The sequence below is a fragment of the Phoenix dactylifera genome, chromosome 4 (genome assembly GCF_009389715.1).
Source record: "Phoenix dactylifera cultivar Barhee BC4 chromosome 4, palm_55x_up_171113_PBpolish2nd_filt_p, whole genome shotgun sequence".
In the NCBI taxonomy this organism is placed as follows: domain Eukaryota; kingdom Viridiplantae; phylum Streptophyta; class Magnoliopsida; order Arecales; family Arecaceae; genus Phoenix; species Phoenix dactylifera.
Genome location: NC_052395.1, coordinates 32,727,305 through 32,799,393, shown reverse-complemented (window position 1 = coordinate 32,799,393; position 72,089 = coordinate 32,727,305). Strand labels below are relative to the sequence as shown.

Genomic DNA, 72,089 nt, shown 5'->3' with positions numbered 1-72,089 from the left:
TGCTTCGTTCTCGCATGAAACATTGGGTTCTTAGCTAAGTGAATAGCACTCTGACTGTCGCAGAATAGTACACTACAGTTCTGTTCTCTGCCCAGCTCTTTTAGAAGGTTTTGTAGCCAAATCATCTCCTTGCTGGCTTCTGTAATGGCAACATATTCTGCCTCAGTTGTCGAAAGAGCAACGATCTTTTGCAGTTGTGAGAACCAGCTCACTGCTGTCCCGCCTACGGTATAAACATACCCTGTGGTGCTTCTTCTAGTGTCAGTATCACCTCCTAGGTCTGCATCCACAAAACCTTGTAGTGTTTGACTGCCTTTTCTATAACACAAGCCTACATTTCTGGTACCTTTCAAATATCTTAGGATCCACTTGACAGCCTCCCAATGTTGTCTACCCGGATTGGCCATGTATCTGCTCACAGCTCCCACTGCATGTGCAATGTCGGGTCTCGTGCATATCATAGCATACATCAAGCTGCCTACAGCTGAAGCATATGGTACCCTTGACATCTTCTTCAACTCCTCATCATCCTTGGGTGATTGCTCTTTTGAAAGTTTGAAGTGGCTTGCCAAAGGTGTCTTCACAGGATCTGCATCTGTCATATTGAATCTATTCAGCACCTTATCAATGTAGTTAGCTTGAGAAAGCTTCAGTGTTCCAGCCACCTTATCCCTTTCAATCCTTAGCCCAAGCATCTGTTTTGCTGCACCCATGTCTTTCATTGCAAACTTCCTTGATAGCTCTTTCTTCCATCTTTCAATCTCTTGTAGGTTCGGTCCGGCTATCAACATGTCGTCAACATACAAAAGTAAGATGATAAAACTGCCATCAAGTACCTTAAGATAACAGCAATGATCTTCTTGACATCTTACAAAACCATTGTTGATCATGAATCCATCGAACTTTTTGTACCACAACCTCGGGGCCTGTTTCAAACCATACAAACTTCTCTTCAGCTTGCATACAAGGTTCTCCTTGCTAGGGACTGCAAAGCCGATAGGTTGCTGCATGTAGATGTCTTCATCAATCTCTCCATGGAGAAATGCAGTCGTAACATCCAACTGCTCCAAATATAGATTTTCTGCTGCCACAATACTCAGAATCACTCTGATTGTTGAATATTTGACTACCGGAGAGAAAATCTCAGTGTAGTCGATACCTTCCTTCTGTTGGAAGCCTTTCACAACCAACCTTGCTTTGTACCTTTTGCTGCCATCATGTTCCTCTTTAACTTTGTAGACCCACTTGTTCTGTAAAGCCTTCTTGCCTTCTGGTAGTGAACTGAGTTTCCAAGTTTGATTTCTATCCAAGGACTTCATCTCGTCCTTCATGGCTAACTCCCACTTCACCGAATCTTCACTTTCCATGGCTTCTTCATAACACTCGGGTTCACCTCCATCTGTCAATAGCAGACAATGTAAAGAGGATGAATATCTATCCGGTTGTCTCGAGATTCTTGTTGATCTTCTCAGCTGTGGTATACTTGGTTGAGGTTGTGCCACAACAGTTTCTGAATTTTCAGGATTTTTCTGAAAACTTTTGGCAACATCTTCTTCTGTAATCTCTTGCAGCTCAACTTGCTGTTTTTCCTTGCTTTGCTCCCCTGCACTCTCAAGATCTGAAGTATTCTTGTCCTTATAGAGAACTCGCTCATTGAATATCACATCCTTGCTTCTGATGACCTTCTGGTTCTGTGCATCCCAGAACTTGTAACCAAAATCATCTGTACCATATCCAATGAAGAAACACTTTCTGGACTTTGCATCTAGCTTGTCCCTTTTCTCTGCATTAATGTGCACAAAGGAGACACACCCAAAGACCCTCAAGTGTGACAAATTTACTATTTTTCCTGTCCACTCTTCTTCAGGCAATTTGCAATCTAGGGGAACCGACGGGCCTCTGTTTATTAGATACGCTGCGGTGTTGACTGCCTCAGCCCAAAACATCTTGGGCAAACCAGCATGGATCCTCATACTGTTGGCTCTCTCATTCAGGGTTCTGTTCATTCGCTCAGCCACCCTATTTTGCTGCGTTGTGCTCGGTATTGTCTTCTCCATTCGGATTCCATTCACTGCGCAGAATTCCTTGAACTCACTGCTGTCATACTCACCGCCATTGTCAGACCTTAGTCGTTTTATCTTTGCACCAGATTCATTCTCCACCAGACTTTTCCACCTTTTGAAGGTGACAAATACCTCTGATTTGTGCTTCATGAAATAAATCCAAACCTTTCTGGTAGAGTCGTCAATGAACGTGACATAATAGTGTGAGCCTCCAAGAGATGCAACCGGTGAAGGCCCCCACACATCTGTGTGTACAAGCTCTAGCTTTTCTGTCTTCGGTGTTCTTCCACCCTTTGAGAAACTAACCTTTTTCTGCTTCCCAAATATGCAGTCTTCACAGAGACCTACATCAACAGTTTTCAGATCTGCTAGCTTGTTCTTCTTCACCATCATCTTCATACCTTTCTCACTCATATGTCCAAGTCTGCGATGCCAAAGACAACTATCTGCACCTGTTTCTGTTAATGCCACCGTATCCTTGGTGTCATTGGTCATGTAGAGAGTCCCCAACTTGTTCCCACGTGCTATCACCATAGCTCCTTTGGTGATTTTCCATGAACCACCTACGAAGGTAGTAACATACCCTTCGCTGTCAAGCTGCCCAACAGAAATCAAGTTTCTCTTCAAGCCTGGGATATGCCTCACATTCTTCAGTTTCCACACTGACTGATTCATCATCCTGATATGAACTTCACCTGTCCCCACAATATCTAAAGGCTCATCATCAGCGAGATAAACCTTTCCGAAGTCTCCTGCAGTGTAGTTTAGCATACACTCCTTCCGTGAGGTAGAATGAAACGAAGCTCCAGAGTCTAGTATCCACGATTCCATAGGGCTGTCCACGCTGAGAATCAAAGCATCGTTGGCTTCATCTGTGGTTGCATTCACGGACACCTCGTTCTGCCCCTTGCTTGGATTCTTCTTTCTAAGCCAACAATTCTTCCTCGTGTGGCCCATCTTGCCACAATGCCAGCAGCCATCGCCTTTCGATCTAGACTTGCTCCTCCTCTTAGACTTCGATCTGCCACGGTTTTCACTGCGTTGCACAGTTCTTCCTCTGCCTTCAGATGTGTTCAGAATCGAACCAGATTTCACACCAGACTCCCTCCTTCTGATATCTTCACTGAGTATCAGATTTCGGACCTCCTCAAACTTCAGTTTGTTTGAGCCGCAGGAACTGCTTACAGCTGTCACCGTTGCACCCCAACTTTCTGGCAGGGAGGATAGAAGAATTAGGGCACGAACTTCATCTTCAAAACTGATTTCCACCGAACTCAACTGGCTCGTAATCAGATTGAACTCATTGATGTGATCAGTAACAGAGGAACCTTCACTCATCTTCAGATTGAATAAACGGCGCATCAGGTACACCTTGTTGGAGGCCGAGGGTTTTTCATACATATTCGACAATGCTCTCAGCAAACCTGCTGTTGTCTTCTCTTCCAAAACGTTGAACGCAACGTTTCGAGCCAACGTCAAGCGAACAACTCCCAAAGCCTGACGATCCATTAAATCCCAGTCGGCCTGTGACATATCTGTCGGTTTCATACCTTCAAGAGGTAGATGAAGTTTCTTCTGATATAAATAATCTTCGATCTGCATCTTCCAGAAACCAAAGTCTTTGCCGTCGAATCTGTCAATCTTGACCTTGCCTTCTTCAGCCGCCATTGCTCCCACTTATTTCCTTCGAACCAGATGGCTCTGATACCAGTTGTTAGGGATTCAACCCTACGATTGCGGAATATAAAAAATAGTAGGAGAAAAAGGACACGGCAAGAAACAATAACAGACGCACAAGACACCCAAGTTTATGTGGTTCGGAGTCCCTTGCTCCTACGTCCACAGCCGCACAGATCAATACTTCACTATATAATCAAAGAAAGTTACAGAGATTCAAGAGAAGAGAACAAACTCTCTTTCTTACAGCAAAACAATCTCTCTCAAGACGAGCAACGCGTCGTCTTCCTGATGCACACAAAGGATCTCCTTTTGGAAACTTCTCGTTGATGAGTTCTAGGGTTTCTCAAGGTTGCCACACACCTCTCGTGTCCCACAAGAAGTCTATATATACCTCCCAATCTCTTACTTTGATTAGGGCTTCAAAAAACCTTGGCTTGAACCCGGTTCATAACTCAGCCTCGCGTGAAAATCGTGCTCGAGTCGACTCCCGCAATTCTGCGAGTCGACTCGGCCACAGTCCACAGAAAAAGCCTCTCTGTCTGCCTGTGGGAGTCGACTCCTGGAGTTCTCGAGTCGACTCCAACACTGGAGAGTCGACTCCTATGGATCTGGAGTCGACTCCAAGACTGTGCCAAGTCTGCCTGCGTGCCAGAGTCGACTCCAAGTCTGCTGGAGTCGACTCCGGACCTTGCTGAAATTTTTTTTTCTTTGCTGATTCAACTCTGAATCTTTTCGAACTCTTTCCGGCTTGTCTTCCCTTGATCCTCCACCACCATAGTGCACATAGGGGTCTTGAAAAAGGGAATGGATCAGGCTCCACAACCCAACACTCCCATCCTTCGGATGAAGCGCGAGTCGACTCCCAACTATTACGAGGCGACTCTCTCAGACAAGGCAGAGAGCTCGTTTTAATGGACCAAGACGCGAGACGACTCTCGAACCGCGCGAGCCGACTCCAACGAGAATCAACCGATAATCTGTCAGATGGATCTCGAGCCAGAGCCGACTCCAGAATCATGCGAGATGTCTCCCACTTCAGCCGAGCCGACTCCTGGATAGACGAGACGACTCGAGCATGCTAGGAGGCATAACGGCTAGTTTTTTCTTGACTCCAACGGCTCTATTTTTATCTCTAACGGCTAGATCTTTGTTTCCACGCCATCCAAAGCTATAAAATCAAGGAGAAAGCAAGGGGAGATGTGGAGAAGTAGGAGAAAATACATAGGAAAGAGATTTCAAAGAAATTTTAAGAGAAACTTTCCAAAAGCACAAAAGGGCTATTAAAAACAAAAGTGAGAGAAGAAAAGCATGTGAGTGAATCTCAAAGCTTCCTTTCCAACTGTATGTTGCCTCAGTGATCCTTTACCTCATGCGAAATCTGAAGAGGGTCAAGTAAAGGAGAAGCCAAGTTCTTTCATCTGCAAAACTTGTTTGAGGGCTTCTTCTCTTTACTCTATTTGTTTATATTGTTATATCTGCTTGTTTGAGAAGTTTGTATTTATTTTAAACTTCTATTCTGACATCTTGTAACTTGATTCAATCAAGGAATTGAATCAAGGGGTTAAGGATTGTTGGTAAGCCAGTGAAAACCAATGTTGTAGGTTGTAGTTGGTAATCCGAGGAAAACCAACTGGGTTGGATTGTGAGCCCGTGAAAACAGTCGGATTAGTTCTAGTCGGTGAGCCTATGAAAACCAACCGAGTTCGTTGTGATCTCGTGAAAACAACAAGTTAGGTTGTGAGCTTGTAAAATAACCGGCTGTAATCTGAGAGATTATAGTGAAATTCCTAAGGGGTCTTGGGGAGTGGATGTAGGTGCTGGGGTGCACCGAACCACTATACATCTTTGTATTTGTGATGCCTTATCTTTTGTGCTTTATGCCTTACATTCATACTTGATTATGTAATATCTCTAGCTTTGTTTCCTATTGATTTATATGTGATTGTTTAGAGCTTCCTTAACTTCCACTCCATTTAAACCATTCACATAGATTAAAATTGATCATACAACTATAAGTTAATTTTAGATCAATTTCACCTTAAAGCCATAGTGTAGTTGCTCTAGCTTAATTTTTCATTGTTTTACTTGTAATTGCCTAGAGCTTAAATAAGATAACGTCTTATCATTCCGCTGCATTCAATTCAGAATTAATTAGGAAACATAATTTTTAGAAAACCCAATTCACCCCCCCTCTTGGGTTGTCACCTTAGGCAACAGGTTAGCTCAAAAGGGTATCCTCAATATTGATGATTATGAATCATTGACCACCTGCGCATCCTGTCTTCTTGGTAAGATGACCAGATCATCTTTTACTGGAAAAGGTGAACGAGCCAATGATATATTGAGCCTTGTACATTCTGATGTATGTGGGCCAATGAGCACAAAAGCTAGAGGTGGATATTCTTATTTCATTATGTTTACAAACGACCTATTTTGGTATGGGTATGTCTATCTTATGAGATATAAGTTTGAATCATTTGAAATGTTCAAACTATTCCGTAATGAAGTAGAGAAACAAACTGGAAAGAGTATTAAAACTCTTCGGTCAGACCGAGGAGGTGAATACTTCACCAGTGAGTTTATGACATATCTAGGAGAGAATGGGATCCTCTCTAAGTGGACTCCTCCTACACCTCATATAATGGAGTATTAGAAAGGAGAAATCGAACCTTGTTAGACATGGTTCGATCCATGATGGGTATGCTAGTTTGCCAATATCCTTCTGGGGATATGCGCTTGAAATAGCTTCCTATATTCTTAATAAAGTTTCGAGTAAGTCTGTGACTAAAACACCACATGAGATGTGGACAGGGCGTAAATCGGTGCTCACTCACCTTAGGGTTTGGGGGTGTCCGGCCTACGTCAAACGTGTAAAAGCAGACAAACTCAAAGCTAGGTCTAATAGATGTTTCTTTGTCGGCTATCCAATAAAAACTAAGGGTTATTATTTCTACCTTACTGAAAAACAAAAGTTGTTCGTCAGCAATAGAGTTGTCTTCTTGGAGAAGAAATTTCTTGGAGAAGGAACTGATGGCTCTAATGTTGAACTATAAGAAATTCAACATGTAGAAAAATCGACACCACCTACTGAACCATTAGAAGCTGATTTGATTAGATCAAGCCCAGAACCCATTATAGAAACATCCTTAAGGCGATCTGCTAAAGTACCATGTCAGCTGGACAAATACTACGGTTTCTTTGTCCGGGACGGGTATCCTATTGAGCTTGATAAAAATGATGAGGATCCGATCACCTATATGGATGCTATGCAGAGGAACAACTCCGAGAAATGGCTGGAAGCCATGCATTCTGAAATGGAATCCATGGAGGTCAATAATGTATGGACATTGGTTGACCCACCCGAAGGAATAAAATTCATAAGGTGCAAATGGATTTTCAAAAGAAAAAAGGGCGCAGACGAAAAGGTGGAGACCTACATAGCCCATCTGGTTGCTAAGGGATATCGTCAACGTTATGGTATTGACTATGACGAAATATTTTCTTCTGTGGCAATGCTAAAATCTATTCGGATTATGCTAGCGATAGCAACACATTTTGATTATGAAATCTGGCAGATGGATGTGAAAATCGCCTTCTTAAATAGAGATTTGGAAGAAGAGGTGTATATGATACAACCTGAACATCCGCAGATGAATCAAAAGTGTGCAAGCTTCAAAGATCCATATATGGGTTAAAGCAAGCTTCTTGGAGTTGGAACATACGTTTTAATAAAGTGATCAGAACATATGGCTTTATTAAGAATAAACAAGAACCTTGCATATATAAATGGGCTAATGGTTCAGTGATTGTATTTCTTGTTTTGTATGTGGATGATATTCTCTTAATCGGGAATGACATCCCTTCATTACAAGAAATAAAGGTTTGGCTATAATCAGAATTCTCCATAGAGAATTTGGGAGAAGCATCCTACATTCTAGGGATGAAAATCCATAGAGATAGATCTAAAAGGTTGCTTGGATTATCCCAATCCACGTACATAGATACCGTGCTGAAGAGGTTCAGCATGATGAATTCTAAGAAAGGCTATCTTCCAATGGGTCATGGAATTCAGCTCTCTAAAAAGAATTGTCCGACAACTCCTTAAGAAAGAGAGATTATGAATAGAATTTCATATGCTTCAGCAGTGGGATCTATTATGTACGCAATGACATGTAGCAGACCAGACATGACATACTCACTAAGGGTAGTGAGTAGATACCGATCTGATCCAAGTAGCAACTACTGGAAGGTTGCAAAAACCATTCTTAAGTATTTAAGAAATACTAAAGACCAGTGGCTTGTCTATGGAGATACTGACTTGAAATTAGAGGGATACACTGATTTCGGTTTCCAGTCAGATCAGGATGACAGCAAAAGTGTGTCGGGTTACATTTTTACCCTGAAAGGTGGTGCTGTCTGTTGAAAAAGTTCCAAATAACATACTGTGGCTGATTCAGTGTGCGAGGCAGAGTATATTGCTGCATCCGATGCCGCCAAGAAAGCTGTATGGATGCAAAAGTTCATCACCGAGCTAGGAGTGGCACCCTCCATTGATGGTCCAACTCCACTATTCTGTGATAGCACTGGAGCCATTGCTCAAGCAAAGGAACCAAAAGCACATTAGCGGACCAAGCACATTCTGCGGCGATATCATCTTATTCGAGAAATAGTAGAACAAGGTGATATAGATCTTCAGAAGATCAATGGAAAGAAAAATCTGGTCGACCCATTTACTAAAATTCTCGGCACCAAAGAGTCCTACGATTAAAGTCAAAGATGGGCATACGATACTTGTTGGGAACCCGCCCATGCCTAAAAAATTTTTCAGATGGTAGCGGAATTGGCATGCGCGAGATCAACGTTCATCTCATAAACGTTATTCAAAAACCGTTCGTAGATAGATTAGGATTAAAAACTTTTAATAACATTAGAAAGATCAGATCTTCACCTTGTGCGGGTAGATGATCACCGCAAACTGAAGTTCGTGGTTTAGAATGAAGGTTCGCTTGAAGCCGCACACGCGTCCGGCCTCTACGGGTATCCACACGAAGTAAAGGACCGATCCAAACACTTCAATCTCCCCGGGGTGCTAGCTCCCTTGCAGAGATTTGTTTTGATGGCTGATTAGCTCCTTTACAATCAACCCTTGATTGTGCTTGGGAGGAGGAAGAAGAAGGTTGAAACTTGAAGAAGAATCAAAGCACCTTGCAGCCCTTTTCTTTCCCCTGCGTTGGATGAAGGAAGGGAAGAGGTAGGAGGCCGCCAAGTCCTTCTTTGCTTTTCTCCTTGCTTGCGGCTGAAACCAAGAGGATGAAGGGGCCACGGCACAAGGGAGAGGAAGAGATCTTGAATGCCCTAATGCAGTCCCACGCCTCCTCTTAAATAACATGTGGAGCTCCTACTTTGTAGGAGCTCCTTGATTAATTTCCAAGAGGGGCGCCGGCCCCTCTTGTTGTGCCGCCAAGAAAAGGAGGAGGGGCGTGCGCCCCTCCTTCTTGGTTAACCTAGTCCTCCTCTAAGGAGGATTAGGAAGCCCTAATGTGGTTAAGCCTTAATCCAATTAGGCTTAGACCAAGGGTGAACCAATTTCGGGTTTAATCAATGCTAGTTCTAATCCAATTAGAACTCAAATGAATTATGACTCGATTGAACCCTTCAATCCTAATCTACTTAGGAGTCATCTTAATTCATTAGATTAATAATTAATTAGGACTAAAGAAATTCTAATCCAATTAGGACTTATTTAATTTTAGTCCTAATCCAATTAGGACTCTAATTTGAATCCGAAGTCCTAATCCAATTAGGACTTCTAGGAATCCTATTCTAAGTAGGAATCCAAATTGAATTCAAAATCCTAATTCAATTAGGATTGTAGGAATCCTACTCCAAGTAGGATTTGTGTTTAAGTCCAATTAATTCCTATTGTTCCTTCTTCTACTGATTATCAATCGAATTGATTACTCGTGATTCATAATCACTTTTCAACTATCGGATCGGTCAATACTTCTAGTATGTGTGACCCCATAGGTTCTATTCTATCTGGTAGTGAGATATATTGCGATCTCTATCACAATATCATTGAAATCTCCTTTCAATGGGTTGGAATAGTTCCAACTCAACTCATCTGGGTTTATCGATCATCAAGATATTCTTTGCGAGTCTCACCATCCACCAGTGACACCTAGCAGCATGTAGTGGCTACCCAGCAGAATGGAATGATGAACCTCTAGGTGCAGTTATCGTATGATACAGTTCTACTATCGTGGATCCCTACAGGACGGAGGTCATGGGCAACTCGTCAAATCCTATCGTCTGTCATATGTCAAAATTTATTCGACTTAAGTTCGAGAGTGGAAAATTCTTTCTCCACTGTTTTTACTGCCCCGGCCGAGGTCTTACGAACTCAGTCTTATAAATCACATAGGATCTCTCCTTATCTACCAAGATCGATAGATTTCATATAGGTGCATACCCTACTCCTACAGTGAACCTATTGCAGCTAATCTATACTGCATGGACCCGTATGTCTAAAGACCATGTATACGTGCAGTCAAACTACAATAACCTCACTGTGAGTAGCCGAAGCACCGCAGGTCAAACGACCAGTCATGCTACTGCAACATCAAGCAAGTCACTGACGAGTGGATAGACATCCAAGTGACTTTTTGTCTTGGTCACGTTCAGTACCCTTGTTCTTTAATAAGCACCTGCACTATTACTTCAGTGTTACCACACCGTGGACTCGAGTCTCGTCCATCCACAAGAAAAGCAATGTGTGCACTGATCTCATCGGATCGATCACCGTCCTCGTGATGATCCATCGATCAGGAGCATTTAGAAATTAATCACCAATGATACATGGCTCAAATTCTCAACTCTTGAGAATATGCATCATCATCTTATTAATTCCTTAGACGATTCATAGACACATAAACAATATGAATGAAAAAGATGCCTTTTATTTATTCAATAATAAATAGTCAAGTACAAAATTATGTTCTAGAATTAATAATGTGTCAGCCAGATTGGCTTCTAGGGCATACATCTAACAATACTATACCGATTGGCTTTAGTCCAAGTGGGAGTTGTTGGAAATTGTGTCAGGAAAGACAATCGTCAGCCAGTTGATGATTGAATTGTATATGAATTAATGAAATTAATAAAAGTTATTTGGCAATGTTTCATTACATATTTTGCATCTTCGTGAACTCAATTTGAAGTACTTAGGACTCTATTAAACGATAAAGGAGGATTTATCTACGAGTCCTTAAACTAGTTCGCGGCCAAACGATATGCTATCACTAGGACAATAATATTATCAAGAATAGGTCGTTGTGTGCCATATACATTGGTTGTCCTCTTAACCAAGGAGTGTAGAGACATTGATATGTCACACAGGTGAAGTATAGGAGTACACTTCACTGAATGTGACCAATTTTGGAATGCTCTGCTGTTAAGAGATGTTCCGAGTGGATATGGGTATAAGTATCCCTCAAACCTAAGATCACTACAGTGACTTGCAAGCAACTCATTGTACTTTGGTACCGGACTATCTGAATTTCTAATTCAGTGATGGAGGCTACTGGGTGTAGTCAAGTACTTGCGAAGTCAGTGCATGAGTCAAGATGAAATTGATCCCTCTTGATGACAGGAGATAATGCCCCTGTGTTCAATTTAGCAAAACCTTGGCCAGGATAATCCTTACAAGGAGTCACAGAATTTGTAAAGTTAAAACATTTTTTAGATACACTAATTAAAGAGTTGACAGAACTCTAAAGTCATCTTAGGCATTTGGAGTCATAGGGATTAATTATACGGTAACCATAGTCTAAGGGTTCTAGAATATTGCTTTGCGATTATTCGGCCAACCCAGATGTCGGGTACCATTGCTAGATAGTCACTTCGATTAGTACAGAAAGTCGTTCTTATGCTACCGACTTAGGTTCGAACCTATGGGGTCACACGCATAGAAGTTTTTAGGTTGATCAAATGGCTGATCGACAATTAAGAATCGTCCAGGGGTACATCGATCAATTCGATTGACAAATTATCCTAAGCAAAAGTTGTAGTCAAATAATTATTAAATTATTAAAAAATTAATTAGTAATTAGATTGCTAATGGACTCAATTGATTGAATGATTGAGCTTAGGTTAAGCAAAATTGAATAAGATTCAATTTGGGCTACATTAGGGTTTGACTTAATTGGATTGGGTTCGATCCGAGTTGATAGGCTCGACCCAATTAATCAGACTTGACCCAATTGGATTGGGCTTGACCCGAGCCTATTAAAAATCCTTATTTGATAAGCATTCTAAGTTCAAAAATTCAGAAATTGATAAGAAGAAGAATCTCTAAATTTTAGAACCCTAGCTTTTTTTCTTAGAGAAGAAAAATACCTCATCCTTATCCCTAAAATTAGTGGCGCCTATCCTCTTTATTTTTGGCCAATTTTTGGCGTGAGGAAAGAGAAGGCGTGGGGCTATTTTTTAGAAAAATATGGTGCCTCAAATCTTCCTAAAAAGATTGGAATCAAATTCCTAATTTGTAGGGACAGCATGGCGCATGAAGCAGGGTGGCGTGTGGCTGAAGTTTGGAGCGCATGAACCCCCTAATTTTTAGGGATCATGGTGCAAAATTGAAATAGGATTTGTTCATATCTTAGCTGCCGATTCACCAAAATTTTTTGGAAATTTTATCAGCCAAATTTATTGGCCAAAATAGGTGTGAGGCGTGGGGGGTCTTTTGGCTATAAAAAGACCCCCACGCCTAGGGTTTGAAAGATATGGTCTTTAGAAAGGGTTCTAAATTCTGAAAAAATTCTAGGAGCCAGCCGCCCTCTCTCCTCCTTCTCCTTCATCTTCATCCTTCATCCTCTCGAAGAAGAATCAAAAGTTGAGTGCTTCGAGGGAGAAAAGTTCAACCACTGCAGCACCTCTGCTGAGCTAGCACTCCTGCAGTTGTGGATCATCCTAGAGCTTCGCGTGGACTATTTGAAGAGGCTGGAAGCGTGTGCGGCTATAGAAGGTGATCAAGGCATCATCAAAGTCTTCAAAACAAAGTGGTATGAGATCTGATCTCCTTAGAAATTAGGATTAGAAATCAACTAAGTTGCTGAAATTCTACATGACTACATATTAGACATAGAATCATGCATACTTGTTTAGGATAAATGTTTAAAGTCCTGAATCTATTTTTGTTGTAGAAATATGATCTTTAGCATGCATAAAAATTAAATAGTTTAATTTATGCTTCCGCTGTAAAATTTTTTAAAATATATGCATAGGACCACTAGGGTTCCCAACACGGACTCCACCACCGGTCTCGCATATTGACAATCAACCTCCTCATGCCCGATCCTGGCACATGAGGAGCAGAAGGTTGTCGGCAAGTCTTCATAGATGAAGTCCTGTCATAAGCTCCTAGTTGTCCTATGGATGAAGGTGCCCGGCCGAAGGGACTTGGAAGCATCGAGCTCCACCTTCACTCTTGTGTAGCCCACTCGTCGAAGATGGTTCGAGACGCTGTCCAGCTCTAATAGCCGACCCGCCACCGCCACGATGTCAAGGAGGGAATCTGTCTCCTAAAACTCGAGTAGCAGGCTCGGTATCCTCATCCACAAAACAATCCGGCTCACCATGTTCAGGCGCTGAACAAAATCCAGCCTCGAATCCTCCACGGCCAGCAACTATCCGGCCACCATCCATGGCCCCCTAGCTAGCGCTGCTGCCTGGTTCGCTCCACTCTTGAACTGGATTGTTGTCAGATCCTCGGCCATGGGGAAGAACTCGATGTCGTTAGCGAGCTTCCTCCGTGCTCGAAATTTCCGAGCCACCCATTCCGCTGGAATGCTTCGCCCTAGGATCTGGACAATCACCGAGGATGCCACTCAGGCATTCCGGGCCTTCTCCACCCTCTCTATCGGCAGTTGGAGAACTTCAGGAAAGTGGCTTTGCAGCGCAGTGATAAAGACATGAGTAAGGCCATGAGAAATGCAGCAAGGAAAGCAAAGCGAACCGAAGCTAGGAAGGCAAAACAAGTGGTGATTGGTTGTGTACAAGATTTGGAAGGAGGCTTGCATAGACCAATTGCAATTGGGTGTGAGCCTAAATTGAAAAGAGGCGTGCAAGGCTTGATGGACCAGCAAAGTGGCATGGCACATGAGGAGGAGCATGGCATGTGGCTTCCTAAATCTTAGGAAGAGCAATCAGCCATTCAAATTTAAATTAAAAGGCATACAGATGAGCCATTTGAATTTAAAGACGTGCGTGGCTTGGAGATTGACTTGGTCATCCCTTTAAAGAAGGAGCATCTTTAGGCTTTAGAGTTGTTTTAAATTTGAAATTTGAGTTTGAATTGTCTTTCAGTTGAAGAGATGGCTGAGATCCTTAGGGGGTCCTATAAATAAGCCTCTTATGTAATTTGAAATGATCTTTTGAATGAATAAAAAAATTCTGGACGTTAGCTCTAAACCAATCCATGAAAATAGGTGTTAGCTTGAGATAGTCCTATCTCCAAAATCCTACCGCCATCCTTTGATTTTTGGTGCTGGCTTGAGGTGGTCCATTAATCCCATCTATCCATCACGCTATCAAGCCCCAACCAGCCATCCTACCGTGGGCATTCATCCAACACTTTAGTGAATCCTAGCCACCCAACACACCATCAACACATCATCCACCATTCATCATTTGAGGGCTTCCATCACGCAGCCAACGCCTCCGCCAAGATCTGATGGGTGGACCATCTTCGCCACTCTTGGGCGTCCCTGTCGTCCCCGAGGAAGCCCCATCCTGCCCCTGATTGCCACTCTTTGGGCGTTGCTCCGCTTGAGCCTCCAATCCCAACTTCCCACCGTCACTGCATTCCGCCATCCCAGCTGCCCGCCAAGTGTCCGAGCAAATGCTAACTCCGAAGGCACCCGCACGTCAGTGTCTCCCTACGCCGCAGAGGATCACCTCCGCCGCTTCTCGCCATGCCGACACTCTGCACCACATCCCCAAGCTTAGTGCTTGGTAGCCGAGCCCCGGTGACGCCGCCGCAGATGCTCCGCTCACCGTCCAACCCGCTCTGCTCCGTACCGCCCGCTTACTTTTTTTAGAGTCCAGAGCCAGTTGCTTCGAGCTGCGCCGTGGGCCATGTCACAGACCGTCATGAGCCATTATTGATTTTCTAGCATGCGGCAGAAACCCATGTGATCTTTCAGGCTCAAATATCTCAGGCTCCATGCTTTGGACGGCGCATCATGTGACATTGCTTCCCCCTTGCATCGTAACCAGTGATGAAATTAGATCATTGTCTTCATTTCTAGCAAGTAAACAAGAAAATGGGTTCAGATTTTATCTTTCGCACGAAAGATTGATTCATCTTTTTTTTTCAGATGTGCGCCGTTGGATCATACAATAACCGCTAAGAGATCCATGCAGACAGATAAAAAAATACTTTGGAGTAATTTGAGATCTATACAAGATATGTTCCAACAGTCCATGTGAAAGAAGGCCAATCATTTTTTCGTGTGAAAGATTCAACCTGAACCCTTCAAAAATAATAGGTAATCAAAGTATCAGACAAATTGGAAGTTAACGGCAAACTTGAGCTTTAGAATAATAATATGATCTTCAAATACTTCATGTTCTTGCCATCACAAAGCCTCTTTTTTTTTTTGAACTAACATGCATAGAATTTAAAGATGACTTATTCTATGGTAATCTTCTAAGTATAAGGTGGCTATTGCTTGGAATTTTAGATGGCGGAGCTTAACGATCAGCTCACACCTTAGTCTAATGCAAGAATTAGATAATTTTAGTCAGCCATCGGATGCATTCGATAGTATCCTGAGAAGGTTGTCAATTTGTAGATAGGGTTATGTTGAGCTAGCTTGAGCCTAGGCACGAGAAAGTTTGGATTCAATAGCTCAAGCCCAAGGCCCACCTGGCCCAAATCGGGCCTTCAAGTTATAAAGCTAATAAGAAGAAGCCTGGTTTACAAGGGAGGGAGGGTCATGGAGCCGCTCAGGACAGCCCGGCCCATTGACAATCCTGAAATCTTAATTGTTGTTGGGTGATCTTACCTGGAAAAGCCATAGTGATGTTGTCATGGCACGACTCTTCTGATTTAGTTTTCACCCATTACTTGGGTCTGTTGTGGCCATAAAGTACCATGCAGGATCATTCTGAGCTTTGAGGTTGCACCACATGCTATATGATCTCAACCAGTACCAATACAAACACCAATGCCATGTCAAACGCACCGGTACCATTGAAATTAGGATCAAAGAAGTGCATATAGTCATGTAAAACCCAGCAAAATGGGCCAAGTCCACTTGATGGGCCCAGTCCATGCGAAAGGCCCAATCTCTCTGGCCCAAAAAAAGAAAAAAAAATCGGCATGTGTTGTGCACTTGCCTGGAGAGAATAAGACTCCCATGGTCGGACAAAATTCGACTCCAGGGAGGACTCCGGTCGCGGTCGAGCTCTATTTAGAGCTTCGCCTATCCTCCCTCACCGGAGAACCAACCCTTATCGAAGTTTAATCGCTAGATTCTTCTCCGATTCTTTCCGCGATCGTCGATTGTTATCGACACCATTGTCGTGGCCAAGCTTTGTCGGAGGCCAGGTGAGAGCCAAAATCATTTGATTAATCCATCCTCCACTTCTTTTTGAGTTCATGGATCAAGGTTTATAACCAGTGATCACCAGATTTTTGGTGAAAAAAGGGCGATGTCCTATTTTTCCTGTTTTGGTAAGCTGACCCCATCTTTGCTTGTTTTCAGCTTGTTTCGCTGCTAGCGCTTGTCATTGTGGCCTTCCTCTAGTTCCTTGTAGTGGCTGGAAGCCATGGCCAGAGTCTCTTCCGTCGGAATGCCTCTGTTCCATGGGTTAAGTGCATGCTGAAATCTCTATTTTTGATGGTTGTAGCCACTGTCGTCGGGCACCTGTTGGCCAACCATGGGCCTCTGACCCCGAGCACCACATGCAACCACCCCCTTCCCTTCCTCTTCCTTGGTTAGAGAGAGAAGGTTCTCTCTCTTCCTTTCTCTTTCCTCTCTCTATATGTTTTCTCTTGATTCTCTCTCTACTGGACTTTCTTTCTCTACTAGATTTTTTTTCTCTACTCTCTCTAGAGATGTTAGGTCTACCATGGCACCTCCCTTTGTAATTCTGGATCTACCCTAGATAAGAGCTCTAATCCATGTTCGGTAGGAGGCATGCCAGCACCCATCTTGGCCCTTCTCAGAAATTATTAGATTTGGTTTTCGATCTCTACTGAACCATCTGTAACCTAGTTCGAATATGATCAAATGAGTTTTGCCTTGATTGACCAACCGGCGTGTCGAGCACTCCCGCTTGGTCATCCTTATGAGGGTATTGAAATTAAAGTTTCTATTTTTAGAATGAACATGATAAATTCTGATAAAAATATAACTTTTAAATGCCAGGATCTTGGAAATATTTTTTTAAAAAATTGATTGGAGTGATACTTTTAATGTATCACTTTTTCTAAATTTATCAACAATTATTAAATTATTATATTCATAATTTTTGAGTGGTATTATTCATGATGCATTAATTTGATGGATAGTATATTATTACAAAAAATATTATTTTGGAATATTATGATGATATATGATCTTATTATGGATATGCTTTATTGATTTTGACACTGCATGTTTTAGAAGTGAAATATGATGTATCTAAAACTATTTGAATTTTGACCTGGCTATGTTGAGACCCTGCCAATGGGGACTAATACGTTGGCACATGATTTGCTCTCAAGGTTATGTCTAAGATGATTAGCGACATACTGCCAGTAGACCGGCGGTCCTGAAGGACTTTACTAGATGATGATGCGTAGCTCAGCGCGAGAAGATTAGTCGGTATTATGATCCTGCCACAAGATGATGTGGTCATAGCTTAAAATCGATAAGATGAATTAAATATTTAAGAGAATTGAATCTATGAACAAAATTTACTATTTTAAGAAAAATTTGATTCATATATTGGTAATGCATATATGTTTATTTTCTACAAATTATTATCTATTTAATTATTTGATTTGTGTAACTAAAGTGATCATTGCTTACTAGGCTGTCTAGCTTATTATATGATTTCTTATTATTTTACGGATTTAGAGAACTAGCCTGATCGGGGTTTTTCAATAAGAGAGCGACTAGCAGAACTTTGTAAGATTATCTTAGAATAAAGTTTATTTAAATAGACGTACCGTCCTAGAATATTGTTAGAATTGTGAGCTAGTTATTGAAATAAAGTTTGCACATTATTATTTAAATAGTTCCAATGCATATTTATGAGATCATGTGAGATGTCCTACATGCTTGTGGGAAGGATTCCCTATGAGTATACGACAACTGTCATGACTCTCGGTTCGTAAACTCTGATTGGGGGCATGACAAAATGGTATCAGAGTAGACCTGGCACATAATCTATGTGGACTAGCGACACTGCAATACACGCTCATAGAGACTGAACATGGGCCAATTGTGGCGCTCGTGACTAGATTTGAATGAATTTGAATTCTTAACTCGGTGAGATTGTCAAGCCTTAAATGGAAGGAGTACGTGAGGATCCATGCAAGCGTGTGTTTAGTCCCACATCAGTTATTCGCAGGATAGATCTTGGATACTTATATAAGATCAAGAAACCTAAATAATACCCTCCAGCTACTCTTTTTAGGTGAGGTTCTGAGTTGTTATAATAGTATTGGAGCATAAGTAGATAAATTCTAAGACAAAAAAATCTGACATAGGATGAGTGTAGGTGGGTCGAAATCTATATTGATTGCATTGTAAGCTACTTTAAAGATTTTCTGTTAAGTCTTTGTGATTATGTATGAAAAGGTTACTAGGAAATTGTAACAAAATTTTATTAAAAGGTTTTGATACATGATAGAAGGTTGGGCAATCTAGGAATCAAGTTATAATTAGTTAGATTTGGATCTAAATTAAGTGCAAGAGAATTGACCATGGAATATTATCATGCGTTGTGATTATTTATTATTTAAGCAAACTTAGAAACTCAAAAATCAATATATAGAGGTATATTGTGCTATTATTTAAATTCGAAACTAATTTTTTAGTGGCAAGGCTCTCATCTGTCTCTAGATGAGTAAGGCTGGCTAAAGCACCAAAAAAATAGTATTAATAAAAAGTTATTTAAGATTTGGGACTATGAAAGATTTTTAGCGTACCCAATTGGAATATTTTTCGAGATTCGAATCCATATATGGATTATGAATGAAACTAGCATATAGAAGGAAAATATTCTTGGTATAGTACCCGATTGTAGTCTTTAAGGTTTGAATCTATATGTAGCTATGAATGAAACTAGCACGTAGAAGGAAAAAATATGATTGGATATACTGTAAAAAGGTTATTTTCTTATTGAAGAATTGATTTTATTTTAAGATCATAAAGTATTCATCTTGGTGGGAATAATTAATAAGTTTTATCATCATCTTTCGATCCAAATAATAGATTTTATTTATGTCTATCGGAGACTATGTGGTGTGTAATAAACTTTAATTCAAAGTTTGGGCTTATAGGTTGATTTAGAGATTTTTTTGCCAATGTTGTTGAGGTTGCTATTGAAATCTAATTTTGCATAAAGAATTTGAATTTTTGAGGCTTGCATGATTATCGCAAAAGATTTTTGATAAATGCAAAAGATCTCGATGAAGAAAACTCTAGGAGAGATGATTTAGTCAGTTTTACTTAATTGTATTGATATAAAGCTTTCTAACTTGATGGAGCATTACAAAAAATTCTTCTAGTTGCTTTTACATTGGGGAGTTTGACTTAGAATCCTTTAGTTGAATTGACAAGAGAATTAAGATTTCACTCATGTAATTCTAATAACTAGCCTAGATTATAGTTTTAAATGTATCAATTGACTCAAGGATTAATCTAGATGGATGGGCTTGAGGTAAATTAAGGGACAAGAATCAAAAGTTTTTTTTGGGTTTTACGTAGAAATTGAAATTTTGGATCTCTTTAGTTCATAATATATAATAGTACTTTGATCGAAACTTATTGGTGAATCCAAAAAATTTTGGTGGTTTGAATTAGAGTGCACAACAAAAATATAGTGGTTTGGATTATTTTTTTAAGTTGGTCAGAAGTAGTAGAATCGCTTTAACTCAGCAAGTTTTAATAACAAAAAACTTAATCTATTTTTTTGTATGGTAGAATTTTCTTGATAAACGAAAGAACAATATTTTGATTTTTTGGATGTCGCCCTACTATTTTTTTCTCCTAAATCTAATGCTTGCACTTTTTTAATTAATACCAACCCTCTATTTGGATCAAGTTATAATTAGTTAGATTTGGATCTAAATTAAGTGCAAGAGAATTGACCATGGAATATTATCATGCATTGTGATTATTTATTATTTAAGCAAACTTAGAAACTCAAAAATCAATATATAGAGGTATATTGTGCTATTATTTAAATTCGAAACTAATTTTTTAGTGGCAAGGCTCTCATCTGTCTCATAGATGAGTAAGGCTGGCTAAAGCACCAAAAAAATAGTATTAATAAAAAGTTATTTAAGATTTGGGACTATGAAAGATTTTTAGCGTACCCAATTGGAATATTTTTTGAGATACGAATCCATATATGGATTATGAATGAAACTAGCATATAGAAGGAAAATATTCTTGGTATAGTACCCGATTGTAGTCTTTAAGGTTTGAATCTATATGTAGCTTATGAATGAAACTAGCACGTAGAAGGAAAAAATATGATTGGATATACTGCAAAAAGGTTATTTTCTTATTGAAAAATTGATTTTATTTTAAGATCATAAAGTATTCATCTTGGTGGGAATAATTAATAAGTTTTATCATCATCTTTCGATCCAAATAATAGATTTTATTTATGTCTATCGGAGACTATGTGGTGTGTAATAAACTTTAATTCAAAGTTTAGGCTTATAGGTTGATTTAGAGATTTTTTTGCCAATGTTGTTGAGGTTGCTGTTGAAATCTAATTTTGCATAAAGAATTTGAATTTTTGAGGCTTGCATGATTATCGCAAAAGATTTTTGATAAATGCTAAAGATCTCGATGAAGAAAACTCTAGGAGAGATGATTGAGTCAGTTTTACTTAATTGTATTGATATAAAGCTTTCTAACTTGATAGAGCTTACAAAAAATTCTTCTAGTTGCTTTTACATTGAGGAGTTTGACTTAGAATCCTTTAGTTGAATTGACAAGAGAATTAAGATTTCACTCATGTAATTATAATAACTAGCCTAGATGATAGTTTTAAATGTATCAATTGACTCAAGGATTAATCTAGATGGATGGGCTCGAGGTAAATTAAGGGACAAGAATCAAAATTTTTTTTGGGTTTTAAGTAGAAATTAAAATTTTGGATCTCTTTAGTTCATAATACATAATAGTACTTTGATCGAAACTTATTGGTGAATCCAAAAAATTTTGGTGGTTTGAATTAGAGTGCACAACAAAAATGTAGTGGTTTGGATTATTTTTTTAAGTTGGTCAGAAGTAGTAGAATCGCTTTAACTCAGCAAGTTTTAATAACAAAAAACTTGATCTATTTTTTTGTATGGTAGAATTTTCTCAATAAACGAAAGAACAATATTTTGATTTTTTGGATATCGCCCTACTATTTTTTTCTCCTAAATCTAATGCTTGCACTTTTTCAATTAATACCAACCCTCTATTTGATTGAAAGAGATTGAGGTTATTTATAGACTTTGATGAATATTCTACTAGGGGTGGAATAGAGCTATTTATGATCTAATCTTGTGATAGATCGGCTAATCAAGAGTAGTTGATATTTTGACAAACAAACTTGATTTTCTTATTCAGAATTAAGATGTTGATTTTCGTATATAAGAGAGAAATTTGATTTACATCATCTAGAAAAAAAATCAAGTCTGGAGGTATTGGATGTTATTCTTATGATAAGAACTAATGATAAAGTGGCATTGATAAGTAGAATTATTGAAAACTTAAGGATGAGATTAGAACTATGTATCTCTAACTTTTTAAAAGTGCAAGAAGAAAATTTCATAGATGAAATTTTTTAAAGGACGAAGAATGTAAAACCCAACAAACTGGGCTGGTTCACTTGACCAGCCCAGTCTCTTTGGCCCAAAACAAGAAAAAAAATTGGCACAGCAAAGAAGAAGACTCCAGACTCATATTTTGGTTGCGGCCGAGCTCTATTTAGAGCTCCTCCTATCCTTCCCCACTAGAGAACCGACCCTATCAGAGTTTAATCGCTGGATTCTTCTTCGATTCCTTCCGCGATTGTCGATCATTATTGGCACCATTGTCGTGGCCAAGCATTGTCGGAGTCTAAGTGAGAGCCAAAATTTTTTGATTAATCCTTCCTCCACTTCTTTTCAAGTTCAAGGATCGAGGAATCAGACCAGTAATCATCGAATTTTTGATGGAAAAAGGATGATGCCCTATTTTTCCTATTTTGGTAAGCTGACCCTTGCTTCGCTTGTTTTCGACTGGCTCCGCCGGCGGTGCTTGTCACTGAAGCCTTCCTTCAGTTGCTTAGAGTGGTTGGAAGCCATGGCTGGAGTCTCTGCCGTTAGGATACCTCTGCTCCATGGGTTAAGTGGAGGGTCAGAACCCCTATTTTTGATGGTTGTAGGCATTGCTGGCCGCTAGTCGCTGTCGGCTGCCTGTTGGCCGGCTATGGGTCTCTAACCCGGGCACCATCTATAGCCACCCCCTTTCTTCCTATTTCTTGGTTAGAGAGAAAAGCTTGTTCTCTCTCTTGTCCATCTTTCTTTCCTCTCTCTTGTCCATCTTTTCTCTCTCTTGATTCTCTCTCTACCCAACTTTCTCTTTCTACTAGACTTTTTCTTTCTGCTCTTTCTAGAGATATTAGGTCTACCATGGCACCACCCATTGTGATTCATTACCATGGCACCATCTTTGGCGGGTGGCGCGCCAACCCCATCTTGTCTCTTTCCTGACACTATTAGATTTGATTACCTCTTATTTCTATTGAACTATCAGTAACCTAGTTTGAATATGAACAGATGAGTCTTTCCTTGATTAACCAATCGGGGTGTTAGAAACTCCCGCTTGGTCAACTCTATGAGGGTATTGGAATTAGAGTTTCTATTTTTGGAATGAACATGATGAATTTTGATAGAAATATAATTTTTGAATACTCGAATCTTAAAAAAAAAATTTTGAAATTGATTAGACTAATACTTTGGATTCGCTCGCAGAGTAAGTATGCATCACTTTTTCTAAATTTATCGGAAATCATTAAATTATTATATTCATGACTTTTGAGTGTATTATTCATAATGCATGAATTTGATGGATAGTATATTATTATGAAAATATTATTTTGAAATATTATGAGATAATGATCTTATTATGGATATGATTGATTGATTTTGACATCGCATGATTTTAGTACTAAAATATGAAACCTAGAACTATTTAAATTTTGATCTGGCTATGTTCAGAATCTCGCCAATAGGGGTTAATACGTTGGTACATGATTTGTTTAGAAGGTTGTGTATAAGATAACTAGCGACATACTGTCAACAGACCAGCGGTCTTGAAGAACTTTGCTGCAAGATGATGCGCAGCTCACCGCAAGAAGATTAGTTAGTGTTATGAATTTGCCACAGGATATGTGGTCATAGCTTAGGATAGATAAGATGAATTGAATATTTGAAAGAATTTGAATCCATGAATATAATTTATTATTTTAAGAAAGATTTGATTCATATATTGGTACTGCATATATGCTTATTTTCTATAAATTATTATCTATTTGATTATCTAACTTGTTAGCTAAAGTGACCATTGCTTACTGGGTTGTCTAGCTTATTATATGATTTTTTATTGTTTTACAGATTTAGAGAACTAGCGTGTCAGAATTTTCAATATAAGAAAGCGACTAGCAAAACTTAGGCATAGATTATCTTAGAATATAGTTTATTTAAATTGATGGACTACCCTAGAATATTGTTAGAATTAAATGTTGAGCTGCTTATTGAAATAAAGTTTGCATATTATTATTTAAATTATTTCGCTGCATATTTATAAGATTATGTTGAGATGCCATGCATGCTTGTGGGGAAGGTTCTCTATGAGTATGTGGCAGCTGTCATGACCCCCGGTTTGTGAACTCGGGTCGGGGGCATGACAAGTCATGAGGCATAATTTTTTCTTTTAATTCGTAAAACAAAGCAAGCTATGGTCATTATTTGTTTTCACTTGTTAAATGATAGACTATCAATCTTCTATTGATAATAGTCTTTATAAATTTCTTTAGTTCCATATTAATTCCTGCAAACTTCATATTTGTATATTAATCCCTGAAATCTTCTCCATTTGTCATACTAGATCCTGCAATAGTTTTTCTTATCCAAATCATGTTTAAGAATTATCCGGGATGGAAAATAACTAAAAAGCCCTTGGAGGCGGCTGTAATGAAGAGGTTCGTGGAGGGAAGAGCTCCGTTTTGACCGTTGGGGAGGGATTAGGAGGATTGGAGGAGATGTAGGTGGGAGAAGGATGAAAGGGGGTTAACTTAATTAAACTATCTTAAGAGCAACCAACAGGCTGCTAAATTCACGCGGTTCTTAAGAAAACTTTGCAGACATCGGCCACCATTTACCAAATCATGATACCTTCTAGAACATGGACCATGCAAGTAAACTAGACCATTTATAGACATCCTTGCAACCTTACATTAGGTTTTTTTATGCGCCACTACCAATCCACCATCCACCATCCACCAATGTGTCTAGCTTCAATGATTGTTAATAGTCGCTTGTATGCAAGAATTTAGTGTGCATGGTTGCACACCCAAGAATCTCTTGAGTGGATTAACACTCTAAAGATGAAAAATTTAAAACATGTGCTTCGTAATTTAATCACAGAAGATTTTCTTTATGTGGAACTACCGATCTGCCGCCCATCATAGTGATGATCTATCCTTTCAAATCTTGAGTTCCAATGGATGGCAAGTAGTTGGTTGCATAGAGAAATTTTTTGCACAGCTGCGCACCTAAGACTCATTTGAGTTGGTTCATTGCCTCAAAACATGACAAATTAGAAAACATGCTTTGCATTAGATATTTCTACATTGTGTTAGCCAACCTAAAGACTCGGAGGATTAGTTTAGAATTTGAAATACTGAGGACTAGTTTAAAATTTAAAATGTTGTTTTATTGTTTTGATTGTAACCTTCGTCTATTATGTTCCAGCTGCTTTTCTGTTGTATTGTAATGCTATTTAATGACATCAATACAATAGCGTTTGGTCATTGAAGGCCAGACCTTTAATTCTCATCTTAATTCTTTCATGGTATCAGAGCCAACAAAAAGCACATGCTTTTGATCCTTCCGTTCTATCATCTTCTATGGCTACTTCTGATAACGCTTTTGCACCCTCCTTTGCTCCCAACATTGGCCAATTAATATCGGTCAAGTTAGATTGTGAAAATTATCTGCAATGGATTTCTCACTTTATCCCCATACTCAAGTCTAATGATCTTTGGGGTTTCGTGGACGGATTTGAACCGTGCCCTAATAAATCTCTTCCTCCTAGTACTCACAAACCTGATGGTGATGTTAATCCTGCCTTTCTTCTCTGGACCAAAAAGGACCAGTTTGTCTTGTCCTGGATCAATGCCATGCTACTGCCTAAAGTTCTCTCTATGGTGTATGGCCTCACTACTGCTCAGCAAGCTTGGACTTCCTTATCTAATCGCTTTGCTTCTCAGTCTAGGTCCAGGATTAATCTTCTTCAACACCAGCTGCGCAGTCTTTGCATTGACAATCATTCTTGCTCGGAGTACCTGGCCCTTGCTAAGGGTCTAGTTGATCAGCTTGCCCTTGCTGGAAAGGTTGTTGACGATGATGATCTCATCTCCACACTGCTCGGTGGCTTAAGTGTTCAGTTTCTTCCATTTCAGAATTCTATCAATCTTCTGACCCGCAGTTCCAGTCTATCATTTGAAGATTTCCAGGCTGAATTACTCACGTTTGACCATACCTTGGAATCTCACAACCGAGTTGCTGCTTCGGAGGGCTCCTATGCCTTTGTTGTTCACAATTCATCACAGCCTCAATCACCTGCTTCGGCTGCTTCTTATGCTTTGGCTGCTCGCCAATGTAAGCAGCCCTTTCCTCCTCGCAACAACAACAAATCCAAGGGTAAGGCTGCTCTTCCTCCTGGTGGTCCCAGTGTTCTTCCTACACCACAACAAGGTCCTTCGCAACATTCTGATCCGACTAAACAGGCTTGCCAGATTTGTGGCAAATTTAGTCATGGTGCTCTAGATTGTTTTCACCGCTTCAATTTTGCATATCAAAGACGTCATTCTCCTTAGACGTTAGCTGCTATGGTTGCTCATCTGAATGCTGCTTTTCTTGCTCGGACTGCACCCTTCTTGAGCAACACTACCTGGTATGCTGATAACGGTGCTAATCAACACATTACTGCTAATCTCGAGCAACTCTCCAATGCACAGCCCTATGCTGGTGGTGATAACATGGCTATTGGTAACGGCACTGGATTGGATATTGCCAATAGTGGTTCACTTCTTTTTACCTCTTCCCTCTCTAATCTTCAAATGTCTCATGTTCTTCATTGCCCGCAAGCCTTTGCTAATCTACTTTCCATCAATCAATTTCGTATTGAAAATAACTATTTTTTTATTCTCATGGGGTCTCATTACTTTATTCTGGATGTTCAGACGGGAAAGATGCTACTTCAAGGCCAAAGTGAAGGAGGTCTCTATCCAATTCGCCTACAAAAAACAGCTCCTACTTCTTCGCCTAAGTTAGCTGCCCTTTTAGGTGTTAGGGCTCCTGTCTCTATCTGGCACTCAAGACTGGGACATCCTGCCTATTCAGTTGTGTCTAAGGTAGTTCATGATTTTTTTTTGCCAATTAGTGGCTCTCTTAATAAACCTGCTGTTTGTCTTCCTTATCAACTTGGCAAGCACAAATGATAGCCCTTCTCTGAATCCACTCGGGTCACTACTTCCCCTCTTGAGATTATACATACTGATGTTTGGACTTGCTCTACTCGATCAATTAATGGATGTTATGCATGTGTTTTGTTCATTGATGACTTTTCTAGATTCACGTGGATCTATCCTTTAAAGTCTAAAGCCGATGTGTATTTGTGCTTCCAAAATTTTAAAAGCATGGTTGAAATCAGTTTCCACACAAAATCAAATACTTACAGTCTAATAATGGTGGTGAATACACATCTACATAATTTAAAAAAGATTTAGAACAAAATGAAATTTGTCATCGATTAAGCTGTCCATATACAGCTCAACAGAATGGCTTAGCTGAGCGCAAACATAGACATATCATGGATATGGGGCTCTCGCTTCTAGCTCAATCTGGACTTTCAATGGATTTTTGGGTAGATGCGTTCTTAACATCCACTTTCTTGATCAATAGGCTACCAACACCAGTTCTTGATAATCTCTCTCCCTATTACAAACTTTTCTCCAAATCTCCTGATTATTCCTTCTTATGCAATTTTGGTTGTGCTTGTTATCCTTTGCTTCGTCCTTATAATTTTGAAAAGCTAATGTTTTGAAGTAAACAGTGTATATTTATCGAGTATAACTCTTGTCACAAAGGATTTCGTTGTTTTGATTCTATATCTCAAAAAATATATATTTCCAGAAATGTGGTCTTTGATGAGGAGCTGTTTCCTGCGGCAAAAGGTGAGACTCCTAACTCTCCTTCAACAGCATCACTTCCAGAAACATCAGGTGAGACTTCTAACTTTTCTCCAAGTTTACCTACTATTCCTACATCCATGCACCCTCATGCAACGTCCAAACAAGCTAATCCTACCACACTCCTTTATCTATTCAAACATTAAATCCTTATCCTACCACATCCTCTCCTACTTTTTCTCTACCTGCTCCTGATCCTAGTACACCGTTACATATCTCTTCCCAAATTCATCAACCTTCGACCTCTTTGACTGACTCTATTACTTTATCCTCTTTAAATGATCCCCCTCAGCTTGTTGACTCTATGTCAACTGGTGAGCCTAGTACCAGCCGTGTAGTCACTAAATCCCAAACTGGCCATCCACGACCAAAAACCTTTCCTAACTACCATGTTTATTACCCAACCAGACATCCCCTTCGTGCTCTTCAGACTGTCCTCCTTCCGCCTGAACCAACCTGCTTTTCCAAAGCTGTGAAGTCACCCCAATGGAGGGCTGCCATGGGAGAAGAGTTCGATGCTCTTATTGCCAATGGCACTTGATCGCTTGTTCCTCGACCAACAGGCAACAATGTTGTTTGCAACAAGTGGGTGTATCGTTTGAAGCAAAAGCAAGATGGTTTCATTAATCGCTACAAAGCCTAACTTGTAACAAAGGGCTTTGATCAAAGGAGTGGGGTTGACTTTATAGAGACATTTAGTCCTGTTATTAAACCTTCATCTGTTTGTGTGTTGCTAGTTTTAGCAGTGCAGTTTGACTAGACGTCTCTAATGCCTTCATCCATGGTGTTCTTACAAAGGATGTGTACATGGAGAAACCTTAGGGATTTGTTGATCTCCAGTTTCCCCAGCATGTCTGCAAGTTACATAAGGCCCTTTATGGTCTTAAGCAAGCACCTTGTGCTTGGTTCACAAGGCTACGTGATTCTCTGCTTGAGCTTGGCTTTGTTTCCTCTTTTGTTGATTCATCCCTATTTATTCTTTATCAAGATGTTGTTCAGATTTTTATCTTAATATATGTCGATGACATTTTAGTTACATGGACTAATGCTTCAGCTATTGCATCGGTGATCACTTCTCTTCAAAAGGAATATCGCCTGAAGGACCTTGGCCAGTTGAATTATTTTCTTGGTATTCAGGTTCTTCGTGACTCTACTGGTATTCACCTGCGACAATCCTAGTACATTGGAGATGTCCTTGATCGAGGTCGTCTTGTTGGAATCAAACCTGTTGCTTCTCCTTCTACTGTTGGGTCCAGATTATCTTCATTCGATGGTGACCTTCTCTCTGATGATGATGCTACTCCATATCGTCAAATAGTTGGTGCTTCCAATATTGCACACTCACCCGTTCGGATATAAGTTATTCAGTGAACCAGCTTTGTCAGCACATGCATCAACCTTCATTAGTTCATTGGACTACAGCCAAACAGGTCCTTCGCTACTTGAAGGGTACTATTGATCATGGTTTGTGGTTCTCTAAAAGTGATATTTTGTTACAGGGATTTTGTGACTTGGACTGGGTAGGTAGTCCTGATGACAGACGCTCAACGTCTGGGTATGGTGTATTTCTTGGCTCTTCATTGATTTTCTGGTCCGCGAAAAAGCAATCAGTTGTATCCTGCTCTAGCACGGAGGCAGAATATAGATAATTGGCTCTTCTTATAGTTGAAATCTACTGGTTAAGAATGTTGTTTAAAGAACTTCACATTCCTCTCTCAGATTCACCTACTTTATGTGTGATAATATTAGTGCAATATCTCTTGCTTCAAATCTTGTGTTTCATGCAAGAACAAAGCATGTCGAGGTTGATTTTTATTTTATTCGAGAGAAAGTAATCCATGGTGATGTTGCTGTTAAGTATTTGAACACTGAAGATCAGATTGCAAATATCTTTACAAAGAGTCTCTCTTCTGTTCGTTTCAAGCTTCTAAGGGACAAACTGATGGTTGTTCCACCCCCTATCAGTTTGTGGGGGGTGTGTTAGCCAACCTAAAGACTTGGAGGATTAGTTTAGAATTTGAAATACTGAGGATTAGTTTAAAATTTAAAATTTTGTTTTATTGTGTTGATTGTAACCTCCATCTGTCATGTTTCGACAGCCTTTCTGTTGTATTGTAATGCTATTTAATGACATCAATACAATAGTGTTTGGTCATTGAAGGCCAGACCTTTAATCCTCATCTTAATTCTTTCGCATTGGACATAGGATATCAAAAACATCTCTAACCGTTTGTGTTTTTTCCCCTTTAGAAGGGACCACAAGGTTGCCAAATTCGCATGACTCTTGAAATAAATTTTGCAACCGTTTGTAATGATTTGTTGAACCACCATAACTTTTCCAAAGCAAGGAATACGCAGGTTCGATAGACCATTAAGGAAGATCCAAGCAATGACATACTACATTTTCTATGATGGTGATGATGATGATCTATAGTTGTAAATCTCGAGCTTCGATGGACGGTAGATAGTTGGTTGCGCATGAAAAGATTATGCGATTGCGCACTCAAGCCTCACTTCAGTGGATTCGTCGCCTAAGACTGAACCATTAAGGATCTTTGAAGCATTTAATAGTTGGGTTTTTTATTTTTGGAGCGATGCATAGGGGCAGTCAAGTTCTCTTAGGCACTATCAAACAAATCTGCAGGCATCTGCGAGCACTTGTGAGCCTACGATATCTTTCCAAAACATGAATCGTTAGGTGCATTAACCCGCTAAAAGATATCCAAGTAATACCGCATTGGATTTTCTATGCGGCACTACGGATCTGCCGTCCATCAATGGTGATGATCTATAGATGCAAATCTCAAGCTCCAATGGACGATAAGTAGTTGGTCACACATGGAATGTTGGTGCGAGTTTGCGCACTCAAGGCTTACCTGAGTTGATTCATTGGCTAAGGAGAAAGATAGATATGAACAAATGCTCTGCATGAAGCACTCATACAATGAACAGTCCCCATGACTGGTTGCATGCATGGAAGGAGTGAATTGAAAGAGCCAATTTAGGGTATGTAAACATCCAAGGAAAGATAGCCAAGAACTCTATCCCCTAATGCTTCTTAAGGGAGTCCATTCCATTGCTTAGCCAGAAAGGAAAGGAAGAGAAAAAGAGCCCCATTTTCCTATTCTTCTCCAAGTGCCCTATTGCTCCTCTATTTCCCTTGGTCTAGCCATCCCCTGTCCAAACAAAAATGAGCTCCAAGACCCAGGCGGTATGAAAATCTCTCTTCTATTCTCTCTCTATTTTGTTCCAAGTGGTTATCCATGTATTTTTATTGTTTGTTATAGTGATTATTAGTTTTATTTTTGAAATGGAATGCTTTTATGTTTTGGATTGTGGCTCGGTTTTGCTCTTTTTTATAACTACCTTCTCCGATCTTTTATTTTCCTTTTTCGGGAAATCCACTCTAATGGTTGTGCTAAATGAAATCTATGATATTTTCTAGGATTTTGCTGCCGCGCTATTATATTATTTTCTTATAGACATCAATAAATAAATCCCAACCATAGTTGAGCAAAGGATATATGTGAAAATAAATGGTAGCAACTTGTTGCTAACCAATGTAGTTGCTAGAAAAAAGGCAAAAAAGTCTATGTGAGCCCTCTTCGCCCCGAGTACCTTATCACTTCCTAGCTTAAGAAGCACTCCCTCTTGAGACCCTTGTGGGCATCTTTTTCCTAGAAGACGACGTCCCTTGCGACAGTTTTGTTGAGGCTCTTAAGGATAATTCGGTGGTGTGGCCAACAATATTAGAGAGCTGGAGCCGTGTGGGGAGGCGGTGGTGGTGAGGAGCAAAACAAGGAAAGCCGTGTGGGGAGGTGTTGGCGAGGGGCAAAACAAGGAAATGAATTCGGATGAGGATAAATAAAATAAGGAAAGTAAGAAGGACAAAACAAGATAAGGATTTTGATTTTATTACAATAAACCTAATTTTTAAAATCGGTATTCTACTCCTTTTTTTAAAGCCATATTTGGAAGAACTTTTGGAAGAATAAAAAGTGCTTTTTAAAAAAAAAAAGCACCATCAGGAGATATAAAAGTGTTTGATAAAATATTGAAAAGCACCTTATGGTTTTCTAAAAAACTAAAGTCCTCTATTTGAGAGAAGCTCTATTTTAGATTTTTTTTTCTAAAAGCTCTACTTAGCTGATGTTGAGAAGCTATTTTTGGTTTAACAAAAATTTATAGTGACTAAAATACCTATGAACAAATCACATAATTCATATATATTAGAATTATTTATAATATTAGATGTATTATATCATATCACATCATATCATATTATTATACTATACAATATCATATTACAATAATATATTACATTATATTACACAATAATAATGTTATACTATATAATAATATTTTAATATGTAATAATGCATTACTATGTTATATTATATTATATTATGTTATGCTATGTCATTAGTATTATATTGTGTAATAATATTTTATATCATATTATATTATTGTGCCCTACTGTATATAATATTATACTACATTATAATGTTATATCACATTGTATTATATTATAATAATATTAAACTATGAAATAATATTTTAATATATAATAACTTGTAATATTATATTATATTATATTATACTATATTATATAATACTGTGCAATGTATTTTATTATTATTTTGTCATACCAAAAGTAATTTCTCAATTTAGTTCTCAAACATATATTAAAGTTCTACGATATTTTAGAAATATAGTTATCAAACAACAAATATTTTTTTATAAAAGCTTTACGGCCAAAAGTTCTACTACCAAAAACTATATTATGGCAATCTCCAACAAGGTTAGTCTTCCATTCACAACTTATACCATTTGTAGGTAGCATAGCATTTCCCTGTTTTATGCAATCCTGATCATTATGATGGAAAAGTTTTATTCTTGCTTGTTATTTCTATAATCCCTTTCTCTGTTGCTATGTGATTTCTGACTCTATCATAACTCTCTTTGATGGAAAAACGATTTAGCCCTCAATATACTACAATCGTAATATGTAGCGAACAGTGAGTTGAGAATGTGGATTAGAATCCTGGAACTCTCTCGATCACAACTATCTTATATTTAACACTAACTCCTCTTTGGATTTAGGCTCGACTAGTTTTATGTCTCTTTAGATCTTGGATTTTCCTTATAACCATGTGTTTGACATCCAGTAAGAGATTGCAGTCACTATTTGCGACCTAAACCAGTTCCCTTTTTTGATATGGCTATATTGTTTGTTTGATTATTTATTTGTTGCCAATCAGAACGTGTCTACTTCTTGCTGTAAGTCATGAGTAATGTTATGTCCCTTCTTTGTTAAATAACTCTTACATTCTTTTGGAAATCCATGAAAGAAAGTTTGAAGATACATTAGCGAAGTAGGGGTGATTCTGAATCCATTGTAGGTCAGAATTTTCTCTCTTTTCTCTCTGTGTTGATTTCATGTCTTAGACTGTCTCTAATTTACAGGAATAGAGATAGTTATGGCGCCATTTTTCAGTCCAGTCTACTCTTTTTTCAGTAACTATTTTGGACACAGGAATACTGATTCAACAAGTAATGAACCTTTTAAATTGGACAAAACCGAAATAAAGGGCTGTCATTACCTCTGGCGATGGACATATGTCTAAATAATAACAAAAAATTACATATCACATATTAATAGATATTTAATATCAAAATATATTATGGTAATATATTACATTATGTATCTTATGGTATTATATTATATCATACTTACATATGATGTCACATTATTGCATTTATATTATCATTACTATATTATATGTGATATGTATCCTGCTTGTATAATACTAATAAGTATATTATATTACACTCTGTCAAATTATTATTTAAATTATAATATGAAAATATTGATAATATTTTAATAACAATATTATATAAACATTACTACTAAGAAAATAAACTGTGGCATAACATGTAGATTGCAGCATATTGATCATCTAGGATCAGGTTTTCTACTTGGGCAAGATTTATAAATATATCTTGGTCACACCACTCTCTTGTCCATAGAAAAGGATATGTGTCCTGAGTTTATTATTGTTTATATCTGTTACCATCTGTATCTGCCATTTAAACCATATCTATATTGTGACAAGTTCAAAACATTAGGTGTTGTCCCCTTCAGGTGGTTTCATAATTAAGCCTTGTCTAAGTGGCCATAAACATATTACATTCAACCTATGTAAACAGGATTAAAATTGAGCATGCACAACGTGAGACCTTTCTGTCGTGAGAATGCTGTGGGAACTGATATCCAATATCAGTTAGCCTTGGCGTATCTGAGAAGAGAGTCTCTCTTCCTCTGTTACATTTTGGTAGATATTTGTCAAATCTGTCCAAATGTTCTATCACAACTCAGAACCTCACCCAAAGAAGCTAGCTGCACAGGTCCTCACATACTTCCTCCATTTAAGCCCTGACGTCCTCGTCAGACTAAGAGTTTAAATCTATTCAAATATAATCACAACCACCACGATCGGCTCGTAATCAACCTCTATGAACCCATGCTGCAGTGTCTTCTAGTCCACATAGACTATGGGCTAAGTTCGCTATGATATCAATTATCACAACCTAGAACCTCATCCAAAGAGACTAGCTGGAAAATATTATTTGAGTTCTTCGATCCTGTAAAAGTACCCAAGATCTATCCAACGAATGATTGATTTGGAATTGAACACATGTCTGCATGGACCTTACATGTTCTTAAAAAAAAAAAGAGTAAAATTTTTAATAAGAATTAGTGCGTCGATTTCCACTAGTTGCTTTCAGCCAACATATTTGGCGAATATTTTTAGCTATTCATCATTGAAAGCCTTTCTTATCCTCTGCAATGACGCCATTTTGCTTGCCCAGGATAAAACCTGCGAAACGTGTGGATCCAACAAATTTGACCAAGATATCGTGACTTGTTCCGGATGTCGCAGAGCTTCACAACATACGTATACTCCCTTTGTATTCTTTCAAGAATGTGCTTGCAATGCATGAGACCAGCTTAAGGAAGACAAAATTTTGCATTTCTTTGTGCTAATATGGGGCAGATTTCTAATGCTTATAATGAAATCCCAGGAGTGGCTGGGTAGAACAGTGAAATTAGGCAATGGCAGCTGTCTGCTTCATTTGCAGAAAACTACGATGTCTTTAAAATTTACAGGCTTAATAATGTACCTCCCTTTTTTAAAAAGAAAGAGAGGCTTAATCATGTATGTACCTCCTAGTAGAGCTGGTCATTTTTATTGCTGCGATTACCACACCTTCTGATGCATGATGTTCTCAGATACATCATAATCTCTTCAGTAGGCAGGCAATCAAATTGTTTACTGATCCTTATTTGCATTCCAATAGAAATGAGAATAGGCATTCTTACTGTCTCAGTATGATTTCCCGATTGGAGAATTGGTCTTGTTTTTCTGCACATATAGTTGGTCATCCAAACTGGTAGGAGCACCTTGATACTAGTGCTAAATTGAAGCAGGAAAATCCAATAAATTACCATCAAAATATCCCCTACCCTTGAAATGCAGATCTGCGTTAAGCACGCCGTCGTGTGGTGAGGCAAGGAAACACCATGCTTCCTCATTTAATCATGTTAATTAACATTGTTAAGCCTGATGTACATTGTTAATAATTTTATTATTAGCCATACTTCCAGAATCTAGTGCTTAGTTAAGTTAGCACTGGGAATATATAGGCGTGCTCGTGACTGCATCAGATCCTCTTCTTCTCATGTGTTTATTGCTACAAGAAATCTTCGCTGTAGCAAATGATACGTTATACCATATATTATGATCAACTAGGAGCTGGGGTGGTAATAAATTATCTTGTCCTCAATGATGCAATTAACTTTTAACATCCATCCGTAAATGTGAAGCCTGCAATATTTTTGAGTAAAATATGCCATACCAACCCGAATCGAATAGTAAAAGCATATCATACCGTGCTGATTCGGTACCGATATACAGTACAGATGGTGTACTGACATTTGGTACAGATGGTACGTCAAAAAATTTCATACCGTATTGTACTGACACTGTATTAGCATGGCATTGGTACAAAATTTGGTACCGAAAAATCTCACCCGAATTTTTAGAGAGGTCAGCTCATCCCTAAACGTGCGTGATTCGATTAGCTGCAGTCAGTCTATACTACTTGCTTTTTTAACTTTGTTTTTGGTGTCTTTTTTCCCCAACTTTCAGCTATTGCATGCATGGGCAGAAACTTGATTCCGTCCCAGTAGAATGGTACTGTGAACAGTGTAGCAGCAGCAGCAGTCAGCCAGTTGGGCCTAGGCGACAGTGTGGTTCGGTAACGACTTCTGAAGTACGAGCATCCTCTTCAGGTTATCTTCTTGACATTTAAACTTGTTTAGGGCTGCTCCCTTGTCGGCTTCATGTCAGCAAATGGTCTGTATTAGCACATCTTTCGCTAAGTAATGTTTGGAATTGCAGTCGAATCCTCTTTACTGATGGTTTCTCCTCCATAAAAATCAAAAGAGTTTTGGTACCAAAAGTTCTTAACCATGTACAACCAGTTAATACATGGTTCAATCTAGTTTATTTTTCAATCTTTTGAAAACAAAAATAAGAAATAAAAAAAATTATGCCACTAGTTTCTCGCTTTAGTATACCCAAAAAATGGCTTCATTCTTTAGGGCTCGTTTGGTTCGCAAGAAGCATTTTTCCTCCTAAGAATATGATTCTTGGAAAGTAGATTCCTAAAAAGAGAATACCTAGAAAAATACTTTTGGCATGTTTGATTGACCATGGAAAAGTGACAGATTTCCAAAGTACTTATATTTGGTTGTCCATCCACTTTCCTGCGAAAGTTATGTATAATTTCTATTATATTCTTAATAAAAATTAGATCTTTTATACCTCTTTAATGTTTTTTTAATGCTGAATGGCCTTTTTTAAAAAAAATAAAAATAGAGTGATTCCCGCCTCATGGAAAAGTAAATTTTCCATGTTTCTCATGAAAAATACTTTCCCATGAAATGTGAGAATCATATTTCCATTAAAATACAACTTTTTCGTCTCTCTCCTTTGAAAACTCCAACCAAACAAGAGGCATCTCATTACTTTTCCGTTGACTACACTTTCCCTCTTTCTTTTCCCGCGAACCAAACGAGCCCTTAACTTTCATATATTGGGGAGAGAGACCTATGCATTGGAAATAAAGTGAGGGCCAGCACAAAGGTGTAATAAGGCTCCCTTGTGCAAATGACTTTCCAACAAATAATTTTGAAAAATAATGGAATCAAAGAGTGATCTTGATGCTTTGTCATTGCAAACTAGAGAGTGCAAACATTCAACTAGTATTCTGTTTTGAGTTTCTTCTAAATATGTTTGGATTCAACCATCATGTTGAGAAATGTACTGACCTCATTTTAGCAATGTCTGCCTACTTTACCACGTAGTTTAGGCCAAGGCAATATGGGTTCTATGGCATCACAGAAGCAGGCAGCTACGGACTCTTTCCAGCCTATTGGTTCAGGCAAGAAAATTCGCCTGTTTATATTTTAAATCTTGTCTGACAGACATGAAGTGGCACATGAGTGTGGTAACTTCATAGTTTCAGTAATGTAAATTTGCAACAGGACATTTCTTCATACATGAACTAAGAGAGGTTTTTGACAGGTTCTAATGCTGAGATGGTTGATCAGCCAGGGCCATATATAGTTTTGAGAGATGACGAGCCATATCCCCCTGTAAATGATGTTTGCTGGAGGTAAGCTAGCTATCTTCAAATTTTTCTTCTACCGAGGGGCAGCTAAAACTTTGCTGCTATAAAGCGACAGTCTCTCACTTTTCATGTCTGCCGAATTAAAAGGTGCAGACCATGAGCATAATCACCATGGACTAGCATATAGAATTTGGGTGGTATTAACTAGATGGATATGCCAGATCCTATGTACAAAAGATATCTTGTGGTCAAAAATTTTGTCCGTCAGAATTTACTGATGAAATTAGAGCTGAGAAGCTTGCATCATCTGTACTACTTTAGTTCAAATGTTGATGTGTAAGATTTTTCATTCCATCTTAGTTATCTGCGATTTTTCATTCCATCTTGGTTATCTGCTAAGAAGCTTTTTTTCACATGTTCGATCTATCACTTCTCATCCTTGATTTTGAAGCATTTTTCTTTCAAAACAAATTGTACCAATCCTGGTTTCAGTAAAAAATATACCAAATCATGTGCAATGCAATAGAACTTAGACAAAGTAGTATGTACATACTGAAAAGGTAGACAGAATGTTTTGCCATGCCACCATTGGCGAAAGCAACCGCGGTGTGGATAGTGATTGTGTGGCGGGGGCATATGATACACATCCTGCATGTATCAAGCATGCGAGTGCACAAACACGAGACATGCATTATACACACAAACCCGGCAATCACCATCCATGCAGGGTTACCAGTTGCTGCCCTGACTGCCCATGGCAACATAAATCTATTCCTTAGAGGAACTGAATGCCTGCATGCATGGTTATTCCTTCTACTTCACTAAATTTGCTACTTTATAACAATTGCTCATTGCAGGGGGGATTTTGAAGTTAGTCATATAATTCTGCAGACATTTACTGGAATTCGAGCTCATACACCTGGGAAGCTGCACAGGAAGGCCTATGATATGCTAAAATTGCTTCCAGAGAAGCTTAAGCTCACGGAGCACAGGCGGCTGGACATTTGGCCAAAATCTTTTGAATCCAATCCGCCAACCCTGAGAGACATTGGCATATACTTCTCCGCAAAAGAATTCCCAGAGTATGGCTTCCACTGACTTTTTTGTTCTGCATCTAATTTTGAGTAGCATAGCACTATGTTTGAAAAGACAACAGCAAACAATTCAACACATGAGCACCTAAGTGAACCAAAATCACCCTTATATGAAACAGTTCTTATTTGATCTACCTATCGGGCTTTGTAGGTACAAAGATAGGTATGGGAATTTCTTGAAAAGGTTAGATAGAACGGATAGAGCACTCCAATGCATCCAGGGTGACATCCAGTTTCTGATATTTACATCAACAAAACTCGATGTGGATTCTCAGGGTGAGTTGAATTATTACACCATGTCCATAATATGTCACTTAAATGTTTTTTTTTTTCAAAACATCCTTTTGGTGGCAATGATTTGATTCTGATTCATCAAAATGACCGCAGACAAACTCCTACGAGTTGTTACACTTGTCTGCCTTCCACACCCATAAATCTTGTAGAATACTTCATGGCATGCTCTGCATCCATCAACCATTGGTTTCAAATTTTGCAAGTTTGATAATAATTTATCTAGCCTAAAATTATAATCAGTACTGATAATGACTAATGACAAGTTTTACCCCATGTAGTGGGCTAAATTCATGAATTCTCAGATTCCAACACATTTTTGGTCTAAGCTTATTATGCTCCTTTCTGAATCTAACCTAACACTTAGTCTTGTTTCCTAATAGCCTATTGTCCATCATAATCTACTCTCTCATGTGTTCCATAATTGCCAATTTTTCTTTTGTTGTTGAATGATAACAAGCTGAATACCAATGCATTGAAAAAAGATATTTGATATGTTGGAAGTTAGTTATTTTTTCCTTTAATGCAGTATGATGCAGTTAAGTTCACAAACAATTATAAATTGCAGAGATCTTGTCCCGCAACTAACTTATTGTTTCAAATTATTAATTGTGCTAATGACAAATGTGCAGTGGCACTGAAATCTGAACGCAAGAACAATATATTCCTGTGGGGTCTCTTTCGGCACATAAAACCAAAGGAAGAAAGCATCCAGCAAGAGGAACAACCACCTCATCTTATTGATGCTGCTGTTATAGATGCCGCTGAAAGTCTGCTACACCTTCGATCTGAAGGTAATCGGAGGGTTCAAATGGTGGATAGCCAAATCCATGATGAACCAAACTCAGATCCTGAAATGCCTCCTGGCTTTGAAGGATCAATTCATGGAAAACCCCCACCTGGCTACCCACAAAAAAGGAAACTCAACTAAGCGGGTGTATTCCAAGTCTTGCCAGGAAGCTTGCTGGAGAAAGAATTGCTGTTTCATCAGGTATGAAATATCATGAAATTTATTATATAAGCTTCAAAGTCTATAACACATCTTTTAAAACTACAGGTTCTGATGATTAAAAAAAAATAGGATACCAATGATGCAATGTTTTTAAGTCATCAGCTTTCCCAGATGGACAGTCATAAATTTTTACTACACTGCCAGCTTAGGTTCCAGGCATCTAGTTATTTACAAATTCCTCCCATCCCACTAAACAGTATTTATGATCAAAAATAAAATTAGACATTTTCTTGATTTTCCTCAAAAATGGCTAGCAGAGACTTATATAGACTAATGCATTCCTATACTCTGATTTGCATGGACAGATCACAAAACCAGGAAGTACAACCAATACAGCATGCAGAGATGACCAACAGAATGGAGAAAACATACAACAACTAAAGAAAAAGCCAGGTCAATGGCTTCTCATGTTGGATTTGTAGTAAAAGTTGCACTATTATTTCAGTATGTTTATGGCTGTTTTGACTCATTAAACATTGTTTTCCTTTTAAAGTTATACCAGAGCTTACTCATTAAACATGCCATATGCATGCAAATATACATATCTTTAGCAGCATAATATGTATCGTATAAAGAACTTGCGGGTAAGCACATGTTTATTCATGATGAGATAATCTACTGTTTGTACATGCAAGTAACTCATGAGTTTGTGTTTCACGGTCAGGTCTGTGGTCCCCTCAAAAACAGGTGAGGCCTGTTTTTTCCTCTTCAGACTAGTGGAAGCCCAAAATGAATACATCACACACCAAGGCCATAACAGGCCATGTACATAAATCAAGCATAGCAAAATATCACTACAAAAGTGCAGATGCACATGTTAACACAGTAGTGCTTACCACTTTTTTTACTCTTTCAGAGGTCAACCATCTGGTATCCAATCTGTCAAATTTTTGACAGAATATCGAGTCCTGCTGCCCTTTACTTCAGCAACAAAAGGGATTATAGCGAACAGTCTACAATTGATACAGGGCATGCAACAGCAATATGCATGGATTATAACAAAGAATACCTTCTTGACGTAAAAACCTACAATAATGACATTAATAGAATTTTCTACACGGAATCTGCTGAGACCAGTAACTATACCGTTTTCTTTACAGTATAAGTGATGCCAGACACAAGTGGGTTTGAACATGCTTATGAAGCCATACAGTAGACTAGGAGGGAACAGTGATTCCATCATAACCAATCCACACATATAAAATCTAAACCAACCCAAGTATTTTCCCATTTGCCTATAATGGATTGAATTGCCTGATCTAGGATGTTTGGGCTTTTCTCACAATATTTGATATATTTGATACACATATATAAGACAAGAGAGTAACATGCACAGCCATGAACCTGCATGGCATGAGTTTCATCAAACACCCATGACATGTGTGTTAAAAAGGACAAGTAAATAGTTAATGGGCTCATGTATAATGTGGTCACAATTTGCATAAAAACCAACCATAAGCATTCAAGCGATGCTTTGAGGCCTCAGTGAATGGTATACCTTCACGAGTGTTTCCATCCATTATTGTTACAAAACCATGGCCCTATCACCTGGCCTGGACAGCAAAGGCACTTCAAAACCTAAAGGAGAGGAGGACTATAACAGAAAGAGAATGATTCCACTCTCTTGATCCATCGGTAATTTCCAAGGATTGTGAGAAAATAAACAGAAGATAAGAAAAGTGTTGCATGGATTTGTGCAAAGAACATTAATTTGGCATTTCACTTGCAAAAGACCACAAAAAAAGGACCTAAGGCAGGTTTCCTTATTAAGGGTAACCTCGTCGGTCCTCGACCACTATGAACTATTAAGTCCCTAAACTTTTAGTGTAGAATTTTATAATGAGTATAAAGCTGACATTATTGAAAAAGGCTGATGTTTTACATGTACAAACACAAGAAAATGACCCAGGACATGTTTCCTACATTGAAAGAAGCCACTTTCCTCAACTACATCACTATTTAGTCCCCAACCCACTGGAGAAATAGCAATTCTTTTCCTTATATTAACGAGGACCGTCAGCCCAAGATGGAGGCTGCTAAGAGAAGGGGCAGCATTTTCTTCAAGGAGGTTCAGGTGGATAACATCTAAGTGGCTCCATGCCTACACTTGTAACCTGGCCTATGATACTAGTTTTATCTTTTCTAATATCACCATTTTGCTGCACCTTATCCCCTACTTGGGTCAAATTTAAGGATGCTTCCATCATTCATTTCAATCAAAACAATATTTATTGTTAAATCGAACTATCAAGCCATGTCATATGCTTTTGAACCCACCTATCTTAATGAAATATTGAAATCTTTGGCTTACCCCTACCCCTCTCTCCTAAGCCATCTGCCAACATTTTGGTTACAAGTCTGCTCTCATTGGGAAATTTAAATACAGCAAACAAAATAGACTCATATGAAAACAAGGATGCCATCGTTCCAAAATTCAAACTGATCTCTTCAGACCCTGAAGCTCAGCTCATTTCCATATTTAAAAATATTAAACTAGCATGACATTTTCTTAGATAGATGCCATCCTTAATCGTAATAACATGTCATTTTCTGGAATACTAGCCATCCCCAATGTACTGTATTGGTGTGATTCCACAATGTTGACAAACAGCATATGCACATATTTACAGCCAAAGAATTATAAACTGACTGAAGGTTATACAACTTTCCTGAAATTATCAAGTTAGGACAGATGCTCATCAACATGTTAATGTTGTAAAGAACGTAATCCAGGGGTCTTCCAAACAGAGAAAATAAACCAACAGGACAACATTCCTCAATGTGAAGTCTGATTGGCGCTGTTTTTAAATATCTTTTTTTTTCTTTCAGGTTTGCACAGTTGGGGATATTATCATTCAGAATATATGGTTGGACAAAGTTAAATATAAACAGCTCAATAGAACATTTTAACAAAACAACAACAATAAATGGGCAATAAAGGATGAAGAGGTGACTCAACATAAAAGCCAAGGTTTTAAATATTGTGGAATGCCCCACATATCCCAACACTCAAGACAGTGGATGTCCCAACCCGTCCTTGTCCATTTCCCAACACATCCCATCCTGACACTAGGACAGTGGGATGCTCCTGTCACCATGATATTTAAAGCCCTGATAAAGGCTGTGTTTGGCTAGGAATAAGAAGGAACAAGAGCCTTTTATCCCACTTATTTGACCTCCTTTCAGCCAAACATTCATTTGAGTACATGGTTAAACCACTTCTTCAGAGGGCAGATTAGGTATTTCAGAAAATTAGGTCCAACATAAATGCTTTACTTTTCTCCTCCAATAACTAAATCCAAACAAAAGGTAAAATAATTTAACCCTCCTTTTCCCCTCCAACTTATTGCATTTACCCAGCTAATCTGGATTCTTTATTCCACAACCAACCATAGCCAAAGGAATTAGTGGTAACTAACTGTCACAATAAAGCTAAATGATGAATTTATTTTGATTCTATGAATACTTAGTGGTGTTTAATAAACTATAAAAGAAGAAATAACAGAAGAAGAACAGAAATATATTGAGGAAGTTATAAATATGCAAGTGGATGATGTGGAATGTTATAAAGCAAAGGAAGAAGAAGAAGAAGAAAAATATGAAGAAGAAGAAAAATATGAAGAAGGAAATAAAACTTCCTTGATCACCCGAGAGATAAAGCATGACCTTAGATTCTAACCTCATAACAGAGAATAAATCAGAAATAAAACATACCTTTAGATGCACGTACAAAGATCCAAATTAAGATTCTAACCTCCTAACAGAAATAAAACACAAGTAACTCAATTTATGATCAATTCATGACTCTTTGCACATATTGCCAAAATTTTTAGGACTTTCCAAAATTACATGCTCAAAAGAAATTCTAGAACAAGTATAACCCTTTCAAACTCAGAGCATAACCCTACTCAACTTCGAATAGATAAAGTGAAATTACAATCTCTATTATGTCATACAACATTTATAACTACATCATATCACAGGCACGCCATGAAGCGTAGCATAATGCCATAGAATACCCTATTTTAGACCCCTATCTGGAACATATTATCATGCACTAAGATTTACTGGCCAGACATAATATATAAATGCAATACAAATGAATAAATGTTTTTCACCTCTAAATAACGAGTATCAGCTTTACATCCATGGCCCTGCTAAACTATAAGCTTGCAACTGGTACCTTAAACACAATAGAAGTAAACTAAGGTCAGCCATCCAGTCTAAATAACATAAAGTATCAAGGGTATGTCCTGGACCCAAAACATAACTACCGTAAGCACAACCCACCCCATCCCCTTAACATAGAACTCTCAAAACAGTTGAATGTTAAATCAAAATTCAAATATTTCTCCTCCATCTGCAAAGCATGCCAAATTGGAATCTTTCAGAACCTTCAATCAAGTATTTAAAATATATCATTTAGTGGCATATATTGATTTTTTATTAATGAATTATTGGAGCAAGATTTTTTTTAATCTTGGATATGATTCAAAATCTATTGATCTATTACCAAGTGAATAACTTGTAAACAAAGCAAAATAAGGCTTATAAATTTCTAACCTAGCTTGCAGAAAAGATTAACTTTTTCTTCATTTTTCGTTACATTATTTGGCTATCTACAAATCTGGTCTCTTCAGAGAAGTGATTCACATGTGTTTTTAAAAATTTAGAACCTGGATATCGATCCCTTGTTTTTCAAATGTGCAAACCAGAAGAAAGAATCATCAACAAATTAATTAGAAGAATAAGCTAATAGCAAATATCTCACTCACCTCATGATATCTGCAACCCTCAAGCAATGACTCCCCTATCATGATTTCATCGAAGCATGCCTTGCATCGCCGATAAGTGTAAACTGAAAACATCGATAAAAGTATAGGCTTAATGAAGACTAGGAAATTTTCGAAAAAATATATGAAAGCACAGCAAAATATTGGATACAAGCGCCCATTACCTAATATCAAAAGCTCTCCCATATCTCACCTGCATAAGTGGCTGCCTTCTAGTTTCCTGGCTTGAAAAGTTGATAAAATCAATTTGATACAAAGCAAAGGAATCCAATAAAAACTTGTAGTCAAGAAACAGATATCAATTCCAGACTTTAATGAAAAAGTCGGCCATGTTATATCCTGTTCAAGAACTTGGATTTCTGAATGATATGCAGGTCAAAATCTGTGTCCTAGACAAACTATAAAATTTCATACGCTCAAGAATTGTTCTATTGGTTTCGATCTCAGGACAATACGTATCACTGGATAAGGTTAGTCAAATCGAGACCAAACAATGGAATTGAAGGCTAAATGCTAAATATAGAACATGTGACGTTAAAATTTTCCACACAATTAAAATAATAAATGCAGAAATTAGAAGACTATACCATTAGGTCCCTGTGGACGATTCTTGTATAGGGAAACAATAGTGAAATTGGACTAATTTTATTGAATGCTAAAGATTATACAGGTATGGTTTATTTCAAGATTCAAGACAACTTTCCCATTTTTCTGGAACACATCAGAGGACCATCAATTTGACTGCATATTATAGAATTTTGTGAAAACTCAGGAATGAGTGTGGAGCAGAAAATGTATAAAAAATTAATGACAAAGATCCTTTTAATGAATGTTATTACAGGGACCAAAATATGCAAATTAGATGCATTACAGCTCAACAGCGTCGAAAAGATATCTTGCCTTTTACTATTTTTCTTTTCTTATTTCAAATAATTAGAAATTAATTCCAAAATTTTAGGAAAGAAAAAACCAAGGGATGTTATTATGTTGGAGATCATGCCAAGTTGGCTGACAAAAAAATAAACAAACAAAAAATTGAAAAGAAAAATCACAAAGGAGTGTTATGTAATAGTTGTACAACTGCTACTACCTCAACCAGCAAGAAAAAGTAGCCGAATCTAAGTCTCCAAATTTTATAGAGATCCTCATGAAGTATCCTTCTCAAAACCCAAAATATACTTAATAACTTGCTCGTCCCTAAGGGTGCAAATGGGTCAGGTCAGACGGGATCGTGAATGACCCCGACCCAATCCAGTAAAAGATCGGGTCGGATCGGGTTGGGTCCACAGCTACAATTTTTGACTCCATGGGTTATTCGGGTCAGGTAGAGTCCATGTATAACGATAAAAAGCAAAAAAAAAAAAAAAAAAAAAGCAAAGAACATCATCTTATAATAGTCGTGGATATGTGAGGATAAGATATAATGAGTAAATTCAGAAGAACCATGGCTTTCTTGAGGCTCTTGTGGGTTCACTGAGATAGGTTTCGCATGTCACAACATCCTTCCAAAGATCTAAAATATGGTAGCCTCATGTGTTTCCTTTTTAAAAAATAAATACATCAGAAGAACAGAAGAAGATAGAGGTAATTTGGGCGCTGGGTTGGGCATAATTATTAGAAGCGGTGTAGGTTGGATTCAGTCCACCCATCCCATCCACCGACTAATGTATCTAACTGAGCAATTTTTTTCCAGAATAAAAAGATTTTAAAAAAAGAAAAAAAAACAAAAAGTTTGGTATTGGCTGCGGTCGTACAACTTTCAATCTTAAATTTATTTATATTTTCTATAAAACTAAAGAACACTCAAAAACATTTTTTGTTGATTATTAGAAAGTGCGCCATCTTAGCTAAAATCAAACATCGTCCGATGCCAGCAAGAGCACACTGATCTCAAACAAATGTGTCGTGCACCATCCAAAAAAAACGAAACAGGGCGAAAGCGAAAAGATCGAATGAAGTACCTTAAAGAAACGGTAGCTCTTGTAGGTTTGGGTCAGGTCGGATCGGGTCGGATTGAGTCGTTGGGTAAACAATCCAAAATTGACCTAAAAAATAACGGATCGGGTTGGGTCGTGATTCAGTAAACCCAGACCCGAACTGAAAAATAAAACGGGTCCAAGTTGAGACCCCGACCTGGCCCCACATGTCCTTAAAAATGGGTCGGGTCTAAACGGGTCAAGTCGAATCGGGTCACGGGTCAACCCGACCCATTTGCAGCCTTGCTCGTCCCAACCTAGTTTGTCTTCACAATATTGCCCCACCTTCCATAAGCCATACCATCAACCTCTGATACTTATTGTCTCTTACCTAGAAAGACATTATTGATCATCTCTTGACACCCGTACTCCTTTACAGGCAAATATTGTCCGAGTTACTAACTGAATCCATCTACATCTAAACTAAAATTCTAGTCCCAGAGCTTGTTCACCAAACAAGTGATAAACCATACTGCATACTTCAAGTTGTAAATTAAATATAAACAAAAATAGTAAACATGCCAAATTGGGTACAATGTTTACCAGTTTTATTTGAACCTAAAATCTTCAAAGCATAATTATCCAGAGTTGTAAATATTAATTAAGAGTACAAATAAAATAATATTATAATTATAATTATAACTAAATTATAATAATTATATAAATAGTCCTGTCTTTCATATTCCAAATGAAAATGGCTTTCTCCAAAAATTGAGTGTTCCAAATGAAATGAAAAAGGCAATAACCAAAGAAGACCGAAAGGACGTATAAACCCTGATGTTCTATTTGAATTAGTAGACAACAACATGATAAATTCTTGAGGTATGAAAGGTGATACTGTCGACCAATTTACCTGCACAAGAACTCAAACCAAATGCACAATGGTGTCATGATGAAGACCAAGTGCATCTTGTGGTCCTTTTCATGCAAGAACTTTGCTAATTGAATATATTCCATAAAAGGAATTAAGAAGGCTTTAAAATGAAAGCACGTGAAAGCATAGAGGGTAAGGTGATCAAAGAAGGAATTTTCTTATGAACAAAGAAATGATCAACAGCTTTTACACATAACTTGCAACGATAGCATTAATGGGCAGTCCATATTTGAAAAAACAAAAAAGTCTGCAAAAGCAAGTGAAAATATTATTAAAGAAGATTATAGATTGAACCTGCGATCGCCGTCTCTAACTGAATGCTCAACTAAGGTCGTGTACAACAACCTTAACCGCACAAGCCTGGCACTGATCTTCTTCCGCAGCTCTTGCTTCCTTCACTTACTGCCTTAGAAAGGAACAAGCTTAATTTAGGCACCTACCTCCAATCGGCGGTCGTAGCATGACCTCAAGAGTACCTTCTGATTACAGCATATAGAGGTGTACTAATCCCACCATTTGAGCCAGAGCAACATTCATTCTTTAATTGCTACCCGATCAAACTTAGCTAATAACACTGCTTTCATCATTTTTTATTTTTAAAAAAAGGAAAAAGTGGGGCAGAAAGAGCAAAATGATGTTCGTAGGTCCAACTAATATTTGCAGATAAGATGAGAGAACCCCACCCAGGCTCCAGCAATCAGCCTAACTTGATTCTGATGTGACTTGGTAAGGATAGTGAGAAACGCCTGTATCAAATACATAGTTCTATATAAGAATGGCATTGCTAAGCCTCATTTCTAAAGCAATGGTTCCTCTATCATGATTTCAATAATGCATGCCTTGTATCTCTTGAAATGTTCAAGTAACCGCGATGCTGAAAATGTTAGACTGAGTGAAGTGTAAGGAAGCCCAAAAGCAATTTGAACACATGGTAAAATAGTAAAAAAAGGGGGAAAGGAACCCATTGCCTAGAGTCTTAGTCTCCTTTTGTCTCACATGAACTAATCATATGCCTTTAAGGTAACTTTTTGTTTAAGGGAGTGCGCAAGGGACCAGTAGACAAAAAATCCAGAGAAGAAAATTCAATAAAAAAGGCATCTTGTATAAAAAAAGAGAGGCCTAGTGCACGAGGCTCCAGCTACTGTGGAATTTGGCGAGGGTCAGATGTACACAGCCTTACCCCCACATGCAGAGCGTATTTTGAATCCATGATACTCAGGTCATAATTGAGTAACCATATTGTTGCACCAAGATCCACCATTTATATAAAAAAGGGCATCCTATTATCATGTTACGCACCCAGTATGTCCTCAGAAGTCCGTATATAATTTCAGAAATTGAAAACTTGTTTTGAACAAGGTAAGCCAAATAGTGTCGAACCAGCCGATTCGGAACGTAAAGAACCGGATTGGTTACCAGCAAGGTTCGCCGTACCAACCGTACCGACATACCGATGCAGTCCGGTATCGGTACGGTACCGAACCGAGCCGAACCGGTACCATACCGAAAGTGCCACAGCGTGTAGCTAAAGCCACGCACTGTCTCCCGTGCAAAACACCTCGTACCGGTGCGAACCGACCGGTATGGATATGTATGGGTGCGAACCAAGCCATTCGCACCGATACAAGCCATGAACCGATCGGTTTGGGTCGGAACCGATTTCAATAACTGTACCGTACCGGTGCCTGTCGGTACCAGTATGTACGGGCCGAACCGACCAGTATCGGTTGGTTCAGCAAACCATGGTTACCAACATGATTCACTCCTTCGAAATGGCTTATAAATGGTGTCTCACTTTCCCTCATTCGAAGCACTCATTCCCGTCAAAGCCGTCGTCCCCGTTCGAAGTCCTTGTCTCCTTCAATGGATCCAGTTAATCTCTCCTTCTCTCCCTCTCCCCCCTCTCTCTTGGGGTTCCCACCACCAGATCCGAAGCTCTCAAAGCTCCCTATCAATGGATCTGGTGAGTCTCTTTCCCTTCTCTCAAAGTTCTCGTCGCCAGATCCGGAGCTCTCGAAGCTCTTTGTCGATGGGGCCTTGACCTCTCTCTCCCTCCCTCCCTTCATCTCTTTTCTCTCCCCCCCTCTCCCTCTCCCTCCCTGTCTTCTCGAAGTTCTCCATTGATGAGGCCTCTCTCCTTCCTCTCCCCCTTCTCCCTCTCCCTCTCCCCCTCCCTCTCCTTGTTTCCATACACTCAGGAACAGTATGATATAGACCCATACTATACTGAACCAAACCAATCGCCAATCGGTATGACTCTCGACACCGATCCTCGACACCGATCCAGCAGACCTTTGCTTTGAAATTTCTGACAGTAACAATCACTACTTAGTCTACTCAAATTAAGACCAAATCTTGGACAAGGCTCAAAAGTAGCCTAGAAAACTTTGACAACTAATCTGTCACAAATAATAATGCAGAATAGAAACATTATGTCATTTGGTGATTCAAGACCAATAATTAACAAAAAAAGAAAATGCTAATGAAACCATATAATATGTCTTGTAATGGAAAGTATAATTTCTTTGAATATTTACTAATATAATATAATGGTTCTTTTGATTGCATCCTCTATATGTTCTGAATCAATTATGCAACAAGAAAGCTTAACATTTCGCATGGTGATCATACAAGGAAGTTCCAAATAATTATAGAGATAAAGGGCAGGTGGACACATTGTACAGCATGTGGACTTGTTCATGTTTTAGCTTATTTTCCTCGAAAGGCGATAAAATAATGAAAGTAAACAGCACAAACTTGTAAGGTGCTATTAATGAACACAATTTTTTGGACTAGAAGATGCAATGCTGGGATTCTTATTTCTTGACAATTATACCATCTCTCATTGTTTTTATCTCCTTTATTTTAGAAATCAAGGTTTTAAAGGATCAGGACCACGCCAATCCTTAGTTGGCATGGCATGCATTGTGCCATATACTGTACCAACACAACATACTAACTAGTAAAGATCCAGCTAAAGTGAGCAAGAAAAGATAAACCAAGGGTACAATCAAGGTTCGCCATCTTAGTACCATACCCCGTACCGATGCCACACAAGCATAGTGTTGCTACGATATAGCACGAAATTTTTTTGGCGTATCGAGTATCGGTACACCACCCATACCGAGTACCCATACCAAACCGATACAGTACGTCTCGTACCATCCAATTTGGAACAGTATGGCGTACCATGGGTATAGTATTGAGTGGACAGGATGGTACGAGGTCAATATGGCATCTTGGGGCCAACCAAGTATAACTAAACCAATTTGCTAGTCTACATGTACTATTATAACTAAACCAACTTTCTAGATTATTTATGCAATCATGCGAAGACAGCCTCCATGGATTAGGTAACACATGCTGGTGGCTTGCCAACTTGGCACCAACAAGTTATGCACCATGCCGTGCCTTCCGAATGTTTGGCTTGATTGCATGTCACGCACTCAAATGCAACTAGTACCATGTCAATGTTGCTCACCAAAAAGCCACTGCATGGTATATATCATACGTTGTCAATTAACACTTTAATCCATATCAACCACTAGCAGCTACTTCATGACTACTCTTTTGCTCAATAGTGTGACACAATTATTTTCAGAGTTCTGCGTCCCAATCAAGGGCCATTAAAGGGACCATTAGAGTTCGCCCAACTAATATCATCTCTGAGCACAAGAGTACGATTTTTTTGGGAAACCATGAACAATTTCAAGTCCCAAGTGAATCATCTTCCCAAGTTTAAGCCACTACAATTATCTAACTTACTATGACCATCTTTGCATGGAGATTTCCTTGTATGAGCTATTTTTGGAGGAGAGTTTTCTTGATGGTAATGCCACACACACCATGTTCTTTTACCAAAGACATGTCGTGGCTTCTTGCTCAACTTTATGACATTTGGCCGCCATTCTTTAGCGCTTCTTATTTAGGCATGACTAAGGAATGAATTATATGCTTTTGGTGCTCCTTCATTGTTACTAAATAGAAGGTTCTAGCTAGACCCTCCAGTGACCACGTCAAATTGTACCAATTTTGGTTAGTGTCAAAATATATGCATCTATATTGACTAGAGAAATCATATTGGCATTATGAATGCTGCATTCTCATCTTTTCCTAAATAAGAATATATTAATGTTGAAAATTCATAAGCAATTATTTAATATTTTACGAGTTAATTACTCCATCTCTACTTTCTGTATCAATTTTATCCCTTTCAAATTTAACCTATTTGAACAAGGTTAAAATGCAGAATATCTCTAGAAACTCTTCATTAACAAAAAAAAAAATGGAGGAAAAAAACTAGACCATATAACCATCTTTCGCACCAATAGTCACAAATTGAAGTCTACGAGTTATTAACAATCAAAACCTAACATCTACAAATTTATTTAATATCCAAAACTCGCATTACAACTTAGCCTCGAAACCAAATAAAGTCTCAAATAGTAAACTTCTCCAACCCTTGAACCTAACACCAGCCTCATTCCTCAATGGCTTGTCTCTATAGTACTTAGCTATAATCGAATGTATAAGAAGCCATCATCTACCTCCCCTGATCTCCAGGTCTTTCATTTAATCAACTCCAAGTTCCATCTTCTACTTCAATAGATTAACGCAATTTACTGTGTGAATCCCCACTTAACAAGTTTTGATTTCAAAGCATGCTTCGCAGCAACCATAGATAGCCTTTGTCCTCCCCCTCTTCTCTCTCCAAAGGCTCCAGAAGCCCTTCTCTTCCTCCAAGACCAAACAAAGCGGCAACTCATTCTCAAGCACTAGCAGCGGATGATTTGAAGAAAAGCATGCTGTGCACTTTAAATTGGAAATCAATGCAACTATTAACTAATAATAATAAATATATGAAAATCAACGAATTTCCTTACTTCACCTGTCCTTGAGCAACTACATCTGCTTATACTGGTCTGCCTTAGCTATGTCATTTAAAATTTCCCCCTTTTTTAATTCAACATTTTCGTTCCACTGCTTGATCTCGTAATTAAGTTCCTAAAGCTATTTGCATGATGCACTTTCATTCTCTCCAATGCTCCCTCCAACACCCTCCTGCATTTAGGTTTGCTTGAATCAAAAAACTTTTATTTTCCAAGCCATCAAAGTTTATACAGAGAAGCCCAATACCAAAATTGATAAACCATAAAATAAAATTTCAGGCATGATCCATGATAATGCATAATGAAAATTCTTGAATATTTAAACCATGAACAGAGACATTCCGAAGAAACTTATGCTGACATGAACTCACTCTACATGTATTTAGTAAAGTTGTAAAGCATAAGCCAAGTACTTTCACATACGAACCTTATGAATAAATACATCACACACGTGTGTGCGTACAAGAGCTAGGGAGTAGAATATTTGAAAGTGAGCACATAAAGACATCGGACTGAAATAATCCATGAATACACTTCTTTGAATTGGAAAAGGAAAGACAGACAGCTCTTCAACTTAACCTGGCAAGATGGCATAGATGGTCTCTTCAATGCTGGTAATTAACCGAGTTTGGAAAGAAATTTATAAGTGAATAGTACAAATTTTAGAACTTTAGTATGGTCAATCCGGTGCTAGTCATTAATAGAGTATCTTCCTCTCAACAATTTGACGTGGTCACTGGAGGGTTTAGCCTTGTATTAGCTTAGGCTGATAACTGTGCAAATAGGCCATATCTTGTCTAGGCAAAATTTTTGAAATGATACCTTTATTCCCATGTCTTCCAGCTACTTTATCACCTACTTTGATTTCACGTTTCTGTGAAATATATACACGAATCATTTCTGGATTATAACTGGAACCTCCCCTTTTTCTGAATCCATCTCACATCAATAACGCAACCCCTTCCACCTATAACTAAACCAACTTTATGCAAGTTGGTTCCTGAAACGATAACAAGGATCGGATGCACTATTATCGATTCCTGCGATCTACTACAAGAGGATATTCGAGAATCCCCACTTTTGTAGAAGAAACGATTTCAGCTATTTCAAGATCTGATTTAAAGGGAATATCAGCATAAAAATTGTGATTCTTAATAACTTTCTTGCTTTCCTCTTTTTCTTCCTTTGCGAATAATGTGAAGATCCCTAGTTAATAACAGAAAAGCGTAAAAGAAAAGGAGATGAAGAAAAAATTAATAGTTAAAAACACATCACCACCTCTTCTCCTTCTCTTCCCCTTGGCCCGCAAGGAGTTTCTTGGACGCGTTCTTCGCAGTCCTTCGTACTTGCTTTCTATCCTCGCCTCCCTCTCGCTCACTTCTTCTCCTCCGCCACCGCCATCATCGCCCTCAGATCGATCCCCGATCGATCGAAATCCACCACCGAAACACCAGAAAGAACCCCAGCCAGCGAGAAGTCGTCGCCGGAGAGCGAGGGTTCCGGAGTACCGATCGATGGCGGCGGGGTGCACGGTGCATCGCGTCGGCAATAAACCCTAGTTTCTGTGAGAGCCGGAGCGAGCGGAGATCAGGCCGGAGAGCGGACGGAGACGGTGGTGAGGTGAGGATAAAGAAAAGCGGGAATACGGGTTAAGCATAAAGCATGCACGCGCGTGGACAAAACTTCTCTAAATCTTGGCCCAGGCCCAGCCCATCATAGTACCCAACAATTATCCAACCCATTATAGCACGCAAGGTTGGAGTGTGGGATGTGAATTCATAGGATTCGGCGTGTATCTTTGTTTATGTGATGACAGAGTTTGAATGGTGGTAAAGTATATTTTGATTTGGCAATTCCCAATCCCTGCTAACCAAACCTACTACAAATAGAGGCCGAGGCCAAATTCAAATAGTAATGCTACAAGGTGAAAGAAGAAAAATGGAAATAAGGAAGTGGAGGAGGTGAAGGAAGTTAGCAACCATGGCTGGATTTGTGGCAAACCTATGGCCTGTTGGGTTACCTTTGCATGCCTGCGTTTGGCCATGATCTGTTATGGCCTCCTAGTTTGAGTCATGGCACTAGTTCATGGATATGCACTTAATGTCTGTATGCTTAAGTTATCTATTTACTTTCAGCTCATAAAATTCTCTTGATGGTGTGTTATTTTGTTTTGGTGACTCTTATTGTGTTATAGTAAAATCCTTTGTCTTATTTTTTTTTTCACTTGCTATGCACCTTTAATTATAAGACCTTTTGTTGGCTTGGTGGTGGCATATATATTTGGTGGTTGCAAATTGGATGACCACCTAGCTGGAAACCTTTGCAACTATCAAATTAATTATGATATTTCTTCTGTGACTTTTAATAACACAAGCCCTCAAATTCTAAGCCAAGGCTGGTTGCCTTGATCTCATATTTTTAATTTATGTTGGAAAATGGGTTGGAAGAAACTCGATCATTGGTCATTGTTGTTGGAAATGGTTGTGGCACAAGTTATTTCAATACCGTAGTTGTTGGAAATGGGCTTGTGGAAATTCACTGATTAAGGGTGTATATATTAGTAAAATGATTTTTTTATTGGTAAATGATTGCAATGTGACTTATTACTATATTATATGCGAACTAGTATTATCAGTGTTATAGATAAAGTGATTGATATGGTTGTACGTGGCAAATGTGGAAGGTTGCTACTTGTTCCCTACTTGCTAATGGTTGTTAGTAATCTCTTTTTACTTGCTGCATGTTCTTTACTTGGCCGTAGGTTTAGGGCACACAAAATTTTTGGATTAGAAAAATAGTTGACACGTTGTTGACAAATTAAAAATTATTGTTTTCATCATTATCTTGCCTTATTAGAATCTTTTTGATTTTATACTCTTTCACAAGTATCTTACGAGATTGCTTAAATATATTTTTATGTGCTATGTATCTCATAAGGTTTGGATATTATTCATTTTTGTTATTTGTTCATAAGTTACTATGATAGTTGTAACATATAATGATCAAAATAAAGCACTTTCTACTTGATAGCTGCTGCTAGTATTCAAAGGGCCCGAAATGATTTTTCATACCATACAACCAAAGCTATAAAAGTCACTCCAAGTTCATTTGGTGCAATTAAATATGTCCTGACACAAATACTGCTGAAAGTCTGTTTGTTCATAGCTTTTGATTCTTTCACGATTGCAGGACAATGGCAACGTATTCTTATACTAATAGTCCCTCCTATTTGAATGTTTCATTAATGGTCATTGAGCCTTTCTTCCAGTGGTCTATTTAAAATGTATGTATTATTTTCTTAAAAAGAAATAACAAGAGGGTTGCAAAAGTAAATTTCTAATGTCATAATTCAAAATACAATATTTAGTATTTTGTTCATGGTCCTCGAGGTTTTGTTTGGCACAATCTCTATATTTCTTATTTTTAAAACTAAAAAATTTCTATTTTTTATTTTTTTAATATAAACAAGATGATAGGGGCTAAGGTGGTTATAGTGGTAGTAATAATGGAGATGATTGGGATGGTGCAATAGCAACAGTGGTGGAGATAATATTTTTTTTTTTTGGTGTACCGGCATCTCACTACAAACTGTGAGAACGTCCAAAATAATTAAAAAGCAAAAGACGCTCTAGTGCCGCCGGCACTCGCTTTAAACCCCCCGATAGGATGGCTCTAGAGGGATGTGCTGCAAATGAGGCGACCCAGTACGCCGCACTGTTCACCTTCCGAAAGACATGTGTGGCTCGGAAGAAGTCCAACTCTCTCACAAGATGGAGATAATATTGGTGGTATGATATAAAACATTTTTTTATTTTTATAAATTACATAAGCAAGGATTTCTTACTTTTATTTTTTTAGAAAATCATGAAATATTTTTAAAAAATAAAAAAATGCGCCAAATATTTTTTTATCTTGATTTTTATTATTATATTTTTCAAAAAAAAAGAAATAAAAAAAGCAATGCTAATTAGGCCCTGCTACCATTAGGTTATCAAATGATTCAAATAATAAGAATACTATTAGATTATATTGGTTGATATATATTTTTATTTAATATATACGATTAATTAGGTTAGTTTTTGAATAGATAAATAAAAGTGGGATATAGCAACTGCAATGATAAAAAAAGAAAGGTCTAAAAATAAAAAAATATTTGTCAACCGAGGATGACGGCCGGCGCTACTTCCCTCTCCATGATCAAACGCGAATGCTTCGGTTCAGCGTGCATCTGATCGCTCTGAATGGACATCCTTTGTTCATGAAAATCAGACGGCTATGGAGCGATCTACACGGTCGAGGGCCTTCAATCCCAATCCAACGGCTGTCACGCCACCATGATGGATACAGCCACTACGGTGTCCCTCACTTTCCGGCGAAAGTCCAAGCTAAAGTTTTTTGATCCGAGGTCGCGGACTCTTCGCAACCGGCCCCAAATCCATACCATCCCCTCTCCCGGCGGCAGACGCTTTCTCGGGTTTCAGAGTAGACCTCATCGGTGCGTTAGCAATGGCGATGGCGGCTTTCAGAAGAGAGGGGAGGCGCTTCCTCCTCTCTCCCATATCCCACAAACCCTCTACCGTCGCTCGATCCGCGATCCTCTCGGAGTAAGATCACATCGATTCGCTCTCGATCTCAGTTTCTTTCTCTGCTAGATTTCGTAATATTTTGGTGTATATTAAATAGAGATTCTCGGAAGGTTTCTTTCTGTTTCGTCTTGATCTAAATCTGCTGCTGATGAGATGAACAGTTCTCGATCGACTTACCTGAGAATTACTTGATTAATGGAGAAAATTTTCACCCCTAGACGAAATCAAATGTTCATACAAAGAAGCAGCAAATGATTTATTTTTCGTTTCTTGTTTCTCCTTTCACAAGCTTAATCAGAATTCTGGGTCAAGGAAACTGATTGGCGACTCTATAAGTTTTTTTGTTTATACATAAATCCCAATGAGCTGATCTTTTGAGATGTTTGATACTGCTAACCACGGTATTTTTTTTTTCTTTGTGTAAAGACTGATAGCCTTTTTTTTTTGGAGTGGTGTTTTATTTAGAGGCTGCCAGGGCGAGATGCTCGATTCGCTTCCACACATAATGAAAGGGAAAACCTTGCTCGTTTCTCACTTCAATATTACTTGAGATCACCTCTTAGGAGGCATTAGGTATTCCATTTTACATTTTTTTTTCAAAAAAAAAAAACTAATGATAGTGGTCCCTTGGTTATTGGCAAACTACTCGCCAAGGTGCCAACTTTGATAGGTGTTTCTCCATCGTGAACATTTTTGTGCCTTCGATAACTTCCAATTTGGTTATCCAGAGGTAGTTTTTCATTTATCTACATTACTTGATAGAGTGGTTGTTAGTCAGTGGAAGATACGAGATACAAGTTCATCTCCTCAACAAATACAAGAATCTTATTCTCTCTTTCCTTCAGACATTTTATGTGCCACCTTTCTGGGTCTTCTGGGATCTTATTTTTGTTTTGATGCCCCATTGATTTGTAGGTCTTTTCCTCTTTACTTTAGTCTTCAAAGTCTAAGAGAACCTGTGTATTTGTGGAGTCTTAGGTTTAATGGTGTGATTGTCGAGAATCAAGAACTATGACATGAATTATTTTGATAAAATATGTTCAAGTCATTCTATGATTGAAAATAGAGTGAAGTTGAGGTCACAAATTATCACAAAAAAATATCTTGAAAGTTTTGTTGTTTGGATGCTGAGCTTCCAATTTTTTTTCTCTGCAGTCAACTTTCAAAACAATAAATACAGTTTCTTAATGCAAAGTAAAAAAATGGGTGGCAAACACGTGTAGGAATGAAAAAATGAATCTACAAATTGGCATGGTGAATATTGCAATTCAGGATAATGAGATGAAAACCCTAATTTTTTTGCTATCCGCTATTTTGGTATCATCTTTATAATTCAGTTTCATTGACCATGCTATGGGTATGGTAGTGTGGATGAATGTTGCAGAATCAAGAAGGTTCAGTTAGGGCAAGTATATGTGAAGTGGAGGATGTCTTGGCTGCTAACGAATCCATAAAATGCTGATGATGCAAATTTTTGATCAGTAGACTCGAGCACTATTTAATTTGTTGTTCCATCAAATAGTTTGCAAATTATTTATATGATTGGCATGATTATGTCTATGCAAATTTGAATACCCTTATGCAGTCTTAGTCTACTTTAGGCCATTGCTTGGATTTTTTAAAAATTATGATCACATACATTTTCATAACTTAAACATGAGCTTGTATTTCAGAGAGTTCCACCCATCAGGCACTCGATCCATTTCAACTCAAGTAGGTGAGAACCCTTACTTTCTTGCTTACTATTCTTTTTTTAAATTCTCACATAGTTAGATTGTGCTTTTGTAAGTGTGTTGTAACTAGTTCTTTATGGTCTATGCATGCCTTGCAGTCAGAAACAGGATGAAAAGTGTTAGGAATATCCAAAAGATTACAAAGGCAATGAAAATGGTGGCAGCATCAAAGCTACGAGCTGTTCAAGTCAGAACTGAAAATTCACGTGGACTGTGGCAACCTTTTACTGCACTTCTTGGGGATGTCCCTAGTATGGTTCTCACTTCCATTATTTTTGAGGGACAGATGCTTTTGGATGTGTTAACATCTAGATTGATTTTCTTTCTGATGCAATATTTTTTTCAAATTCTTTTCACCCCCTTCTTGCCATAAATTCTGTATTTCCCTAAATATATAGCCTTCTTGTAAGTGGTACAATATAGGATCAGTAATGTGGAAAAACTCTGTTCAGCTTTCTGAACATGTAAATATTTGTGATGAGAGAAAGGCTTTAAATTGTGAATTTTTTTGGGTAAAATTGGGTACGATGGATCTAGTCAAATATGGTTGAAATTATTATCTGATTACTCTTGCCATTTGTGACATGGGAAAGGTTCATCAGATTACATTTTTAGTCTGGCCTTGTCGTGCGAATCAGAATTTGGGCTACAAAAGAGAGTGCATGGAGCAATGAAAAAGATGACATTTGGCCTTTCTTTTATTCTTTCTTGTATGTGCATGCATGTTTACATTTGTTGGTCATGACTCTTCACAGATTCAACTCATTGTGGACAAGTTCATTGTGGTCTTGCACGGGATTCAACTTATCATTTGCTTGAAGAAATGACCAGCTCTCTTTAGACATCCACGGGGCCTATTAATAGATGCCTTGAAATACTCGAAATGCCCATTTCTCCTTTCCAACTTTTCCATTGTAGCACAAATTCTTCAAGAAATCAGCTTGTAGAAGATGGAGCAAACCAAGTTACAATCCTCTGGAAATTCTTTATGATTTTAACATCGAAAATTGATTTTTCTTTCACATCTTCTGCATGTTGCCAGTTTTTCTTGTCCTTCTGACTTTTTTCTTATTGTAATTGTTTGATTTTGCGATTATTGTTACAATTGTAACTATATTATTACTACAATTTTTCTACCTAATAAAGTATTACATGAATTAAGACCTATGATGTTCAAATCTATCAGGGCAATATTCTCATAAGAGAACTAAAGTTTTTAGCCCATTCAACTATACTACTTTATGCAACATGTCTTAGTTTGTATATAGGATTGGTTAGAAAGCCTATATGGTTGTGTTAATGAGTAGATTTTGGGTTGTTTTGTACAAGGCTCTAGTGCTTTAGATAAATGCATATTTGATATATAATGAAAACATGAATATGGTTTGAATTTGCCCCTTACGCTCCTTGTATCTTTTATTTTATTTTTCTCCTTCACCTTCTCTCTGCTATGCCTTTCCTCTCCATCTATACTGCCTATGATTGAAACCAATGGACTGTATGCTGTACTCCTCGTCTCCTCCTCTTCTCATCTTATGTGGATATTAATTATTAAAGCAAACATGTTTGGAAGCATCAAATTATTTCCAACTATGTTCCTTGTTGTCTTTTATTTAGTGGAACTCCTAAAGTCACTAATGTTTTTCTTAGTGGTGAATGCTGAGCTATGAATAACAAATATTTTGTGCCTAAAGCAAGTTTCAATCTTAACAGAGAGAATGTTGACATCATCATAAGATTCTTTGAAGTGAAAGTGGAGCATTTCAGTTTTGAACTCAACTCCTAAAGCTCCTTTCCATCTTCTTAGACCAACAACCTATTTGTTTTACCATCTCTACCTTCCTCTGGAATTACTGAGAATCAATTATTATTTGTTTCTTCTTGAACAGAAACATGGCTGAACAATACTGTAATGTCCGGGCCCAAAACCAACTGGGTCCAATACTTTTGAGGCCCAGTTAGGGGTGTTGGGCCAGAATTTTTAGTGGGCCGTACTGGACCCATGGGTGGCAGCTGGGGAGGGCTGCTACCTCATGCTGAGGGTGAGTTGATAGGGCCCCAGCTGGCCGGCTGAGGGAGGGCTAGCTCTTAGGAGCCCTCAATCATGCAAAATGGGAGCTCGCCACCTCACACCCCTGTGGCAGAGGAAGGGGGGGTAGCTAGAAGCTTCCGGAGCCAGGGGGAGGAGAAGATGGGACCTCACTGAGGGGCCCTTGACCATGCAAAATAGGAGCCCGCCACCTCTCACCCTTGCTGGCAACCAATCCTGGCTGGCCTGAGACAAGGGGGGCAGCTGGAAGCTCCCGGAGCAAGGGGGAGGAGAGGATGGGATCTCTCAGAAGGGGTCTCATCCCTTAAACGAGATCATTTAAGCCCTCAGCCTTTAACCCAGTTACTATACCCTCTATCCCCTAAGCCCCCTGGAACACTAAACCAGAGAGCCGGACCCCTGGAGCCAGAGGTTGAAGAAACCCTGAAGCCCTAGGAGAGGAAGGAGGGAGCTTGCTGAGGTGGTATTGCCCGACTGCAACCGGCCAAAGCAAGGTGATTAAGGATCCGTCATCTGGACTGGTCAAACGTGGGAAAGCGAATTACTGTAAGTAACTTGTCTTGATCTTATCATGGATCATGTATACAAGTGGTATGTTTTAGTCATAGAAATTATGGTTATGCATACATCATGCTTATACAGATTTTAAAATATTATGCATATAAGATGATTGGAATTTCGTTACCATAATTGCACTTAATATAGTAATTATGGTATAAGTATAAAATAAGATGATGAATTGCCTCTAGCTAAGTGTACCACTTGCAAGAAGTATTATGTATGGACTCTTAGATGCTACGGGCTGAAAGCAACCGAGCTCGCCCCGCTAGTGGCCGTAGAATAACTGAGCTCGCCCTGCCAGTGGCCATACAATAACTGAGCTCGCCCCGCCAGTGGCCGATAATGACTCCGCCATAGCATTGGAAGGTGTAAACCACGGCATGCCGGTGTACGATCTTATAGTGTTTATTTACATGAAGATTTTTGATAACATACATAACATGATTATTGATTCAGTATGAATATTTTATCATGAATTGTTAAGTAAGGTGCATGTTAGCTTTTCAAACCCTGCATGAATATGTTTAGTACTATACTAGATCCGGTAAGATTATGCAGGATTACTTACTGAGCCGTGTAGCTCATACCATTCTATTTGTATTTTCTTTCAGATCCTCACCACTGATAACAGTTAGAGACGTTCCTATTTTGTATCAAGGCTTCTCTCTTTTGGGGTAGAGCAAACATACATTTGTATACATAAACTGTATAGAAGTTCTGTGTTTTGTACCACTCAGTGTGTTGTAATAGAACTACTTTAATATATGAAAGTTTGAATGGTTTGACTACCCTATTTACCCATGTATGAGGTTTCGTGCTATTGTGGGTAGTAGTCGGCAATAGCACAGCCGTGTCACGGATCCGGGTACGGGGCGTGACATTCGGTGGTATCAGAGCTGTAGGTTTAACAAGAATATAACTGTAAAAATCTGGGGTAATGGGTAGTTAAGAGTATCACAATATATTAAGATTTTCATAATACATTAGTCAAAGAAAGCAATTTATTTCAATCTCATCCTAAATTTTTGACTGCTAGGTAGCTATAAGGAATAATGGAGGACGAAGGAGATATGAGAGCACTTTCTCCAGACCCTAGTATACAATCATGGGCACACACCCCAGACCCTAGCATACAATCATGGGCACACACCCCAGACCCTAGCATACAATCATGGGCACACACCCCAGACCCTGTGGCAACGCAAGCAGACCTGGCAAGGGTGTACCAGATAATTGCACAACTGCTTCAGCAACAATAGCAGATGCAGTCGACTATCAGGCCTGTACAACCGATGGAATCTCATTATGAGAGGTTTCGCAGGCTGAACCCACCACAGTTTGACGGTGGATCGGACCCTGGGGCAGCCGAGACTTGGATTCGGAAGATAGAGAAGATGTATCGAGCACTCCGATTTCCCGAGGAAGTACAAGTTGGACTAGCTATCCCTATGTTGAAGGAAAACGCGGAGTTTTGGTGGACTGCCATAGAGACAGCCTATGATATCAATAGGATGACCTGGGGAGAATTTAAGGAATTATTCTATACTCAATACTTTCCGAATGCAGTCAGGCAGGCAAAACAAAACGAGTTCCTATCACTGGCTCAGTTCAAGTACATGACTGTCCTGGAGTACGCCAACAAGTTTAATGAGCTAGGCCGATTCTGCCCCCAGTTTATGGAAGATGAGATGAGTAAAGCGAATCGGTTCGAGCAGGGGCTGAAATGCAAAATCAGATCCCAATTATCCTCACACCTCTTTATAAACTACCGGGATGCTCTGGACCGAGCTTTAAAAGTGGAAGCCGAGCTGGATAGGTCGGAAAGAGAAAAGGGCGATCTGAAGAGACCCAGGTCAACTGAAAGCCAGAATGATAGGTCAAGAAATACTCAGGCCCAGAAGAGGTGGAACGGACCATGTCCTAACTGTCGTAGATTCCACGGTGGGCCTTGTTTAAAGAAAATTGGGACATGTTTTAACTGTGGGCAGGTGGGACATATGGCGTGTGACTGCCCGAGCCGAACGAGGAAGGAGCCTAGATTTTCTACACCTGAAGACCAAAGGCCGAGGAACGATCCCAGAGTATTCGCGCTGATTCGTCAGAATGCCAGTGCGAGTGACAGAGTGGTGACAGATACACAAAAGGAGATCGAACTGGGAGATATTCCAGTACTCAGGGAATACTCGGACATTTACCCTGATGAATTACCAGGATTACCTCCTAGTTGAGAAATTGAATTCATCATCGATCTGAGGAGAGGGACCCCTCTTCAAGGCCCCCTACCGGGCGACTCTTGCTAAGTTATGGGAACTGAAATTTTTGGAGGAAAACTTTGTCTACCTAAAAATGTCCTTTTTGAAGAGTTTGCCCGATTCGGACGACACGGCAAAATGAGTTCTCGCTACATCGGTCCACCTGGGGTATGTTTAATTTCGAGGACGAAATTTATTTAAGGGGGGAGGATGTAATGTCCGGGCCCAAAACCAACTGGGCCCAATACTTTTGAGGCCCAGTTAGGGGTGTTGGGCCAGATTTTTTAGTGGGCCGTACTGGACCCATGGGTGGCAGCTGTGGAGGGCTGCCACCTCATGCTGAGGGTGAGTTGATAGGGCCCCAGCTGGCCGGCTGAGGGAGGGCTAGCTCTTAGGGGCCCTCAATCATGCAAAACGGGAGCTCGCCACCTCGCACCCCTGTGGCAAGACCACGCCCAGTGGCAGAGGAGGGGGGCAGCTGGAAGCTCCCGGAGCCGGGGGGAAGGAGAAGACGGGACCTCACTGAGGGGCCCTTGACCATGCAAGACTGGAGCCCGCCCCCTCTCACCCTTGCTGGCAACCAATCCCGGCTGGCCTGAGACAAAGGGGGCAGCTGGAAGCTCCCGGAGCAAGGGGGAGGAGAGGATGGGACCTCTCAGAAGGGGTCTCATCCCTTAAACGAGATCATTTAAGCCCTCAGCCTTTAACCCAGTTACTATACCCTCTATCCCCTAAGCCCCCTGGAACACTAAACCAGAGAGCCAGACCCCTGGAGTCAGAGGTTGAAGAAACCCTGAAGCCCTAGGAGAGGAAGGAGGGAGCTTGCTGAGGTGGTACTGCCCGACTGCAACCGGCCAAAGCAAGGTGATTAAGGATCCGTCATCTGAACTGGTCAAACGTGGGAAAGCGAATTACTGTAAGTAACTTGTCTTGATCTTATCATAGATCATGGATACAAGTGGCATGTTTTAGTCATAGAAATTATGATTATGCATACATCATGCTTATACAGATTTTAAAATATTATGCATATAAGATGATTGGGATTTCGTTACCATAATTGCACTTAATATAGTAATTATGGTATAAGTATAAAATAAGAGGATGAATTGCCTCTAGCTAAGTGTACCACTTGCAAGAAGTATTATGTATGGACTTTTAGATGCTACGGGCTGAAAGCAACTGAGCTCGCCCCGCCAGTGGCCGTATAATAACTGAGCTCGCCCCGCCAGTGGCCATAGAATAACTGAGCTCGCCCCGCCAGTGGCCGATAATGACTCCGCCGTAGCATCGGAAGGTGTAAACCACAGCATGCCGGTGTACGATCTTACAGTGTATATTTACATGAAGATTTTTGATAACATACATAACATGATTATTGATTCAGTATGAATATTTTATCATGATGAATTGTTAAGTAAGGTGCATGTTAGCTTTTCAAACCCTGCATGAACATGTTTAGTACTATACTAGATCCGGTAAGATTATGCAGGATTACTTACTGAGCCGTGTAGCTCATACCATTCTATTGGTATTTTTTTTCAGATCCTCATCACTGATAACAGTTAGAGATGTTCCTATTTTGTATCAGGGCTTCTCTCTTTTGGGGTAGAGCAAACATACATTTGTATACATAAACTGTATAGAAGCTCTGTGTTTTGTACCACTCAGTGTGCTGTAATAGAACTTCTTTAATATATGAAAGTTTGAATGGTTTGACTACCCTATTTACCTATGTATGAGGCTTCATGCTATTATGGGTAGTAGTCGGCAATAGCACGGCCGTGTCACGGATCCGGGTACGGGGCATGGCAAATACAGGGGAAAGGTAGATGCTAACAGAATTCAGCTCCTGCATCCAGTATGTGTCATAGTGGCCGAACTTAACCAATTAGTCTTAAATGTTTGTCTGGCTCTTTCTCTACCCACCCTGGACCATTCCCTTTCCTGGTCTGAGATTGTAGCATCAGTTGTTTCTATTCTAGCCTTTTACATTCATTTAGTGACTGCTTGACTTGTTCTTTTGTGATTTCGTGTTCCCGGTTAAATGTTTTTGACTGTGATGTGTTGCAATCCAGGCGTTGATGTGAAGAAGAATGTTATCGTGACTATCACCTCTGACAAAGGTCTTTGTGGGGGCATCAATTCTACGTCAGTCAAAATCAGCAAGTCTCTCTACAAATTTACTTCTGGTACTGTCTGGAAATAATTCCATGTTTTGGTAGCTTCTTTTTTATGATAACTTTATTCTCAGTACTGTTTTTTCTGCCATTAGGTCCTGAAAAAGAAACAAAATATGTTGTATTGGGAGAAAAAGGGAAGGTTCAGCTGGTGCGTGATTCAAAGAACAGCATTGAGATGACCATAACCGAGTTGCAGAAAAATCCACTAAATTACACTCAGGTCTGTATTGTGATTATTGTATCATTGCCATATATCATTTCTGTTGCGAGGATCCTTATCTGGTTAGGTTTATCTGGAGTTTGCGTTAGAATGATAATGCACTGTTGTTGGCTGGGTAATTTCATTTTCTTATTCCTTCATTCGAGATGTTCCAATTTTGGGGTTTTATTCTGTTAAAAGTTTGTTCTTTAAAAAAAAAAATTGTAAGTTACAAATTCACTTTTGATGATGTTAGATATTCCAACTTCATGCATAACTAGGGAGGTGAATGAGACAGCATGAGCCTGGCTCAAACAGGTCTCATATAAGTGTCCAAGTCCAACTGAAAAGCCAACGAAACTGAATTTGAGCTTGGATCCATCCAAGTTTGCATATGCTTGACAATTCAACTTTTGCTCATCAGACATTTGAACATCATGCATAGTCAGGATGCCATGTCTGAGCTTGTATGACACTGCTAAACCATAGATAATCATAAGAACATGCAGTGATAACCCAAACGAAAGAAGCATAGCACAACATTTTCAGAAAAAAGCCCCTACTTTCTATGTTCCTCTTCGAAAGTGTATTTTTTCCTCCTCCCCGGAAATTTCCTGCTACCTTGTTTTCTATGCAAACTCAGCAATATTATTTCAAGTCGTTTTGATTCTTAGGGTTTTATGGAATACATGCTTTGAGATAGCTCTTGGTAACTGAGAATATAGTCCTGGAATATAAATGCACGATAAAACTGAAACACTTAACGTTGTTACTAAAATTTCTTTCTTTTTCTTGGCCATCTTTTGATTGTTGGTCTGTCAGGTTTCTGTTCTTGCTGATGATATTTTAAAGAATGTCGAATACGATGCTTTGAGAATCATTTTCAACAAGTTCCATTCTGTCGTCTCTTTTATTCCAACAGTTTCAACCATACTATCTCCTGAGGTGATCATAATTTTCTTTCTTGCTGTTTTCAAACATCTTGCCCAAGCATAGTTAAGCAAAGATAAATATTATACTTTATACTGACACAGGTCGTGGAGAGAGAGTCAGAATCAGGCGGTAAACTTGGTGATTTGGATTCATATGAAATAGAAGGGAGTGAAACAAAAGCTGAAGTGCTTCAGAATCTGGCAGAGTTCCAGTTCTCTTGTGTATGTGCTATCTCTTCACAAGCATATGCATTATATTTTTTATAAAATTCATTTTACTGTTTATTTCCTTTCGTTTGTATAGTACTGTTGCAGTTATCTCCTAGGTTCACATAAGGATCAGTTAGATTCTGGGATTGTCAGAAATTCAACTATGGTTAAGAGAACTAGACATAATGGAATGACTTGTGGATAGGGAGTGGATGCTGAAAATGTCAGGAGTGGTGTAACATGAAAACAGGTAATGCTAACTTGGCTATCTTGTGGCCTTAACTTGCTAAGCTTAGGCCAAGCAGGAAGGTTATGGAAGTATTTGGGCCATGTTAGATCATAAGTTAATTATTGGACATAGAAATGGTCTATACCTTTAGCTGGGGAGTGGAGAGACTTTATTGCATCTTTTGCTAGATATTTGTGGTTTGGGGGTAAAGTTCGAGATTTATGGGTGTCTGAATATCGAGCAAAAATGGTTGTAGATTGGGCGACTCATTTTGGAAGGATTTAAAAATGTGCAAATGTTGTTCTAATAGAAGTTTGCTTTATAAGCTTAGTGTTAGCTCTTCATCTTATTTATGGGCAAATGTTGTTGGAACAGAGGATAGCTAACGAGCTTAGTATTAGCTCTCATTTGTGTGGAAAAGATGTTTGCTGCATCAGTGGGGCCATGGTAGCAGCTCTTTTGAAGTTCTACATGAATCATGATCCATCAGTCATGACATAACCATGCATTAATTGTGTCATTTGCGCTATGTGCTATTTTATGTTTGGATTATGAAGGTTCATGTTGTGTGGCAGGTTCTGTTCAATGCTGCCCTGGAAAATGCATGCAGTGAATTGGGAGCAAGGATGTCAGCCATGGATAGCTCCAGCAGAAATGCTGGTGAAATGCTTGACCGGCTAACCCTCACTTACAATAGGTCTCTCTCTCTCTCTCTCTCTCTCTCTCTCTCTCTCACTCTCGCCCTCTGTCACTCTCGTTCTCTATCTCCACAAGTTTCATTATCGATGGCAAAATTTTAGTGCTGACATAGCCCTCTTTTCTTCTTATCCAAAGGACCCGTCAAGCATCAATTACCACAGAGCTGATCGAGATCATATCAGGAGCATCAGCACTCACTGGCTAGACGTGAGATCAAGAATTGTTCCTTTTTCCATTCAGGGGCTTTCTGATGTTTCCTGAAGACTGTTTTCCATGTCAAGATTTTGCAATAATTGCCCCAGAGGTATAACAAATGTTGCAGGAGTAATTTGTTCCTCTTGCTTTTAACTGACTTGTCCAGAATGGATCATCCATTTCTTTGGTTTCTGCAATTATTCCCATCATGGTTGATTAAGTAGTCTTCAGCCCATGGCATGTTGCTTGTTTCGCATGTTTGGATGGTTACCATCACTGCTTTGTAAATGTCTACGGGCTACAGCAGTCTTAAGCATCTCAATGAAAGTTGTTCTTCAACCACGGGATGCAACAGGTCATCTTCTTTTTCTTCAGTTTTTGCGTATTTGCTTGTTTGCTTGAGACTGAAGCAATTAATCTCCACCTTCTTAGAAAAAGAATTCATGATTGATGTTGAATTGGTTCTCTTATGGGATTTAGCCTTGAGAAGTTTTTCTGTTAATGGATAAACAGGCAAAATTAGAGATATAGGATCCAGTAGATGCCTTGAAGATGTATACAATGTTTAGTGGAAGATAAATAAATTCTCGGATTTTCCAAAAGAACACTCTGTGCTAGACTAGGTGGATGCTGCTTATAAATAGGTTAGCTTCTTGATGATTCTGTGTAATGGAGGATGGAACGTGTAGAAGTAGACCTCTACTTTCTCTGGGCAATGGTGGTGAATCACTATGTGAAAGTTCATGTATTCTCAAATGCACTAGATGGTCGAATCAGTGATTCTTCTTAAATTTGAGCACCATCATTCGAAAGATGGGAAAATGAGGCAGGGGTGCTGTCAGTTCTAACCAGAGTGAATTTTGCTTGTATTCGACACCCTTGGCATGATGGAGAAAGATCCTATGCTTGCTTAGAATTAAATTGGGACTTTAGCTGCAAATTTATGACCTGTAATAGAATTGTAGTTAAGTGCAGAACAATTTTTTCTTGAAAGGAGTTCCAAAAGGAAAATATTCTCCAAGGAATCTCTGACGCCCATCATCTGCACAAAATCTTAAAAGAACTTGAAAGAACTCATGGGCCCCATTGTAAAGAATTTCAACTCAGGTCTAAAAGTCCCAAACAGTGAAATGGGAATCCAGTTGTTGTGGTTTTGTGACTAATGGGCTTTTCTTACTAAGAAGACCAATGGGCTTCAATGCTGGTGGTATCTTCCTCTCCCCCATTTCACAAACAGAATCCTATCTACTTCCCATAGTCATTCTCTTCAAAACCTCTGCCTTCCTCAAAGATCCCCAAATAGTAAAGGAAAGACAAGGAAAGATACAACAACAGCATGTCTAACAAAAACATGGAAGAAGAAGAAGAAGAAGAAGGCAGAGGTATGATCATCTCGCAAGGTTGTCTTCATTGTCTTGCTCCCTCTTGAGGTCGGCTGGCGGTAGGAAGACCTCCATGGACAGCCCCCATAGGTTGAAGTCCACTTCCTCGATGGTCCAAATCTCCTCCATCTTCCTCTTGTGGTTCACCGAGCCCTCGCCATAGCGGAACAGCGTGACGCCAGTCCTGCCGGCATGTGCAACGTTGATGCCGTTGATGTAGCGGTAGTCCTCGATCGCCGACTCCATGCTGGTCTCCCAGAAGATGCTCTCCCCGCGGCGGCCGGACTTCATGCGGAGGAGGTGGGAGTCCTCAAGCTGGATGAGGAGGCCAGTGCGCTGGCTGAAGTAGCCCCAGATGGTGTGGTGGATGATTTCGAAGGTGGCGGCGCTGCGTGCCCTCAGGGTTGCAGGGTTCGCTTCTAGCTTCAGGATGAAGCACTCCTCGCCATTGATGACCTTCTCGCCGATGCACACCGCTTCTGAGAAGAGGTTGGCGGTGGACCTCGGGTCTAGTCCCTGGTCGTACAAGTAATGCAGCAAAGTGTGAAGAAAGAAGCTCCCTTGGTTTCAATCCGTTTTCCCTTTAACTTGCTAACTTAAATGTGATCAAAACAGGAAGTCTATGATTAGTGTATGGAGTGTGAGGAGAAGGGGACTGCCTGCAGTGATCGACGCAGCGGCCGTGGAGGGCCCCTGGAGGCATGCGATTGTTCGGAAGCCGACTGCCTCCACGCCACCTTTCCGTCGCTCCCAGCGCTCATCTTGCTGCCACCCATGATGAGCTCGAAGTACCAAAGATCAGGGTTCTTCTGCCACAAAACGTACCCTCCAATCTCGCCATTCCCTTTTGCTTGAGCTTGCACACTCCCGTCGCCTACGTGGAATTCCGAGGCGCTCATCTTCACCTTCCCCACGGCATACATGCTGTTCACCGACATCAGCGCCGCCTGCCCTCCCGTCGCGGCGATGTATTGTTGGATGATGTATTTGGCCGTCGACGCTTGCTTTCAAAACCAGAATTCAAGGTGTCATGCACTGTGCTAAAGGATGATTAAGGACTAGGTTCTTTCTTTCATCGTTCCATGATCACGAGAACGTGCTAAACTTTTTGGTTAAGAGATATTATTTTGTTTGACATATAATATGTATTTATTTACATACGGTGATGGTTTCCATGCATTTTCCGTTCGTTCATTTTTGTTCCGTGAAAAGAATCTTCACCCATTGTTAATGTCCCCAAGAGCACTAATGTTTGTAATAATGCAAAGAAGGAAAAGACGGGAAAAGATTACAAGAGAGAAGACAAAGCCCATAAGAATTATTTAGGAATGATTTGAATTATGGCATTGTTAAGAACTAATTAATGGTTGGCACACTCATCCGAGTATTGTTGGTTATGATGTTTATATTAACAAAGCCACAACATCAAATGGTATAAAAGATCATTGTAGAACTCTTACGATGGAGCAGTCGCGGATGGAGCGGCCGAATGCGAGGTCGTTGGGCACGGGGCAAGGGATGAGGGGGGAGCCGACAACATTGAGAAGGAGCTGCAGCTCGGCGCTGCGGCCTGTGAGCGGGGCCGGAGCCTCGGTAGCTTTGTCAAAGGGCTGGGCCTTGAGCCAGTTCCTCATGTTCTGCGACTTGGTGCCCGTGCCGGCGAACATCTCCTCGGGGATGGGCACCTCGAGCACGGTATCGAGGCCATCCTCGCGGTCCAAATTGGGGCAGAGCTTCCTCATGTAGAGGTTGTTGGTGGTGGTGGTAAAGGTAGCAGGCGGGGGGGAAGAGAGAAGCGGGCTCTCAGGGAAGGCCCACCTTCCCTCCACCCGCGCGCAGGCTAACGGCTTTGTTGTTGGACGAAGGGGAGGAGGAGGAGGAGGAGGGAGGGGAAGTCATTTTGGGGTTGGCTGAGACGAAGACAGGCCTCTCCTTGCTTGTAGACGGCTTGTGGGCTGGTTTCCTCCTCCAACCTATCTTTCCGGGGGTGCAATGTGGTCTCAAGGGAATCGCACGGTATTTTTACGTGGCTTTTTGACCGGCCTACCCCTTGGTATTGACTCATGAGAAAATTTTGTTGATTTTTCATGTTTTTGGGAAGGAAAAGGACAAAAAAAAAAAACATGATCCAAAGAATATGCTGCTAGCTAGGCTAGCTATAAACCAAAGTTTAGATTAGTATTTGAAATAATATTTAAAATTAGTTATATATATTAGTCCATTTTCTTTACAATATGATAATTTTTTTATTTTTTGGGAAAAACTAGGGGTGTTCTTCGTTATGCCTATTTCTTAAATTCCCCACCCGCCAGCCCCTTCATTGGACTCCCAGATAATTTGCATATGTTGCAGTGTTTTTGATTCAGAGTTTCAACAAGGTGAGCTACGCTTCCTGCTTGTAGCTCTCATCTGATGCAACCTAATTTTTGTTACTTGTATTTACTTCTTCTTTGTTTTTTTTTTTTTTTTTTTGAGTAAGTTACTTGCATATCTAACATTACCGATGCTTTCTAATGCATTTGCCGATGCAAAAAAGCGTTGCAAGTCAGATTTCGACGCTTTCTAAAGTGTCGCAAAAGCGCCGGCAATACTACCGTGGGAAAACAATTTTATGACACTTTTGGTTTGCATCGTGAGTTATAACAAACAGCACTTGTAAGCGTCACTAATTGGATGCTTTTAAATATCGTCGGTGCTAAAGCATCTTATATTAGCGATACTTATTTGCGTCGCTAATTAACGATACAAATCAGCATTGCTAATTT

The 72,089-nt window shown here is 39.2% G+C and overlaps 3 protein-coding genes across 27 annotated transcripts; 1 reads left to right on the top strand and 2 right to left on the bottom strand.

Moving 5' to 3' along the window:
- Positions 1 to 36,973: 36,973 nt before the first annotated feature.
- On the bottom strand, positions 36,974 to 53,754 carry LOC103724194. Of its 25 annotated transcripts, none has more exons than XM_039126170.1 (6): positions 53,392 to 53,754; positions 44,539 to 44,594; positions 44,357 to 44,439; positions 43,296 to 43,338; positions 40,418 to 40,497; positions 36,974 to 37,316 (listed from the first exon to the last, which is right to left on the bottom strand). In XM_039126170.1, the coding sequence occupies exons 2-6, from the start codon at positions 44,558 to 44,560 to the stop codon at positions 37,311 to 37,313; spliced, it is 234 nt and encodes a 77-aa protein (XP_038982098.1). In that variant the 5' UTR covers positions 44,561 to 44,594; positions 53,392 to 53,754; the 3' UTR covers positions 36,974 to 37,310. The 25 variants fall into 25 exon arrangements, 7 of the variants coding, with proteins under 7 accessions (XP_038982098.1, XP_026656204.2, XP_026656205.2 ...); XR_003383099.2 differs by lacking the exons at positions 36,974 to 37,316; positions 40,418 to 40,497 and adding exons at positions 38,385 to 39,468; positions 43,700 to 43,764; XR_003383100.2 differs by lacking the exons at positions 36,974 to 37,316; positions 40,418 to 40,497 and adding exons at positions 38,385 to 39,468; positions 43,700 to 43,757.
- A 2,666-nt stretch (positions 53,755 to 56,420) lies between these two features.
- Positions 56,421 to 68,282, top strand: LOC103724196 (ATP synthase subunit gamma, mitochondrial-like). The gene is made up of 9 exons (XM_039126164.1): positions 56,421 to 56,717; positions 58,373 to 58,416; positions 58,531 to 58,683; positions 65,374 to 65,487; positions 65,571 to 65,698; positions 66,500 to 66,622; positions 66,712 to 66,831; positions 67,624 to 67,745; positions 67,883 to 68,282. Exons 1-9 carry the CDS (start codon positions 56,620 to 56,622, stop codon positions 67,950 to 67,952), a joined length of 972 nt encoding a protein of 323 aa, XP_038982092.1. The 5' UTR covers positions 56,421 to 56,619; the 3' UTR covers positions 67,953 to 68,282.
- Positions 68,283 to 68,870: 588 nt separating this feature from the next.
- On the bottom strand, positions 68,871 to 71,245 carry LOC103724197. Its single transcript, XM_008815386.4, has 3 exons — positions 70,785 to 71,245; positions 69,984 to 70,328; positions 68,871 to 69,840 (listed from the first exon to the last, which is right to left on the bottom strand). Exons 1-3 carry the CDS (start codon positions 71,064 to 71,066, stop codon positions 69,331 to 69,333), a joined length of 1,137 nt encoding a protein of 378 aa, XP_008813608.1. The 5' UTR covers positions 71,067 to 71,245; the 3' UTR covers positions 68,871 to 69,330.
- Between the last annotated feature and the right edge of the window lie 844 nt (positions 71,246 to 72,089).

Coding starts and splice junctions, on each gene's coding strand:
- LOC103724196 (XM_039126164.1), top strand. CDS start 56,620: ATGGCGATGGCGGCTTTCAGAAGAGAGGGGAGGCGCTTCCTCCTCTCT. Junction 56,718..58,372: donor CGATCCGCGATCCTCTCGGA/GTAAGATCACAT, acceptor CTTGTATTTCAG/AGAGTTCCACCCATCAGGCA. Junction 66,623..66,711: donor CAACCATACTATCTCCTGAG/GTGATCATAATT, acceptor ATACTGACACAG/GTCGTGGAGAGAGAGTCAGA.
- LOC103724197 (XM_008815386.4), bottom strand. CDS start 71,066: ATGAGGAAGCTCTGCCCCAATTTGGACCGCGAGGATGGCCTCGATACC. Junction 70,329..70,784: donor CCATCCGCGACTGCTCCATC/GTAAGAGTTCTA, acceptor TGGTTTTGAAAG/CAAGCGTCGACGGCCAAATA. Junction 69,841..69,983: donor CGCTGCGTCGATCACTGCAG/GCAGTCCCCTTC, acceptor TTGTACGACCAG/GGACTAGACCCGAGGTCCAC.
- LOC103724194 (XM_039126165.1), bottom strand. CDS start 44,560: ATGGGAGAGCTTTTGATATTAG. Junction 44,440..44,538: donor GGGAGAGCTTTTGATATTAG/GTAATGGGCGCT, acceptor CGATGTTTTCAG/TTTACACTTATCGGCGATGC. Junction 43,339..44,356: donor AGGGTTGCAGATATCATGAG/GTGAGTGAGATA, acceptor TATTTCTGTTAG/GAGGTTAGAATCTTAATTTG.